The 72,089-nt window shown below is 32.8% G+C and overlaps 9 protein-coding genes across 9 annotated transcripts in view; 2 read left to right on the forward strand and 7 right to left on the reverse strand.

Moving 5' to 3' along the window:
• Positions 1-1,148: 1,148 nt before the first annotated feature.
• On the forward strand, positions 1,149-2,021 carry TRIADDRAFT_15129 (uncharacterized protein; the record flags this gene model as incomplete). Its single annotated transcript, XM_002114554.1, has 1 exon — positions 1,149-2,021. A coding segment is annotated over one exon (873 nt), but the record flags the coding sequence as incomplete, so codon positions are not given.
• Positions 2,022-8,562: 6,541 nt separating this feature from the next.
• Positions 8,563-13,580, reverse strand: TRIADDRAFT_58580 (uncharacterized protein; the record flags this gene model as incomplete). Its single annotated transcript, XM_002114728.1, has 9 exons — positions 8,563-8,662; positions 8,769-8,874; positions 8,981-10,145; positions 10,234-10,335; positions 10,577-10,766; positions 10,858-10,928; positions 11,134-11,295; positions 11,867-11,960; positions 13,552-13,580. The coding sequence occupies 9 exons, from the start codon at positions 13,578-13,580 to the stop codon at positions 8,563-8,565; spliced, it is 2,019 nt and encodes a 672-aa protein (XP_002114764.1).
• Positions 13,581-18,914: 5,334 nt separating this feature from the next.
• On the reverse strand, positions 18,915-21,965 carry TRIADDRAFT_58581 (uncharacterized protein; the record flags this gene model as incomplete). The annotated part of the gene is made up of 5 exons (XM_002114729.1): positions 18,915-18,946; positions 19,728-19,783; positions 20,131-20,233; positions 21,649-21,721; positions 21,891-21,965. 5 exons carry the CDS (start codon positions 21,963-21,965, stop codon positions 18,915-18,917), a joined length of 339 nt encoding a protein of 112 aa, XP_002114765.1.
• Positions 21,966-24,273: 2,308 nt separating this feature from the next.
• TRIADDRAFT_58582 (uncharacterized protein) lies at positions 24,274-34,729 on the reverse strand (the record flags this gene model as incomplete). The annotated part of the gene is made up of 11 exons (XM_002114730.1): positions 24,274-24,296; positions 24,748-24,885; positions 25,092-26,280; positions 27,064-27,159; positions 27,659-27,842; positions 27,935-28,002; positions 28,361-28,525; positions 29,388-29,481; positions 30,172-30,236; positions 33,762-33,854; positions 34,385-34,729. The coding sequence occupies 11 exons, from the start codon at positions 34,727-34,729 to the stop codon at positions 24,274-24,276; spliced, it is 2,460 nt and encodes an 819-aa protein (XP_002114766.1).
• Positions 34,730-39,119: 4,390 nt separating this feature from the next.
• Positions 39,120-49,292, reverse strand: TRIADDRAFT_58583 (uncharacterized protein; the record flags this gene model as incomplete). Its single annotated transcript, XM_002114731.1, has 11 exons — positions 39,120-39,201; positions 39,538-39,643; positions 39,890-41,084; positions 41,325-41,426; positions 42,008-42,179; positions 42,344-42,411; positions 43,444-43,608; positions 44,413-44,506; positions 44,909-44,973; positions 46,342-46,413; positions 48,966-49,292. The coding sequence occupies 11 exons, from the start codon at positions 49,290-49,292 to the stop codon at positions 39,120-39,122; spliced, it is 2,448 nt and encodes an 815-aa protein (XP_002114767.1).
• A 3,139-nt stretch (positions 49,293-52,431) lies between these two features.
• Positions 52,432-54,903, reverse strand: TRIADDRAFT_64119 (uncharacterized protein; the record flags this gene model as incomplete). The annotated part of the gene is made up of 4 exons (XM_002114732.1): positions 52,432-53,005; positions 53,076-53,230; positions 53,524-53,611; positions 53,718-54,903. 4 exons carry the CDS (start codon positions 54,901-54,903, stop codon positions 52,962-52,964), a joined length of 1,473 nt encoding a protein of 490 aa, XP_002114768.1. The 3' UTR covers positions 52,432-52,961.
• A 772-nt stretch (positions 54,904-55,675) lies between these two features.
• On the reverse strand, positions 55,676-58,325 carry TRIADDRAFT_58585 (uncharacterized protein; the record flags this gene model as incomplete). Its single annotated transcript, XM_002114733.1, has 4 exons — positions 55,676-55,849; positions 55,970-56,063; positions 56,656-56,717; positions 58,002-58,325. The coding sequence occupies 4 exons, from the start codon at positions 58,323-58,325 to the stop codon at positions 55,676-55,678; spliced, it is 654 nt and encodes a 217-aa protein (XP_002114769.1).
• An 8,707-nt stretch (positions 58,326-67,032) lies between these two features.
• TRIADDRAFT_58586 (uncharacterized protein) lies at positions 67,033-68,613 on the forward strand (the record flags this gene model as incomplete). The annotated part of the gene is made up of 6 exons (XM_002114555.1): positions 67,033-67,095; positions 67,453-67,551; positions 67,764-67,860; positions 67,962-68,051; positions 68,271-68,412; positions 68,577-68,613. The coding sequence occupies 6 exons, from the start codon at positions 67,033-67,035 to the stop codon at positions 68,611-68,613; spliced, it is 528 nt and encodes a 175-aa protein (XP_002114591.1).
• A 1,832-nt stretch (positions 68,614-70,445) lies between these two features.
• The window catches only part of TRIADDRAFT_63355 (expressed hypothetical protein), a 1,681-nt gene continuing 37 nt past the window's right edge, over positions 70,446-72,089 (reverse strand). Inside the window, exons 1-2 of the mRNA XM_002114734.1 lie at positions 71,654-72,089; positions 70,446-70,580 (exon numbers count right to left, since the gene is read on the reverse strand). The exon at positions 71,654-72,089 is cut by the window's right edge and continues 37 nt beyond it. Of these exons, the coding sequence (XP_002114770.1) occupies positions 70,577-70,580; positions 71,654-72,087 (438 nt within the window). The 5' untranslated portion in view covers positions 72,088-72,089 and the 3' untranslated portion in view covers positions 70,446-70,576. The remainder of the gene's footprint in view (positions 70,581-71,653) is intronic.

Here is a 72,089-nt window from a genome sequence, read left to right on the forward strand (position 1 = left end):
CTGACTTTATGTATTATGAAAATTTCTGAAATACTTCTGAGTTCATTTCCAAGGCAAATTTGAATCTCTGTAGTAGAGTTAATCGAGCTTTATTCTTAGTCTTAATCTTATCTTGGTTATACCTATCTTATAATATATCACTTTTTGGAAACGCTTTTACCTAAGTGTATATGTGGTAAGCTAGCATCTTTTGGACTATTCTGCTTGATTTTCAAATCTTATTACCAGATCTTTCTATACCATGTACTTATTATCAAAATTCATCGACGAGTATGCTTATAATAATGATTTATTTTAGATCTTCAAATATATCCTATTCTAACTACTTGCGTACTAGTTTTATATTTTGAGCAAATTCAACTCCATTTTCTTCTATTTTAACATGTTCTAAGTATCAAGGTGAATGGCAATCTTACTATAGATGGGTAGTGGTAAGGAAAAAAGAGTTTGCTCACCCTTTAAGCGGGAATAATTTTATCCTTGCCTACGTTAGTGTTATAACGTTATAGTTATCCTTTTTCATCTTGCGATAATTTGGTTTTTGCTTTATTGATTCTTTGGCACTACAGACTGGCATATTAATTATGATACAAGATCAATATAAGACTCCACTACGTTAGCATTTAATAATGAATGAACAAATTAATCGCCTTTATGATCATTTAGTCTAATCTATCGTTCAGTTTTATTATCATAGTTTTGTTAGAGGATAGAATTTTAATGTTAGTACCCGCTCACACTTTAGATTAGGAGAAAAAGTTATCATAGTATGTGATTGAAGTTATAATAATTATACATCGATTTCACAAATCTTCTATAACTTCTGGTTTTTACATTCATTAGGTTATCGGTCTGTTTATTCGTATTTCTTTCTTGAACGATTTTCACAAATAGAACTTTAATTATAAAATGTAAGGCTGTTTTTTTTTCGTGTACTCGCATACATCATTTTATACTTTTATCATAAATCATAACTTACCATAGTTTTGATATCCTTAACCGTTTACACAATAGCAGACTTGACTTCAATAATTTTAACATTTTTCAGGTATCCATCGGATGACATGATCGGAAATCATACATCACATGAAACATCAAATATGGATAGTAGCTATATCTCCAGTGGCCAAATATCCCTATCCGTTAGCATCTATCTTATATTAACAGCTAGCACTGTCGTTGGCAATATCGTCGTCTTATACACCTTTTATCTATATCCCTATCTACGTGTTCCCAGCAATTTATTCATTATTAATTTAGCTATAACAGACATTCTTAACGCTATGGGTCGCAATAATTTCGTATTGATCGGCTTAATAATGGGTCCAGAACCGTATACCCATCTCTTTTGCAATATAAGTGGCTTTATTAACAGTTTAGGCCATGTTGTTATGACAGCAACTCTAGCTGCTACTGCAATATGTCGTTACTTAGTCATTGTTCGCTCATATGCAAGAAAAATTACCACTACAGTTGTCCGTCGTATCATTTTAACAACTTGGTGCTATGCTATCCTCAATTGCTCGATGCCATGGCTTGGCTGGAGCCGTTATACCTATCATCCCTTTGAATTTACTTGTTTACCTGATTGGCACGATGAGAATAATTTTAGTTACATTATATTTGTATTCATCATTGATTCTGTTATTCCATGCATTTTATTAATTGCGTGCTACTGGCGTATCTATGCCTTTATATCAGCTAATGCTAATCGAATGCTAATTCATATTAGACAGTCATCACTGAAAGCACGTCGTCATCTACCACTGCGTATCATGATAAAGAATGAAATTAAAATCACTAAAGTTTTATTTATTATATGCGTCCTTTTCATGATTTGTATCTTACCTTATAGTATCGTTATTTTCATATTAATACCGTGTAATGTTGATGTTTCCCCCTACGTCGTCTTTTACTGTGGTGTCTTGATCAATTTAAATGGTTCGCTGAATCCTGTTCTTTATGCTGCTATTTATCCTAAGTTGCGTAAAATTTATCGTCGACTAGGTTGTTATTTATGCCACTATGCAACAAAAATACATCAGGAGAGTAGTCGTCGTCGAATTGTCGCCTATCCTCTAAATGACAGTAATCGAATTAAAATTGAAGAGACAAAAGTAACAACCATTGAATAAATTTATTAAATAATATATGTATAATATCAATTAAATTTTAAGCTTTTAGCAAGAGACTTAAGTTTGACAGAAAATAAATGGCTGATAGTTATTTTGGAAAGCAAGTCAAGATACTCATACAGGCTAATATTCAAAGCACAATAGCTAGTATATCCCATAAAAACTAAATAATTTATTTTCTATAATATAAATTAATACAACTTCAAGATAGTCAATCCCATATTATTAGGCTTTCATGTCGATCATATATAAATCTTATTCCAATATTTAACTAAATCATCTTATGTTTGCATCTTTCAATATATCATTAAGATCTTAGTAATGTTCATTCATGAAGTATTGATTATCATTTTATTTTACTATCTGAGCTTAGAAAAGATATCTGCATAAAAAATTACCTTGAGTATATTAACAGAATTGATAAAGTAGTTTACCATCATAAACTACTCATACATAATTCAATTAGTGACTATCATAAGTAATCTTAAGCTACAAATTTGGGTAAAAGTTTACAGATTTTATATTAGACTAGCTGATAAGATATTTTTATTATTTTATACATTTAATTTGTATGAATCAATCAGTAGGCATATTACTAATAATAGGTGAACTTTGTGGTGATCTGCAAGCTACATGAAAAGTGTATGACAGAGTACTGTGTGCCAGCCAACAGCACTCCGTAGCTTATTGGATACGTTATTGCTATATCATTCTTTTAAAAGAACAAATAGGAAGCCCTATGAGAGATTAAAAATTAAATTCAAGGAAAATAATTACAAGACAGTAAGATAAGGCTTGATCTACCTGTTGTAAGTCATTACATGGTCCAGTTCAGAAGTTATATTTTCAGGGGTATTGATGTACCTAATATAAATTAATTTTCACTCACGTCATCAAGTACGAGTTCCTATATTTCAAAGTTGGAACGATTACTACTTATAAAAGGTAAAATGATAAGTAATTTTATTTCTTCTAGTATAATATTCATGATTACACTATAAGATGGAATCAATGTTGAATAAATATTTATCATAAAGCGCTAATTCTCATGCTTAAATTTTAATATCTACTTCAAACTGGTTCCGAAATACAATAAATAGATATATTAGCAAATATGGTTATATAACTAAATAAGTGTATTTTAAGACATTTCTCTCAGATATTCTGATTATTCTCTTAAACAAGAAGCGCTTAGTTTTTATTCGGTAGTATGCCAGTTCTAAGGTAATGAATCAAGCAAAGAGGTCATATCAAAATTTACAAATAGGTTATCGCTAGTGTTGTTGGTTAATGCATTCTGATTAATAAGATTGCACCTCACTGTTATTCCTATTTATCGACGTAAATCTAAATCATCATCAGAATTTAAATCGCTTTAATAAGCTAGATAAAATTAAAATATAATTTTAGCATTACCATGGTAGTTTTACAATTTCTTTATATTTCCTATTTTATTTTCGACTTTCCATTAGATATGATTTAAAGCTTTTAATAGACAGAATAATGCAGTTATTACTGGTATTCAGTAAAAAATTACATTTTTCGAATACGTACCTATCTATTACTTTTAGGGGAAAATTGATTTATATTTTTAATTCATCATATGAATCTTAATCTTGCAACCCGCAACTTGTATTTGCGCTCATAGAATATACGTTAACTATATCAATAAACTTTTATTCTCTAGTTAAGGATGTTTTTAGCTTCATTTATTCTATATATTTAAATAAAGAATACTCGTGAATAATACACTGCTCTTGCATTAGATAGATATGCAGATAGATTCCGCAGTATACTTTTATTGTTAGTAAATCATTGCAAGGATCATGAGATTCGGTAGTAGTAACTTAATATTTTTGTCGTGATTCTGTTACAGCTCCTGAAATTGTATTTTACCATGGTTTATAAGTTAAACCAGTTTATTACGGCTCAGTAAGTTCTTTAAATTTAGTTATAATATAAATACTTTCTGATATCTTAGTAGTGGAATCGGATTGCAGCAGACTAGGCATAGCCATCTACTTATCTATTTTTATAGGTAGCTTGATTTTAATTTATAACTCTAAGCAATCTGAGTGTTTTAGACTCGTTATATTATCTTATTAAGTATTGAAGTACGGGCTTCACTAATCTTGCTTGAGCAAAATCACATTTGAAATCTGATTTATTTGCAAACAGCCAATAGTTGTCATACAAACAGCAAGTGTATTTCGATAAGTGGTAAAACAAATATTGCTACTTAAATATTCAAGACAGATAAGCTACTTGAAGAGCTCTAATTAAGAATACTATCAAAGATTTGCATAATCCACTCTCGCTTGGCACTAACAACCACTAAAATTCGTAATATAGTAGAATGTAATATTAAATATTTAAATTGATTTATGAATAAGGCGGCTAACGAATTCACTGCCGGTACTGTTACATTTTTATTAATGCAAAGTATGCAATGAAAGCGGTATAGGCTTCATGTATTTGTTTCTTCTGGTCATTTTTCTTGATTAACATAACGATATTACAAGTTTTGCTATTTATTAACTCTTTTAAAGCCTTTTTAAAATTGGGAACTTTATAAGATTTGATTCGAAGTATTAAGCTGCACTTATAAATGTAATTACGTAACTAAATAATACGAAAAAGCTGGTTGTAACAGTGAATAATTAAATCAGTAATAGGAATGCATAGTGGATAAGTTGAACTTTAAACTAGTCTGTATCGTAATAATGTGTGCTTTAACTTCAAAAAGCTGATATTTGTAACGCCCTTGACAGTTGGAATTGAAGAAAATATATTAAATACATAGATAAGAGTGGCAACTGATATAGTTACTTTTAACAAACTAACATTATGCTTTGTTATAAAGTGTAGGTAAATAATGACTAATCAATAGCAGTAGTGAAGCCGTTGAAATAATAAAACTGATCATAACGCTGTAATAATTTCATAATCAACTAATAGTGACTGAATCGTTAATTCTGAAAGATATTCGTAATAATACTATATAATCTGCTATAGATTATAATTATTTCATTGCAATAGTTAATTTTAAGAGAAATTATGTAAATTATATGCATTATAAGGAGTGAAACTGAGACAGGCAGCTTCTTTCGCCTACCATCTAAATTGCAGGCGTGGGCCAATGTCTACTCTATCTAAATTAATAAAGTATAAATCTACTAAGTTTAATGATAATATATAATCAGTCCTGTCGCGGTGAAAAACACTATACTGCAGTAGCAATCTGAGAGATGATCACAAAACGAAGACTGAATAATATTCGGAATTTATTAATGCTGATCTTTGGAACAGAAATTTATTTAGTTTACGATTTCCAAGTCAGTATCTCACAAAAGGGCTCAATAATTATAATAACATCTTGTATGCTATCGTATATGGATAAAATCAAGATCAATAATCATCATATACTTTTACTTAAATTGAGAAAAAAAACTATATTTTACATCTGAATGAAAAACGAACATTTGATATCAATAAGCAAAATCTTGAGCATTCTATAGCAAGCCCATATTTTATTCTACATTCAATTATATGATCTTTTGACTTACTTTTTGCTCGATATAGTCAATTCATTACCTAATCAATAACAGTGATCAATTAATCGTAATACTTATCATTACTATATGACTCATAATAAAAATAGCGGACTATCACCTGCCGATTTAGCGAAAGAGAAATTATTATATCTCTCACAATAATAGCTTTAAAGCTATTTCGCGAGTAACCTTATCGATATTTAAATATGAATTTATCAATAAAATTTTATTTATTTATGAAAATTTCTTTAATGTAGCATATTTTCAAATAATGGTGTAACATGCAACTTTAATAAGAGTTCTAGCTGATCAACTAAAATATCTGCGTGTGAAACTTAAGCAAGTAAAATCAACCAATTTTATGTTTTAATTAAATTTTAGTATAATAAATCCAGCGAGATATTTCTTTTTCAATCCATATCTGCTATCTAAGCATCTATTACTTATCTTAATTAATCTATTGAATTCTTTAGTCTAATATCTGAAAGAATAGTTTTCATTGTATAGAAATTAAGAAAAAATAATAATATCATGTTTTCTACGTATAACCTTTTTAAATATGCTACCTATTATTTAAAGTTATATTAGAAAGCCGTACAAACTATTATATTTTAAAACAAGTTAATAATAACTTAGTTAGTTATAGATATTCTTATAATTAATAAGTCAACAATGAAACAGAAGTTTTAGATTCACTGATTTATAGCTTTATAAGATCGTAACAAATTTTTAAATTGTTGACAAACTTAATATACACCACGATAAAATAAAATTTTCGTCATTCTAACTTACGATGAATCAATAAGTCCAAATACATTTTAAATTATTGTAAGTCCTATTAATAATTGCAATGAAAATAAAATTATTTAGATACGCTGACTAAGGTCATATTAATTTTTCATGCTATTGTCAGTCCTATTACTAATTAAAATGTCTGAAGCGAAATCTGAATTAAGCATATTGACTTATATGCTAAGATGACAACACATTTTTAAATGGCAATAAACGTCATTATCGATTGAAACTTAAAATTTTAATAAATTCTTCTTCGCGTACTGATTAATTAACAATAATCTTCTAAAGAAATATATTCAACATATTTCATCTTCTGTAATTACTCAATAAGTTACTCGAAGCTTGTGTTTTGATACTATGAGATCATTGTGTCAAATCTTAGAAGACAGTAAATGAAGATTTCCGCATTTATTCCTTATAAGAACCAAGTGTGTCTTAGGCTTTTATTGTACCATTACTGTAATAGGGTAATTCCTTTTAGTTAATGAAAATATTCAATTATTTAGGATACTTACTTAGGAGTCGTTGTGAGCAATTAGCGAAGTAACCCTTAAAAATTTTACATAAATGACAACCAGATAAAAAAGAAAATTATATTTCGGAACATATTATTCGATATGTAACGCGCTAATTATTATTGAAACGAAGGGTATTATAAGACTTTTCATTGATAGATTTTTATTTCAAATGTTTATAATGTCATCATCATCCATACTGATAGGTATCCTAGGGTGTAAAAATTTTAGAATTATATCATGAAACATCTCTCTAGTTACATGGCCGAACATTTACCTAGATTAGATCAAACTTAGTAAGAAATCCTAAAATTTCAGTTAGATCTTTAATGATATTGATAATTTATCATCATGATTCTATTTATTAGTGTTTTATTGTTAATATACATGTTTCTAATTATGGAAATCACTACGAGCTAACACAAAATGGGCTTAATTAATGCACGAAATGTATGACTGAGAACTTACTTATCAGCATGGCCTTTCAGCGCATCGAGCAGATAGATTTTTCGATGTTTATGAATATGAATACCTAGGCACAACAATATAGAATAGGTATTTTTCAGCAATTTACTACTACAAATAAAAATTAACCACTAAGCTTTAAAGGCCTTAATAGTTTATACTATTTATACTGCATTAAAATTAATTTACATCTACGAATCCATAAGGTACGTCAAAATCTTATAATAGATATTAATAAGAATACGATTAATAATTCTTATTACTGATAAGATTTAAAATGCGATTGGGTTTAAATCAAGTAAAATATTGGAATAAAACTTAGGTAGCTACATTTACCAAGAAATTCTTTATTTTGTAATAATGATTTTATTACAGTAACAATAACTTTTAGTTAAATTAACATTAAGTAAACGATTCTACAATCTTTGTCCATTTTTTGCCTAAACGAAAATCGAAACTGGAATTGGACTTGACACTGAAAGTATGAGCATTAATACAAGTCATTTACGTAGATTGATGTGAGAAATCGAGAAATTACGTGGATTAACCATCATGTTTAATAAATAAGATCACCATCATAGCTAACGCGAAAATTTTAAGTTTAGCAAGAAACAGTAAATACGGTAAATAATTGCACAACCCCACTTAATGCTAAGGTATTTGTTAAAATATCTTGATTAATTCAACGGACAGCCCTAAATAGGATTAATTTATTCTAAAATGCTGTCAACATCTCTTACACACCAATGAATGTGTTCGGAAATAAGTATTGCTAAGCAATCATTATTTCACTAACTTACTGAGCAATCATTATACCTATTTAGAAGTTATATCCATGCCAAACAACAAAATACTGAAATCATCGTATATGTATCGGAGCTTCAAAGTTTGTGCTTATCAGGGATTTATTATAAATTAATAAATTATGATAACTACTAAAGTGCTTTTTAAAATTTTTATAGCACTACAATTCATGATATATAAGAGAGTTATACAATATTACCGGTGTCGTATCATTCTAATAATAACGTAAGACTTTCAGTATCATAGGCAATAAAAGGACTATATAGATGCTTATTTCAAAGTATGAGGTGTTGTTTATACTACACTAGAAGGCTTGCTACTATATTCTTCGCAGGCATCGTCTTCCACCAGTGCTTCAATGGGATTACTAACTGTTCTGCGTAGCCGAATTGCACTAAATATGACATGGTAATTAATTTTAATATGTCATAAATAAAACAGTTTGCTATACAGAAGAGTCCATATGCTTTAGTATCATAAGAAGACTATAATATACGTACCTGAGAAAGGGTTCGTTAGTTCTTCGATATTTACAGTATACCAGCCCTATGAGTACTATAACTATAACGGCAACGGGTAAAACAATAGCCAATGCCATACTGGATCCTAGAATATCAAATTTATAATCAACAAAGGAAATACTTTTAAATACATGCATAGAAATACCGAATTCGTAGATGTAGGCACTAACTCAAAATTATTTCATGCATACCGTTGGAGTTCGGTGCAGGAGTGAATGCTATGCTACACGGATAACGGATCTTTTCCAATAGCTTGTTTTCTACACCACTTATGCATTGATTACCAGGAATTTTACGATATTTTGAAGTATAATAAAAGTTAGCGCCATCATCACATTCCTTCTGATCAACAGAAACAACTGAGCAATCGTGAGCTGTTGGTATAAATCCATAATTACATTCAAAATCTTCTCGTGAACAGGGGCATCGAGTAGAAGTTGTTGGGCGAACGAAAGTTTGGCCGTTATAGCAGCAAGATTCTGGCTTACGTACATGGTAAGCCATAAATACACCAACAGTACAATTTGCATAAGTATACGGATTTCGTGGAATCCACACTCGATAATCGGAGACCTGACACCTTCGAGCCAATACACTAGTAAAATTTAGTCTAGCTAATACCCATTCGTTGGATACTTTAGTACCATAAACAGTAGCGAATAATGATGTAAATCCTGGTTCCACAACGAGTCCAGTAATTCTAATTCTTTCGTTAGAAAATGTTAACTTTTTCCAACTACTACCACCGTCACAGCTATAGCTAATAAAAGTTCCTGAAGCAATCTCGTCATAACCTGCTGCAACAATGACTGAGCCATGATCTAAAGCAGTAAAATAGGCGTTTCTAAATGGCATTTCTTTCCATGTATATCCACCATCATCTGATATAAACATGGAGGATAGCCTTTGACCGAAATAACTTCCCCAATTTCCAAACCCAATAACCAATCCAGGTGAAGTTGAACTTGAGTAGAAACTGTAACGCGAGTAAAATTGTAGATGCAATGAACATGAAGGGGCAATACAGTTAATAGAATTTCCATTACGATCCTTTTTGGGAGCTACAACATGGTGCCATTTGGCTCCTTTATCGTACGATATTTTAGTTACTGGCCTCGGAGATCTTCCGTTACTCAGTTGCGCAGCTATGTAAGTTCCGGGCATACTAGAAATTTTTCTAAATTGAACTGACGGGCTACCGAATAACCAGGTAAAATCGTGCGATGTTCGTATACGCTCGATGGCCAATCCATAATATACCCCAGTTTCATCGGAAACATATACATTAGTTAAATTTAAAGCATGATTGACAGCAATAACAACCTCGTTATCGTCGGTATAAACAAGTAAAAATCCCTACAAGTACAAATACCAAGAGGGATTGGATTAGTCAATGAGAATATTATAAACATTTATAGCCCAGCTATTAATAGTAAATTCTTACACGGCGAAGGTCGAGAACTGGAAATTTGGCATGTATGAATTTGTTTCGCTTATAGGACACTAACAGCAATTCTTCTGTACTATTAACAAATGATTTCACTTTCTACAAAATTAAACAGTTATACAAGAGATGGATAATATATATACAATATTGAGGATATTTAAGAATTAACGAATAATCGCAGCAACATTTAGTCCATTTAAGATTATTATTGTATAAATAGTACTAATATTTACGCTATAGGTCTGTAAAACCTTGCCAATAGAAAGGTCCTAATCAATATAGCAATACTAATAATTCTAAAATTGGTATTACAAATTCATTAGTACTAATTTAATCTTACCATGCTAAATATGTAATTATTAGAGACAACCAAACTGCCTTTTACAGTATATCCCATCGATGCATCAAATATTCTTTTTATTCCCTTTGAAATACTATGTGCTATAACTCTAGCTACAGTCTTAGATCCAACTTTAAGTAGAACTTCATAATAAATAGTCGTAAGATCAGAATCGAACGTTGGCAAAGCCCTAAAGAATAATTGAAGTCATGAAATATTATGCTGTTAGTAAATTTAAGTACACATAATCATCATGCAATCACGACTTGCAGCTACTATACCAAAAGAAAGAACTAGAAACAGATTTCCTTAACAAGTTCCAAGTAGCACCATTGTCTTTCGATAGATAAAGCTATAAAGAAATAATTTACTGTTAATACAGATGATTTTTAATTGTGAATATACCAACAGCAAGTTGTCTCTGAAAGTCGTAATTATATCATCAATGAACAATTTAAACGTATTCAGGGCTAAATTGAAGGTAATAGTTAAAAAATAAGATATCGCTGAAGAAATTTTACGTCATTACAACTACTAGAGTAAAAATTTGAATTTACCGTTGTAGTAACGGCATCATAGCCAAGTAAATTGGAGGATGAATTATCATTACAGTACACTATCTTAGAAGGCGTAAAAGGAAGCTTGACGGCATTACTGAAAGTGGTTCCAGCATCTGAAGAGTAATAGATTTGCTTGGCACTCTTTGATATCAATATTAGCTAAAATTTAAATAGACGAAGGAAGTTCAAATATTAATATCCCCTAATGAATAAGATTACACCATGATTTAGTAAACCTATGTAATATAATACAATCTTAATAAATTTAAATAGATCAGTAACGGTTACTTTTTTTATCGAACAAATCATATTAAAGTAATGAATAAATATTGATTTTTTTAATGTATTAACTTGTAAACAGTTCGATGGTAAAGAAAGCAAAACTAAATGAGATATGATTGACATGGTAAGTCAATTGAAAGATTATCAGCAAATCAATAACGTCTATAGTGAGTCATTTTAATTTTCTTCGTATACGTGATAGCAATGAACTTCGTCTTTCCTATCGTCTTTAGAGTATAGTATTGTAATTAATCATTTTCCAGCTGTAGCTACATATCTAGATCATAGCTATATCTGGAGGTTGAGCCAAGAATAGAACATTACGAGCAAAGTCCAAAATGTGAATAATTCAATTTTCGACGGTTACGAGAAGATCATAAACTCTAGTGATCAATTCCATTAAAAGCGAACGTCTATTGCACTGTGCTTGAGTGTCCATTTTGTTTACCTGCATAGGTGATAGACTATGAATAGCCATGGATGATATAATCGTATTACGGAATTGATCATAACGCTGGAAGGATGCCCCATTATCAGCAGATCTACAGATATGTAATTCAATTAGTATCTAAGAAGCTTTAAAAAAATCAAGAATACCATCAGTGCTACTTTTAAGATTTACATCTACCACACAGAGGCTTATAATTTCAAGCTACCGTAGTTCGATAGATGTATAGCCTTAAAAGATAGACACGATCGTCCCTTTTCTATAGAGACCTATGACAACATTTTATCAGATTAAAAGATTGCTACCATCTATAAATGTGTTGTTTTACAAGTAATTGAAATCAAGAATTAGAAAGGTTTGAAATAGATTTATAGTTTCATTTCTTTCTAGCTACTTTCATACTGAATATAACTAATGTTACAGTATTTTCAATGTCAGTTTCTACACTTTTTTGAAATTATCGAACCTACTTCAAATGACTTTGTCATTATTTGTAAAGGTTGCGCTAATGTTGACAAGTTATTTGAACATGAATGTCACCATGTTATTTTCGAATGGTAGAAAGCAGACATTTATTACTGTAGTGATCTTTTTTATCTTTCTCTAGGCTATTTAGTTTATCATCTCTATTCGTAACGGAAACATCTATGGGCGTAAGACTGGTTATATCGATAAGTCATTAATCATCTGGCCTTTACTGCTGTAACATAGAAACAATTCAATTCGATCATACGAAGTAAGAAGTACGAATGCTGTAGCAATTAAGCTCAATACTTGAAAATCCAGCAGAATATAAATGAATCTACTGCATCATAAGCACCCATTCTAAACTTTTCATATAGTTAAGTAGCGTACTTCCTTCTTTTTTAATCATTAAAACTGAAGAATTTCAGCATCCTTTCTTGACATATCAATCTGCAGTATCACATATTAAATTATCAGACAGGCAACAATAAGCAGTAAACGCCATATATGCATATGCTACCATCTATATCCTTCATGGCCCGCATTATTATTTTAACTGATTATGGACTTTGGTACCAATTGTATTTGATATAGGCCATAAATGCTTTTATGGTGTAAAATATATATCAAATTCCATTGTTTAGTTTGATAATTGGTAACATGGTGTACCTGTGTCTTTTAAATTACCATCTTTACGTAATGACTTCTAAATTAAGAGTTCTTGATAAAGAATTAGTTGCATCAGAACTAGCTCATAATTAGGTTCAGTCAGGGGTCAATAGCGAATTGGTTGAAATATACTATAGGATTATAAATTAAAAAGTATTAATGCAATAACCTTAAAGTGTATTAAATTCTGTGAATACGATATGGCTATATTCTGTAAATATTTCTATCTTAGTCCCCCCCCCCCTCTCTCTTCAATGGCCGGTGTCTTACATATCGACAGCAAGAGATCTAAGGGCTATCGTATAAAGTACCACATTAACCGTTCACTATTATCAACATTGAACAAGAGAGTAAATTATATCAGCATCGTCAAAACAAGTACATTTACATAATTAAATACATTATACATTAATGCATTATTTATTATCCATTGATGAATTGACTCGTTCATCCTACTCATTGCAAGACTATCGATTGTTAACAGATTTTATCGTATAGACTATGCCGATGTTATTGAGCAATGGCTATCTAATAATAGACTACAGAAATACCTTTGTCTACTAAAACTTGATGTTGCCATGCTTGGAAAATGAGACAAATCTTTGATGCAAGCAAGTAGGCAACAAGGGACTATAGTGTCGCAGTATTATCCTTTTCGACCAGATAATACTATACCGACAAGTGCACTAGTATTTTGGATATTCTAATTTCAATCTATTCCTTGCATAAAGTGATTTAATCGAATCTTTCATCAAAATGATCAGGTGATGTTGCTTTATTGAAAATCAAACACTGCAGGAGTTAAAATACAAAGCAAGATAAAAGCTTACCTATAGACAGTAGTGTCGGTGATTGCATAGCCTTTGCGTTTGATGGTTATTATAATAATAAACTTGAAAAAAGAAGATCAAAGTTATATTAAGTCAATTTATCGCATAAAAGAAAGTAGTCTATATCAGAACTAAGACTACTGTTAAATTAAAAGAAAGCATGAGTTGATTGTTACTCTATCAACGTAAAAGCAATCTAAAGTTGCTAACTACTCAGATATCATAATAACGTAAAATAGCGAGGTGACTATAATTCATAAATAGTCATTCATATCCTGCCTATGCATAGAGAAAGGTCGGAGTTTATTATCCATGTCGATTTTCGGCGACTTTACGAATTACGCATGCAATTCATTGTTTTCATTACATAATACTTTTGTTTAAAGGACTAAAAACTTTCTTTTCAACACAAACGTTAACGCATGGATATATGCAACGTTTATAGATCGGGACAAAGCTGTCGATTTCTAGTCCTAACATGACAAAGATCGTGAAGGCTAAGTAAGAACGCCTTCTGTCTATTTATTGCAGCTGATGATATTATGAGCAAGAAGGAAATACATTTGAGCCGATACAATAAGTGTCGAATGTAGGATACAACTAAATCAGCTATAATGGATTTGAAATTCGCTTGCTTGTTCTGCAAGCGACAGTGTAATGGATTCATAAAGAAAGCAAATCAACATTAATGAAGTTACAATAAAGCAGCCATTTAAAATAGACGTACGGATTCGACGATCAAATATTGAAATTTCATTTACAATACATTATTACTAATTTGATATTGAGGAAATGGTAATATAATAATGTTGCCAGTAAGATAAAGTATCAACAGAATCAAATACTGTAAACGTGTATACGTGTATACTTGAAAGCTAAAGAGGAATCTACGATGATCATTTTTGAAATCTTATTCGGCATTATTAATCGTATTTTCTTCTCCAAAGGAGGCATTTCTGTATATGATCTATTCGGCTCAATTCAGGATCGATCATTCTACAGTAAGGTCAAGCATATAGTCTGTAGTTATATCATCAGTTTGTCAACTTGATTTTCATGAGACTTGATGACATTGACTTGCCATATGGAAAAATTTGATCTACCACTACAAATTACCGTTCAATCTTGCGAATTACTCGATCGCATTGTATCCATATCCTATTCTGATCGCTTACAGTATTCTAGTTAGGATTACTAGCATGATGAAAAAGCTATTTTTGATACCTAATTTCGAATTCAGAGATATTGAGTCTAAAAAATAATCCTATCACGATGTAGCACACCTAGGATAGATTGTCATTTTGAACTATAAAATTTGCCATCTCTTACTGAAAAATTATTCACATACGTAAAAGTTTAGGTAGAGATAGGAGAAAATTGTTGTAGCCATCTAGTATGAGTGGTAAGACACTGTTACGATTGAATGACAACGATCGTGAAATTGGTTCATCGTATGTTGCAATTTAAAAAGTCGATGACAAGAATGGGTAATAGATACTCGTCTAGCGGATGACAAGCGTAAAGAAAACTCGACAGAATTGTACCATTTGACTACTACTTGTCTTGAAGGGATCATTTTTAGTTAACAGAATACCTCACTGAAAAATGATTAATTATAGATGGCAAGGTAACTAGAACCATTTCCAGTTGCTATCCATCTAAAGAAAGTAACCCGTCAAGATATGCAGAAATGATGTTGATGGATTCTACTCATAAGGTACATGAGCTTATCATTTTAGCAATAGTAGCGAATGGATTTAACAGCTAGAAATGAAATCAGATGAATACAATTGTAACACAAATTGGAAATAGCTCACACTACGACTATATAGTAGACTTATTTCTGATTAAAGTCAGGCGAGCATCCGGAAGCCATCGTCAATTTCGAATACCGATTGGACGAACTCAAGCTTGACTAGATGCGAAATATCTTCCAAGTCACGATTTGCATTACTAGCTTGAAAAATGAATAGGATAATAAAGCGGCCATTTGTAGCGGTCAACTCTACCCTTGTGAAATAACTATACTACGATCATTTTTGATTACAATACGGCAAGCTGTTGAAAATGGAATGATGGGAATAAAATACACACGACGAAATGGATCATCATCGGCAGCCTATTCAGTTAAGTCGCTTGATCGCTGCTATCCTATCCATGTTGTCACATCACCATGAGTCCGTGATCGTGGATGAAATAGGTTGGTTTTCTTCCGGATTATACACTGTACTGCAATAAGAGACTCATTTAGGGATCTTTATGCCATTTTCCATGGACTTTCTGAACTAATTCTCTTTGGCTAATGATGATTAGTCTTATCAATTGGGGGCTTCGCTATCAGAAATTGGCACACTCAACGAGTGAGCGTGCCAACACTCGATATTGATCGTTCGTATCGTGTCAGTGATCAGTGAGTAGTGGTTGGAAAAGGGTCGAAAAAAATATCCTTTCAAGCACTTTCAACTTTTGGCTAGCTACCCTGAGTTATTGCAGTATGACAAAAGGAAAGGACATCAAATAAAAAAAGTGAAAGTGAATGAAAGAAGAAGTTATACGTTATTTGATGCTAATTGTATGTCCATGATAGTGTTTACAGATGGAGATGATGATGATGATGATGGCCCTTACCGAATTGTTTTTGCCAAAATATCTCAATATCATTTGTCTGTCGGTGTTATTGACCAATTCGACCCTTGTTAATACATGAGGCGGTTGAGGTTGTGGTAACGATTGATTACTCCTACTACTGCTGCTACTACTGCTACTTTGGCTGATTGGTAATGAACGTTGATGACGGATAGTATGCCGATATAAGCGAGTAATTCCATCTTCCGATTGAGTAAGATGAGCATGTTGGTCTGAAATGGAAATCCACTCTTCATGCTTGGAATGTGCGCCTACAATCTCCTTATTATAATGCAATTTTCCATCGATGATGCAGTAAAATGTTGCAAGAAAGACAGCCAGTGAAAGGGTCGAGGACAACGAATTGATCTTCATTTTGACTGGCAATTGGAACAATAAAATAAGAAAATGTTTAGTCTACAATTTATATTGATCATGTCGATAAATAATTGAATCGAAATCCAATTACAATAAGAATAAATTGCTTTGGCCATGTATCTCACGGTGTGGCTTGTGGCTTGTATGACTAGTTTGATTGGGTAACCATGTCGGTGAAGAATGCAGCGTTTGAGTCATCTCGGTCATTATTATACTGGAACTAGATAACATTGTTTATTGATTGCGATAAAGCTCAAGGCGGTGCTTTGATCATCCAAGCGCTTCTATTGTACTGTATGCTGTCTTTTATTATTGATACAGGTCATCCGTTACGTCACGTCAATCATGACGTCATGCATGATCTCTGTGCTGATTGGGCCAGTACTGTCCTAGTCGAACACTTCAATTCAAAGCCGCCCTTGACGACATAGTACAGTACTGTACAGTGTACAGTGTGCAATTGTACTGTGCTGTACAGTACAAGAGTACTGTGCACTGTACTCCACTGGACGCTTCTCGGACATAGAAAGCAAAAATTCCTCACTGCTCATTTTCAACTTATTCCTACCGATCAATTTCTGCTTGCAATCGATCGTGGCCATGTTCATGTTCATGCAAATATTCCTCTCTGCTCATTTTCAACTTATTCCTATCGATTAGTTTCTGCTTGCAATTGATCACAGCCATCTTCATGTTCATACTTATTCCTATCGATCAGTTTCTGCTTGCAACTGATCATGGCCATGTTCATGTTCATACTTATTCCTATCGATCAATTTCTGCTTGCAATTGATCATGGCCATGTTCATGTTCATGCAAAAAATTCGTCTCTGCTCATTTTCAACTTATTCCTATCGATCAATTTCTGCTTGCAATTGATCGTGGTCATGTTCGTGTTCATGCAAAAATTCCTCTCTGCTCATTTTCAACTTATTCCTATCGATCAATTTCTGCTTGCAATTGATCATGGCCATGTTCATGCTGCACTGTTTCACTTATTCTACACGCCATTACATTTTGGCTAATAGATCAATGTTTCTTTCCCTTCATACAGCATATCAAATCGACAAGCTCGATTCGATAGATGACTGTTATGACGGTTACAGCAGGCTAAAGCAGGTAGCGTTGACTGTACTCCATGAAGCGAAAGTTTATAATAGTAAGGTTCAGTGGATACCACTTTATCAATTCAATTTATACAACGAGCCTGGAAAAGAAAGAATTTATACGCTCGTCCACGGTATTACTTTCCAATATAGCATAGACAGATAGTAATTGCAACTAGTCTGATATCGATTTAGACGCTTACAGATTGAATACCAACACCTTATTGTAACTCTTGATTGACAACGAAAACAAACCGCTGCACTGGTTGCTGAACTGCACAAGGGTACCCCTCTGATACTTTCAATGGAAGAATGATTAGCTTTACATTAGCGGACTTTTCCATGCTTTCTTTTTGAAATAGCAGTCAAAATAATGACGCTAAAGTTCGAGACACTGTCTGTACTAATATTAGTCTGCACTAAGCTCGGATGAAAGCAGATGAAAACATGGAGTAAATATAATCGACAAGCAGAGTATTATCACTCGTACCGACTACTTTTACAGATGTCAATACACTTTAATTCAATTCAAAGATTCCCATCAATTTTTGATTTTATTATATTTATAGTGCATTATTCAACCGATAAATATTTTGACAATATAGAATACAGCTTCACTCATTAAACCTAATACCAATCAGTTCGTCAATTTGCTGCATTGCAATTTTCAATGGAATACTATGTACGTATTTCCTTGTCACGAATTATTTAAAATATACTACTCAACATAAAAACTGGTCAAAAATTGAAAACTAATTACAATTTTAAGCCCAATACCAATCAATTCGTCAATTTGCTGCATTACAATTTTCAATGGAATACTATATACTGTACGTATATCCTTATTACGAATTGTTTAAAATATACTACTCAATGTAAAAACTGGTCAAAAATTGGAAACTAATGACAATGGCAATCCTTACTTGAATTTTTGCCCCTATTTGAAAGCAAGAAACGGATCTTTTTTAAGTTGTTTCATTGAAGTTCAATCTCGCTCTTGCCTTCTTCTAAAATATCAAAAAGAAATCCATTATATCACCATTAGATAATTATTCATAATTCAATTAAATTATTTCTATGAAGCAATCGCCGCATTTATTTATATTTAGCACTCACTCATAAACTTTATATCAGATACAATTCATAAATTAAATATGTTGGTTGAGGAGTTCTCCAACCTAATAACTATCATGTTGACCTATTATCTAATTTAAACGCATCATGATAACAGCTGGCGTTATTTATGTATGCTTTATAACTAAGCTAGCCAAAATTGTAGCATTGGATAGACAGTCAAAGATATCTAATGAAGGTTTCATTTAAAATCGCCAGTAGATGGGATTTACATAGTGTGATAGGTCAACCAAATAACTATAGTATGTAAATGAAATGGGAAGGAATTAAATTATATAAGCTATATGAAAGTAAAATTCATGAAAATGTTTAGAAAAATACAAATAGTTGTTTTATCGCAGGACAATTATGCCGTGATTATAATATGTAAAGCAATAGTTATATACTGGTAATTGGAACTTTTCCCACGATATATTCAATAGAATTAGTGATATCTAATATTATTCCTGCATACCGGTATATTAAGAGTTTGCAGTATTAACTCGTAGAAAAATAATATAAGCTGGAGGACATTTCCTACACTACGGGCAACTCTCACTTTCTTCATCTACGCTCGTTTGCTCCATTTGAGCCTCTATAGTCTAATAAAAATTATAAAAATTATTTAATAACAGACAGTACGGTTAAAAATTTCCAAAGTCAATTTGTAAATACCTAATTTAAAGAATCCAAGTATTCCGGGATCAGAATCGTAGAGAATACGCGATCCACTGCGATAAATTTTGATATAAATCACAATCACCACAATCAGTATGAGAAGAGCCCGTACGCCGATACTCAAGCCATAAATTAGACCAAGAGATACCTATTAATCGATAATTATAATTATGAGTGTATTTGCTAAAAGAAATATAAAACGGGTGTGTAAGCCAAGAGATAAAAATATTGATTTATCTTGCATGCAATCGGAATTATAATTATTCCCATGAAAAGCGTGCCACATTGAACTGCCTTGAACTTGAACAACATAAATAAACAGTCTATGCATGTGTCTGATTTTTCTTGGAACGTCTTGGACTCGACTTTTTCTTGTAACGTATAGCACCAATAAGTTTACCTCGCAATATTTCTGCCTCTTATTCCGCCTTTACATCGATTACTTGGTGTCTTTCGATGCATTGCTTCAGTAAACGTTGTGCCATTCAAGCATGTCTTTCGCTCTACATTAATGGCAGTACAAGTACCATTACTTTGGATTTTCAAACCATCAATACATTAAAAATCTTCTTTAATGCACAGACAAGCTATCATAACGTTAGGTAGAATTTTATTATCTAATTTAAGCTTTAAAATATCAATGAAACATTTAGCCCCATTTCTACATAGAATTTGTAATTTAATTTTCCTAAACCTTTTTTAATAATCTTTTGCAATTGTTGGTGAAAGTAATTACCATAGGTAGTTTGATTTTGAATAAAAAATATACTGCTTCGCTTTTTTAATCGCAGCATCATTATCAGTAATGTTATTGAACTAATTTTAAGAATATTGAAAGATATCGGGTAAAGATGAGTTTACAGGGATGTTAGACTTTTTAGACTATCCGTAACTGTATTGACTTTTTTACGAAAACGTTGCAATAATGGAACTGTAGGTGTATTTTATGCAGCTTGAGTTACTATATTCCGTTAATTTAATTGTTGGAACTGATAATCAACCTTTTACACTAGCGTAGTATAATCTCTTTGTAAAGCATCAATATTTTTGATATTTGTATCCGCAGTATTAATAAACTTGATGAGAAGTTGTTCATTATCCTTTAATAACTGCTGTAGCTGTTCATTATTATCATTCAAGCTGGTATTAACTTTAACATTATATTCATCTATTTTTGTCTTGAGAGCATCCAACTTATCAGTAAATTTGTTTAAAGCTTGACTTCATAATTTAGAATTTTTGTTATCATTTTCAAGAATGCGATCTAAAATAACATGATTCTGATCTATTTGCAATTGTAGATCACTTAGCCGATTGGTTTAGTATAGGAATACCATAGATATCCTATACTAAACCGCATAAACGGTAATTTTTGAGCTACCATCGTTAGAATTTATGTCAACGATGACTGATATAAAGTTTTGAACGATTAGGTATTTTACTGGAGTTTTATGAGGATTTTTATTTTGCGGTTTATAAAGAGTAACGAAAAGCAGCCGTTACAAGAAGTTAACTTTCTTGATATTCAACTTTCAATTATTAATGATAAAATTCATACTACTGTTTTTCGTAAACCACTAGCCAAGAATAATGTTGTACAGTATAACTCAATTCAACATCATAGTACTTTCAAAGGTATCATAATTACCGAATTAACAAGATTCAGTAGGCTTTGCTCCTTTATGGCAGCGTATCAAGAACAATATCATATACTGTTTCAACAACTTACTAGAAAAGTTTCGAGAAAAAGTTCGAAATTAGTTGCATTGATCATGTTGCGATAGAATAACAGAATAGCATAACTTAAGCAACGATAACATCTAGTAAAAATCATGCTCACTACGTGGTACGAGTAGCGTAAGAAATATTGATACGAGATTAAATACCGAAGAGTATGGAAATAATAATTTAAGGCTACCCTCTTTCACACTTATTTGATGTACGATGGTGATCAATGTTTTGATTAAACCAACTCTTTCCAGCTTTAAGGGCTACAAAAGTCAAGATTTTATATCATACATTTCGTAATTATTTTATTCTTGAAGCATTGCTTAGAATAAAGTGAATGCAACAATCGGACTGTTTACTAAATCGTATCAATATAGATAATCGAAAATTACGGTAGAGTATTAAATAATTAATTAATTTAAGAATGCTTACGCTTTGATCGTGACGAAGAAAATACAGGGCAGCTTCCGTTGCAGAGTCACTGAATGTATGAACTTTCAATGGCATATTAGCAAAGCGATGGCTAGATTCCTTTTTAAAGTAATTATAGAATCAGAAATCGTTTCCATAGCAAGACTGTCAGAGTCTGGTTGTTTACGATTTAGTTTCATAGAATATAATGCAACATTAATAAAATCTTATCCATTGACCTGTAGCAGAATTGGTATAGACAAATTCAAACTTGTAACTACAAATGCCAATAGAATAGAAATTATAGGATAGCAAATGATTAAATTGAATGCGTTCAAACAGCTCTTTGATGCTAAGAAAGGAAAATGGCGGTGGAAAGTTTTTCAAATTTAAGGCAGAAATATAAAAGAATGTTAGTTTGATTAAGATCATTCATTTACTTGAATTAACTATTTGAACTGAAATAGTAAATTAATGTACCGTAGCTGCGGTATTGGATAGTGGGTACCGCCTTTCGGGTAAGTTCTCTTATCGTAAATTATTAATTATCAGTAAAATAGCCAATGAGCATTGACGAATTTAAGTAACTGCTGTGATTTCAGAATTGTTTTCTTTGCATTTTATAGCATTCTTTCAACATTTGAAAGAGTAATATGCCGTGAAACCTGCATTTAATCCCCCGTACGAACGATTAAATTATTCGTTGATAACAAGTACTAGCCCTCCATTACAGTGTATTACTAAGATAAGTATTTTGTACAGTACTTTAATCGTCATTATTTGTGGCAATTTTATTTTATGAATCCAAATTAACTTACTGATCTAATATTGTTACATATTGATCTTGTTACTATAACGCATACTACCATCTCAACTTGGCAGTATATCACTCTAGGAAACAGGGCAATTATTTTTAGAACTTTAAACATTAAACATTAAATGAGTAGAAAAAGAGTTTTACAGTAATTTCAGTAAAAGGTTTAAAAATCGTTTCTATTAATTAACTAGCCATATAACCATTCAGTCGTGAAATGCAATAGACGATTTAAGAGTATTCATTTTCCTTAGATTGATTTAATTTCCATGTAATTAATTTACAGCAAATTCACATAAAATAAATATTTATTTAGCCCCTGGGAATTTATAAGTTCTTTTTACTCACTAAAAATTCTCAGGATTACCTTACATGTAAGGTATATTTTATTTGATCGCTCCTACTTTGCCCACCTGCCACGAATCCCGTAAAGTTTCTTAGGCGTCAATTTTCAATCTATTGGAATCATAATCAATAATATTATAAACATAATTTCGGAAACCGCCTATCTCGTATCTCTCAGTGATTTACATCAATTTCGTTTTATATCTTGATAATGCAAATAGAACTAAAAGAAACATCTTATTCTCCTGACTCTGGATAATTTTATCCGCCTGATATTAACGGCTCATTATACAACGCTATTAGCTAGAGAAATTATCCTTCGTTCCCTTTGACCAAGCTTAGCTTGGAACTATTGATTTGTACTGAGTATGAAACTAGTCGCAGCACAGCAAGATTGAGTTTCAATAGCAAGATGGTAATTCGCCCCTTATTTCATTCTTATAAGCCATTCATATACAAATAGATCTAGTAATAGTATACTGCTCTTAAATCGTGTGAGATGCGAGTATAACTGGCAGTAGCTATACTGCCTGTTCGAAATACCGATTCGACACTTAACGAATCTATAGGGTACTAAAAGATGTAATCAAAATTCTGTTTACAATTATTTTGCGAAGTATTCTAAGAAAATATGAAGAGCACGACATATCCTGTCAATAATGTTTTTCATATAAAATTTGGTACAACTTTAACGATTGCAGCCATAACAAAAAAGTAAAAATATAAGTCATCGATCAATACTATATTCATTCAAAAATGATAAGATTAACATTTAGCCCTTAATTTCTCTTATTTTATTGCTAATTTAAGTCATAGTCCGATTGACAGCTCATATTAACATTTCGAGGATGAAACAAATATAAAATAAATCATCAATATCTTTTTAAGTAAGTCCATTTCGATGAATTGAAAATAGCAGAAAAATGAAATATTTTGTGCGCTAATGCAGGATAATTTTTAGATACCAATTTTAATACCATACAAATTAATTCAATTTACTAGATTACATTTACCAATGAAATTTTTATCATTTTAATTAGCAAATAGCATCTATAGCGCTAAAGCGTTATCGTTAATATGTAATAGTATCAGAAATAATATACCAAGAAACTATTTACTAAAGATGCTGACTAAACTTAGAAACTCTTAAACTATTTATTATCGGAGATTTTATTTCAAGTAAACTTCACTTCAGTTATTGCCCTACTTTTAATAACAATAAACGGGTTTTCTTAGTCGCTTCGTTTACTTTTCACGAGTACTTTCTTCTAAATATATCAAATATAAACAAATCATATTCATATCAAATATTAGTCGTATTAAAAATCAAATTATGTCATGAAACAATTGCTACATTTATCAATAATCTAGTGTAAACATATACACTATATGCCAGATATAATTCGTATATTGAATGAATGTATCAACTGAAGGATTCTCTCAGCGAGTAAATATCTTGTTTAGTTATAATCAGTCCAATACATGATAATAGCGTGCTACATTTTTCATATATAACTATCAAAATCAAATGACGAAGAAATAGAGTAAATGAGCGACTCATCTTGTCTGAGTAATGTAAGTAACTTATGAGAAACTAACTCTTCTCCATTTTGCTCATTTACTAAATTAAGCCGTTCTTATTTCTTAAACGTATATTACTAAAACTATTTAGCCGTTAGCATCAACATTATAAAATTTTTTAAGTTAATTTTTAAATACCTAATTTAGAGGGTGCTATCAGTCCTGAATCATTATCGTAGTAAATGCGGGTACGATTGCGACGAATTTGGATATAAATTAAAATCGCCACAATCAGTATAAGAGCCGGTACACCGATAGCCAAGCTATAAGTTAAGCCTATAGACGTAATCAATCGATTATAAAATTAAAATATCAATTTACCAACTGAAATAAAAAGCGAATATAGAATACGACAAAAGCAAACGCCGTAACAAAGTCATCTTCTTCTACAAAAAGTAATTATATTAAGTCTCTTCTACATCTCATGGTTAACAGTTGCAATAAAACTTAATAGTATAATCAACAAAAGCAGTAGTCTATACCTGCGTCTGATTTTACTTGCAATGTTTTGCACCAATAAGTTTTGCCTCGTAACATTTCTGTTTCAATTCCACCTTTACATTTATTTCCTGGTGTCTTACGATACGCTACTTCAGTAAATGTTGAATCATTTAAGCAAGTTTTTCGCTCTGCGGCAATGACAGTACATGTACCATCGCTTTGGATTTCAAAACCATAATTACATTGAAAATCTTCTTTAGTGCACAGACAAGGTGTAATAGTGTTATTTCCTGAATAACTATATTTATTGTAACAGCATGAATCAAACTTGCGTATACGATAACTGTATCTGGCTCCTAATAAACACTTTTCCTTATCATATAGATCATAAGGATACCATTCAATATAATCGTTGTTGTTGCACTCACGAGATAAGACTGAGCGAAAGTTTAAGGTAGCAAAGACCCATCCGGAAACCATATCATGACTTAAGACCACAGCTAACAGTGAATTAGTATCTGGTTGAGCAGGACCGAGATGCAACGTATTTAACGTTAAATTTGCTACTTGAATATCAGTAAATGTTTGGCCACTATTGCAACTGTAACTAACATTAACAGTATTTCTTTGAAGCCCTCGTCCGGAGGCTAAGATAATCGATCCATGATTAAGAGCAGTATAAATACGATAGTAATGCGCTGATTGCACCCATGTAGCACCGCCATCATAAGATATATATATGGCTCTATCAACAGAAGTTAACTCCTTGCCATAGTTTCCTATGCCCATAATAAGACCTGGTGCAGTTGAAGATGAGTAGAGAGCAGCTTCTGGCAAAAAATCGCCGGTTAAAACGTCTAAATGCAATGAGCAGGGAGCTCTACAATTAATAGGATTTCCGAAACGATCTTTCTTTGGTGGAATGATAGGATGCCAAGTGCCGCCTTTATTAAAGGAAATTAGCGAGACTAGGCTTGGTCGGCTTAAAAGTCCTTGTGCAGGTCTTTTAACTTGTGATACTATGTAAGTACCAGGCATACTAGCAATACTTGCAAAGCCTAGAAAGGAATATCCCAGCCTATATAATAAATCGGAAGCAGCGTAAATATTCTTAATAGCTAAAGTGAAATAAGTTCCACTTTCGTCCGAGATGTAAAGATTGGTCAGATTCGATTGATGATTAATTGCAATAATAATTTCGTCAGAACCAGAAATGATCACATGGAATCTCTAAAACAATTGAAATTATAATCAAAAATCAGCCTTTTACATTATCGGTACGTTAGTACATTATAAACGAAACACATTAACAGTGCACATAATCTCTAAATATTTTATACGTCTTACAATTTTGATATCCTAATTAGCTCTAATCAAAATGTGATAACATTAATGTAAAAATTTTTATAGAGCTTGCGTTACTAAAAGAAGCGATTAGTAAAGCAGTCTTGTCAGATCAAATTGAATACAAAAATGCGAATTACAGATAGAGTCAAGATCAAAATCGGCTTACTAAAGTACAACGATACCAATGTTATTAGTTGGATATAGTAATGGTATTAGTAAATAAGAATTGCAATCGTGCAAGCATTAAAACCTGTAACAGGGTTTTTATATTGAGCTTGCTATAGGACTATTATAGCCAAAAGTAAAGCGAATTATATTCCATTTGCACTATGCTTTATATACGTTGTAACAATTAATTCTAATCACAATTGTTAAGCACTAATCCTATAAGAATCTTTATTGAGTTTACGAAGGACTATTATAGACAAAAGTAAAGAATTATATTGTATTTACACTTTTGATTAATATATGTTGCAATTAATTTATTATTAGACAACACGGTATCAACAGTGCCATAAAGTTTATTTTAAATCTATCATGAAATAACATTATCGGGTTAAATATCTGATGGGCTCTTCTTAAGTTTAGCCGCTGGCTACAAACTATCAAACCATTACTTCGATACCGTTTGTTCATGTAAAAATAATTATTCCAAATTTTACCTACCCTTTTAGCCAGGGAAGACGGAAAATGAGCTATCCTGAATGGATTGTCATTTTGAGAAACGTATAAAAGAGGCCGAGATGTATTTACATCGTTAACCTGATGGAGAAAATATCAAATTTATAACAATTTGCATCTATTCTTTAACATCAATATAAGTATTTATGCCACTAGATGGTCAATCTGCTATTTTATAATTAGCTATATCCATGTATTTACGTATATTAGAGCATTATTTATTGTATCAGAATAACTCTAAGAGAATCGCGTACCGTACTAACCCGTACATGTTCTACATTATTAATCTACGAACTTTAAAAGCAAGTAATAATAATTAAAACGCTATTCCAGATTACTGATCGGCTATAGCATTGATTTCTTCCAAAGTTAATACAAATTTACTAATTGCGATATACAACTTAATCCACGCATTTACGATTATAAAAGCATTATTTATTCTACCAAAATAACTGTATGAAATCGTGTATTGTAATTGTCCGTATATTTTCTAAATTTAATCTGTAAGCTTGAGCGGCAACTAATAATAATTAAAAACGCTATGAAAGATTACTGATTGACTATAGTACTCATTTCTTACCAAAGTCATCACAAATTTACCAACAACAAGTAAATTTCCAGGAGCTGCATCTGTCATTTGTGGATCTAAATCTCCTTTTTCCATGGTCAGAGTGTTACAATAGCGAATTCTAGTTGAAAAGCCGTCGGCGTTTAGATACTCGTAATAGACTTTATAAATATTACTACCAGATTTTGCCGTTGACCTAGTAGTAGTAATTGTAGAGAAATTAATTACCTACAATTCAACTCAAATTCAATTGATTCAATTGACCTCATATGCGTGTTATCGTATTACCAATGAAAGTTTCTGACACGATCATCAATAAGATTCCACTTTACGCTAATATCCCTGGACACATATAACTACATCGGAGAAGATTGGTGTAAGAAATGCGATATTTTTAGTATCGACGATCAATTCATACATCTCAGATATGAAATCAGGTTGATAAGAACTAATCGTCGTCGTTCCATATATTCATAGTTAAGCTGTCATTCGAAGTTTTTTACAACTACAAATTATAAATTTATAGTCGTATTGCCAATAATATCAATTTTAAAGGAATGGTATGCTACATTTTATATGCTATTTGTATGATATTATTGAGAATAATTCCAGGACATTATATATTATCTATAAATATTTAAATTTTTTAATAACTTTGATGGGCAAAGTTTGTAATTATTCTTTCTCATAAGGAATAAACTCTAGACCACTTACTTTCTTAGTGTAACTGTCATAGGCTGTAACATAATTACCAATATTAGCATCGGTACGAAAGCGTAATACAGCTGGACTGAAATCTAATGTCCTCGTTGTAAAGGTCTTGCCAATATCCCGGGATACATAAATGCGACGACTGTTACGAGCATCTATCATAACGAGCTATTAAATATAGGCAAAAAATATATATGCAGTCAATTATTAATAGTATAAAAATCTTACAGTCCTTTTAAGAAGCGAAAAAAACATTTTCTGCTGGTTTCAAATTTACAATTGACTTTGATTTAATTATTTAATAGAGGAAAGTTGAATTGCGTAATTGTATAAAATAAGAAATTTCTATTTTTGAATCCTAATCGAAAATATTTCCGACTTCAATTTGTCCTTCATGAATGATAGACAGCATCATCAAGTACGGATTATATAATATTAATTCAACAAATAGCCATTATCTTTTGCAATATTCCTGGGTAGCATAAACTTTTCGCTATCTAAATACTAATTTGAGCAAAGAGAATTTTAGCCTTACTTTCTAATGATTGATTAACGATTCAATATCAGTTCATCTAATTTAATTGCATTAGTTCATGTTTAAATTGCAATATTAGGTATAGCGGGAAATATGAATTACTGTAAACGTAGGCCCAAATCTGTCTTTAAAGTATTCTTATGCTATGGTAGTGTGACATAGAAGCATATAGATCGTTGCAGTGTGTATGGTCAGATATAAGAATAATAAAGATATTATCATAAATCTAAATATAGCTCTATCAATAAAACATTCTTATATAAAGGCAACGAAAAAAAAACGTGCAATTTCAATGACATCGTAATACTTCGTTTTATTTAGTCAAAAAATGAAAACAGAGAATTGGTTTAACAATTGCTTCGATTTTATAGCCTGCTAAATTATCGTATAAATCAATAAAACTGACGATTTACGACATATTCTGATTTATACACTTGTAGAAGAATGATTTTTTAAGCTGTTCATTATAACAAATGAACATGAATGATAACAAACCTGATTAGGAGATTCGTAATTATAATCCCAACGCTGAATTAAAATCTTCTCAAAAAACCATGATCGTGCAAAGGTAGCTCCATTATCTTCTGACCTAATAGCCACCCAAATAATACAAATCAATCGTTTAGAACCTTGACAGTGAAACCTATCATTGCCCTAGTTAGAGTTTTATCAATATTATACCAGAAGAAATAGCTATTAGTGATTTTTCTTACTCATTTATTTTATGATTCTGCAATAGATTTGCAGATAATCCATTAAATTTTGCTACCTCCGTAGATAATATCATACGGTAATACAATTAAGTTTATGTTTATGTTCATATTAGTGAATGAATTTACGAGTATATTGATGAAGGAAATACAGTTAGTTTCGCATGAACATTGGTATTTAAAGTCCTTTTGATCTGCTTTATTTTTCGTTTATGAGATTTTTAGCGATTAGAGTAAGAAATATAGGATATAGACGCAATAAATATGGTACATAAAGTAATATAATATTTCTGTAGGTGTCATCTGCCATTATCTACTACGATGTCAATTATTATTCAAGCTACATATTATGAATGAGTATAGGCAATTAACAGTGACTGAATACGCGTAAAATCTCTTATGTGCCACTTTCTAAGAATATTGTACCAAGCTTTCGAATCCATTTAAATTATCCCAAATCTGCCCCTTAACATTTGCTTTAGAATCAATTAATCTGCATTTATCCATATAAAATCGCTTGCTGTATGTCAGCCTTAATATAGTTCTATATCAAACTACGTCATGTTCACCTGTAAAAATTGGTAGTAGAAATTCGGCCCTGTCTATCGCGTCTTGATGTCAGGATCAGAATTATCTAGAAATAGAAAATTAAATAGCAATCATTGTATGCGAACACAAACTAACAGAAATAGAAAATTTCTAATTTGATGTCTTGGGGAGTCATTAAAAATTGTACTACTCCAACAAAAATTAAAATTAGGTCTATCCAGATATCAAGTAATATTACTCTCCATTGCTAAAGATTCCGTAAAAATACTAAATTTTCATTAAAATGCTTGGAAGTTAAAATTATAAATTGTATCCTAGAGAAGGCTACCTACGCTTGAAATACTTTTTTCCATGCGACGAAAATTCTACTACTGTCATTTGATATTAAGGTTGGAAAGAATGTTTAGTCATTTATATATATATAGTAACCTATGTATACACGGGTATATGGCAATGTGAAACTAGTTCTCTCCCTCTCTTAAGAATATCTTTGACGAAAAGTCAACAGTAATTGCTCGTCAACCTAGGTCTGGGTAGTAAACTAGCAGCTTTAGCAAGTGATTGAATAACTAGTACTATTATGCTTTAAATACTAAAGCAATAAGGCTATAATCAATGCTGTAGATGATTATAGCCTCATCCATAATAACTTAAAAGATATCAATTTCGCATGTTTTTAAACTTATCGTTCATCAAGATTATTTCCTATGTATGTTTATCGATAGATGTTGCTTACCAGGGCTAAGGTAATTATTCAATTTGTGTACGTTAGTTAAAGAAAGTATTCAATCTTATGCACGAGATCTTATATTTTATATATATAACGAAGCATTTTATTACGAATGAACAATTTTTTTACGTTTTTATGATACCATTCAATATGGCAGATATAGAAGGTACCAAAATAACTCTATCCTCGACATCTTAGCCAAATATGGCGTATTGGATACGTCCTTGCTATTCATTCATGATATGATTCCATATGATAGAATAGATTCGGTTTTATTATCGTAGTAATACAGTAGGTACCAAAATCACTCTATTAGCAACATTCCAGGTAAATATAGCATATTTGATGTCCTTAGTATTCATTCATCATAGGATGCAATACGGTAGACTAGATTCGATTTTATCATTACAGTAAGTACCAAAATGACTCTATTATCGATATCTCAGTTAAATATAGCGTATTTGATACAGCCTTAATATTGATTTACGTATATTTTCATTACCTCATTCGGGACTTCTTAATTTTTTACCTTAAGTCACTTATCACTTAGTAAATTAACTCAATTTAACCGATGTAAGAAAGCTATGGAATCCCTCGCCATAGACTATATCTTGGAAGCGTATCAATCTACGTAGATTCCTTTAATCACCATCTAACTATCCACTGCTAGTATATTATCTATCATACAATATCATATCGCACCCGTGAATAAACTAAAAGAAAAGATACTATGAGATAATAATCTATGGCATATGTGCCTTCTTTTTTCAGAGAACCAATGCAAAATTTTTTTAATTAGATTCCGTAGATTAGATTTTTTAATTATCGCTAGCAAAATTTATAGTCGTCAAAGCACTAATGTATTGAGAATATTCACTGCATGCATTGCTATGGATATCACATCATGAATCAAATTGGTAAAATCTGCAGATATCAGATAAATAGTTCGATATCAAATAGAAAGATTGCATGCTTAGATTTTTTGATTGAACATTGCTTATTAAACTCCTTGTCGAGATAATTTATAATATTGCTCGATACAACAATTTTGCCTGTAATACAGATTAAATAATCATCCGCTGTCTATGGTTGTTTACATTGATGCCCAATCAGTAATAGTTCAAGGGTACCAATAGAGCGGAATCATACCAGTGACTATTACGATGCCACTACCAGGCACGTAAAAGAAATAAACAGTCTAAAAATCTATTTAATGGTTGGGGATTACCATATAGATGATTCATGATTGGTTATTACTGACAGGAAATATCAGCATGATTACATTATCTGTAATAAAAAATTTTAAATCTTGTTTATACTATGTAATAATTGCCAGAGCAAACTATACTAATACAGTATATAAGTCTATTATAGTGGTCATCGATCAAATCTGCAACAAAATGGCATTTGCAATTGTAAAAGATCTACTATACAGTAGTACGCGTATATCATTTACAGTGTAGGGAGTGCTACAGAAATAAAGATTATTTAGATCGTGGCAACTCTTAGGTGTGCTCTCAAGAATGGCCATGAACTTCATGGTTGGCTGTACGTATAAAATAGACAAGATGCAATGTCGATAGAGGTGGCTAAGGAGCAATGAATTGCAAAAGTGGCACCGAAGGGTGCAGAATGATAAAAAGAAAATGTTAAAGTGTGTTATATCATCTTCGTATAACATCTGCAAATCCCCGTCAGTACGGCAAATCATTTTAACATATTTTTATATTGAAGATAATACAGTTAGTGTATGAATGGGCATATGAGGGAAAATAAGGAATCTAGATATACGTATTACATCAACCTAAGCAAAATGTATGACATTAAAATGAACTTTTAGCCCAATTGATACATTCTATGGAGGTTAAAGAAGACTAGCAAGAATTTTACCTCTTAAAATTTTCTTTCTTTAGAACGAAGGGTTAGAAACGTTATACTATAACTTAATTTGTTCAGAGTGTGTATGCTACCATGATTTTACATTTAGTGTAGTTGGTGCACTACTGTACTATAGTCTTCAATTGAATCAACTTTAACTTTTTTTACGAGTTAAAGAATAAAGTAATAGACGACATTAGTATAACAGCATGGAAACGATGAAGGTTTATTAACTGTGATGATAGTATATCTATTTTTTATTATACTGATATTGCGGAAACCTTGATTGTACTCGTACTCGCAGCAATTAGCGATCGTTAAGTAACATATCCTAATTACTAGGTGCTGAAAGAACTTCTCTGCATATTCGTTTTGCGATTTAATGTTATAGAATTGTAATAACTAGGTTAACTAGCTGAGATAGGAATCATCTTGTTTACGCTTAAAGCTATTTTTACTACTGCACTACGCCAACCAGTACTGCTTCAGACATTTGATATTAGCGAATAATACCGTTCACTCCAATATTCTAATAACCCTCAAAATGAACATGGCGTGATGCAACTGTCAACAAGACTACCAGCTCTGACTCATAGATTACATTGTAATTCTACTCGCTTGATTTACAATTTTCTTGACTAAATATGATTCAACTCTAACTTTCGAATTACGGACTTTGGCTGTAGCAGTTCTAAATCTGTAAAATTCAATCATCAGTCCTGCCTATAGCAAGTACTGCATCTTGTACATGGCTATAACAATATTAAAGATGAGAAATAACTATCACAGAACGTCTCAAATCGTATCTATAAGAAATAGATTGCAACTACCTGTGGCTATTCCCTCTATTAAATGCGAAACCAATTTTGCGAGTCATAATCACAATATACGGTAGCAGATGAAAATATCGTGATGAGGTACTTTATCGCTGTGGTAATTTATAAGTTGCACAAACTTTGATAGCTTCCAAAAGCCTTCTGGTATGGATATTATTATTATTACCTTAAGAGCCGTGGTTCTAAAACCACATCGAAAATTAGTTTGCTTATATATAGTAGGAACACTAACGGCCAGGAAGTATTTCAAATTGATTTCCTAATCGAAATTATGGGTGGCCTTCGACTGTACAAATTAAGTGCGATGTAATCACTTTTACGCAGGACTTATCCAAAACGATTTTAGCTTTCAATCACCTTTAAACTCAAATTTTTACTAGATATTAACGTAAACGAGTAAACTGCGACCGTACCTTAGGTCGCTCTAAAAACAGATGTGTGTTGTTTAGTTATTTAACATTGCAAGCCTATAGGAAGCGAAGATCGCATCCATTTCGAAAAAAAATCACTTTATCAACCACTTTGTTCGCTTTAAGAAATATGTAAGCGAAGCTGCCTACTCGTTCAGATATCAATATGATAGAATTGAAATAAAGCATTGTATGCTAAGGAGATATGTAGCATTAAAACAAATTGCTTTCCTAGGATATCTTATACTGAAGTTAGGTTAGTAGGTCTAGTGTGAAATTTAAAATGTAACGAGGTAGTGGCTTAAAAGCAATAAGTTATAACCTGATCCTTTTCTGATCATAGGACTGAAGGAAGTAAGGTTTAATATATCAATATTACCTTAGTGTTTCTTCCCACAAATCTAGTTTGTGCTGAGGTTGTAAAGTCGGGAATTGTAAATACATTGATAATTTTCTTTTTTGCCGTTCTATCGAAACCAGCAATATTTCGAAGACGCCGATTGAATCCACGACGATGAGAAGCCTTCGATTGTGATGAAAATTGCTCAGCAATTGCTCGACCGATTAAATGTTGGTTATCGTATTTTGGATCAATATCAATTTCATAAGATGTTTCTTGACTGGACGAAGTATCGGAATAGTGAAGTAATCTAGCCGATTCACCATCGACAGATGCAATTATTACTACGGCTATCGCCAAATAACAAATCGTGCCCAACTTCATGGTCAATTGCAACACATTCAATGTATCTGAAATGTCCCTTAGATACTATCGGATGATTATAAACTGAAACAAAATTGAAGCAGTTGTCATTGCTTGTAATTTTGACTTACTCAGTAGCTTTTATGATATCTCCAACTATGCATACCATTACGTAGCTGGGTTAAGAGGCGTTAGGATAGTTCGTACGATAATTTATTTATTTATCCAATGATGGAATGCTTACCCAACAGTATTGCACCAGGAGGACGATTCCTAAGCCATCACACCTGTATTTAACTGTCATCATCATCAATAATGCTCTTAACTTTTGCACTGTCGGCGCAATTGGTCGGGAAGTTGACGGACAATTTTCGATATTTATAATTTAACCTTGATTGACAAGCTTTACTGCTAATAAGAAAACATAACCGTAAGTATCACCATGAATCACTATTTATTTATACCAAGGTTGTTATGATCCTCGATCCGTGCAAGAATTGGCAATACTGTACATACTCATCTTGATTCTAACTGATTAGTAATTCGTTTAATATCAGTAACTAAAGGTTTATATATATATATACAAAAGTTATCTGTAATTATTTTCAATTTACTTCCTATAAAGGAGTCATTTTAAATAATAATCAATCTTGATTCCTTCCATATATATAATAAATAATTGATGATTGGGCAATTGTATTATTCTAAATTGGATATAAATATGTATACAGGCGGAAAGTACGACAAGAATAGAATAAATCAATCTTCAACTTGAAAATAGGAAAGACAACATCTGTTAATAGTTATTATTTTAAAAACTTGCATACTTGCACCAATTAATTCTAATTAGTGGACAATAAAAAATTTACATTATTTATTGTTTTATTTAATGTTCGTAGAAGTATTAAATAAAATACAAGACTACAACAAGATGCTTACAAACATTTATCTTCTACGCCTATATTCCTTATATGAATCATGGATTCGTGCAATATTTTGATGACAGCTAAATCGTTTATTCAAACACTAAAAAATAGTTCGTCTAGACCTACTTGCGGAGACTGGCAGTTTCATTAAGTTACAAATGTTACTTTCACAAATATTTATATGTAGTTAAAATAGATTCACATATTCGGCACTTTTTCTACTTTATAGAAAGCCTAAATTTTACACTTAGTATCTTATATACGTAACAAAGATCTATATTGAGAGTGTAAGCAAATTTTGATATCTAATAATAGTATCAGCGTACTTCATTTGCTATTCCTACCCTCTAAATTATGACAATATATAAGTGCATATCTGTATTAACCAAAACATTGAAAATTCAATTTTTACTTTAATAAATTCGATCAGAATAGGAAACTTTCACGTATTTCGCTTCATCTCAGCCGATAATTTATATGAAATAGCAGGGCAACTATATATATCTAATCAATTAATCCATAATACTCATGATAATTGTCATGTAATATAAAATGAAATTCAACCGATACTGGTTCATTTCAACAAGTTATTGGTAAAAACAATTTCAGTAAGCACATAATCTAGATATACGGGCATCTAGGGTGAGAAAGGAAAATGTTTTACAGCGATAATTATAATTTAATGTACGACTGATAAAGCTATACTACGGTATTTACGTCATCAACCTGGAAAGTATAAGCTTATAGCTATTAATTCACTGAAATATTAGTCGAATGTTGGCCGAGATGGTTTATTCAGGACTTTCTGACAACTTCCATAAATTTATCAGCTGTATTTCTGAGTAATTATATTTATCTGCTTGTAATCGAGTATTCGTAACTGAATGAAAAAATGGGCACTTTTATTTGCAATAATATAGACAAATTTTATTCTAATTTCGATAAATTTAGTATATGGCTGTTGCAACAACAGTATTGAAGACAAAAGAAATCTCTCTCTAAAATAATTTAATGCTGGTTGAAAGAGTTTTGGCAATGATCTAACCGACAGAAATATAATCTATGCATTTATCTTCATTACGTCAGTGCTATATACTAATTATATATATTATGGATGATTATCGAATTTTCTTGATAATAAAGTAACCGCTAGGTGAATTAAACTTTAACTTAAAGGAGATATACAGCTTTTACACATTTTACAATAATTATGATTCAAATTTACCCGCACTATAACAAGTCCAAATAGGCTTATATTATGTTGCTATTGTTACCTTTACTAGAAAAAAAAATTACGATTTTGGTTTTTGCAAAACTGAAGCAATGGCAATTAAAGCCTAGAGATTTAGCATAGCAGAATACTGCATTAATATTTAGTCAATTCTAAACTGGCTAACTAATATTTTTAATACCTAAAAGATTTTACATAACTACTGTAACTATTAGAAATTTTACTAAATTTCTGTACGATACCAAGGTTAATTACATTAACTTTTCCCATTGATAATTTAATCATTTATGACATGTTTATTGCGTAAGAGTTCTACAAATTTAACGATAGTAGATTATATAAATTTGAGCCTTAAATAAAAATAATCGTTTTCACTGTCTTTCATTGGATGGATATGTATTTTATCTAGCAGGTTAACTACCGTACATTTAAGCTTTACTCAACCAGCTAGTAAAAGTTTCATAGATCTCAGTATAGGCCGCTTCTCTCAGATAATAAATAAGATTTAATCCAATTTATTGACTATATGTTTGCTGAGTAAGAGTACATAAATTCAATTTAGTAAATGCAGGATGTTAATCTTGGCTATGAGTATTCTGATCATCTGATTTATACCCATTGGACCAGTGCACTATCCTCCTAGGCAAATAAATTACTTTATATTTGGTCTTAAGTATGCAAACTTTTTTTAGTTAATACGTGACAATCCATGCCATCTAGCCCAAGATACAGATCAACTTTGATGTAGATTAATTGATCGGATTTGATCCAGTTAATACAGTGAACAAAATTCAAATACGACAAAAAAATTAATCGTAGCGAGGATGAAGCCGACCGTCTGTGGTATTTTCAAAGCATGAATATCTAATTAGTACAGCATGCTTATAAGCCAAATGGTTATAACTTTAATCGAGTAATAAAGTTATGAACGAAATACGATCCGCGTTCGTTTAACCAATTGTACGTACTCAGGATATTAATTTTATGAATAATCAGTAGTACAATCGCTGCTCCATGATCAAAAGCGAGTAAAAGGTTGGTTGCATTTTCTGTTTGACTAAAGTTGGTGAGCTGATGTTTTGTTACTACTGCACACCGAATTAATCATGGCTTTCGTTGTAGATCTATGGGTCCGTTGATATATTTATTGACCATGACTGAACAAAAAAATACTCAGAAATGACAAAATTAACGTTTAGTACTATCAATGCTTTTATTGATTTACAGTCGTTCTGTTGGAAAAGAAATTATTCTTTTATATGATTAAACTCTTAATTTACAAATACCTGATGTACTGTAATTAAAAAATTTTAGTACTTACAATAATAATCGTAGGGTACCGGCTAGAACTATTAATATTATATTCGGTGTAAACCACTACCTATAATAAATGTATAATTTGTTACTTATAACGCCATTTTTAACAAGCATCCGATTTATTTATAATAAGACTGCCAAAAAGTCATTCTAACTTATATATTACTTACGAATAAACTATTTTAGATAAATATTATCCTGTATTTCATTATCTCGTTAAATTCTAACTGACAGTAAAAGTGTAGCAGACAGCCACTACCAACTATTGTTGGTAAGCGGTGAGGTTCATAAAATTTTTTTTTGCAGTGAAAGCAGAACTAACCTGCTCTATTGATCCTACTTTATTCGTTATAATCATATAAATATATCACCGTCACAGCTTATATAATGTTCAGCTGAAAAGCTAAACTATGAATAAAGTAGGTGAACGCACAGTGAAATTTTTCTGGAATATCATTACATGGGCAACATCTCGTTGAGATAATCTAGAAGCTTACATGTAGCTCCTACTCACTTTCTATTACTGTTACTACCTAAGATGCATTACAATACAAAACGACACGGTAGTAATATCTACTGAATTGCTGCAACATGTTACAGAAATAACTGTTTAATAATCTATCAGTTACAAATTACCTACATTCTACACCTACATAACAGGTAATATCTTTTACCCCTACAGCATTTATGTTCATTTTTATTAACGATATAATGCAAAATGACTCCTTCTCTGAGCATAACTTGACATTAACTGATTTAAGTACCGCATGAATATGAGAGAAGAAAAGTAATGGTAAATATTTTGAGTAAAGATTACATGAAATTTTATTATTTGAAACTCTATAGAATAACTTATACTAAAATAAATTTAAAAAAATCGTCTCATTTAAAGAAGATATCATATAGAGCCTCCCTTTCTATTTCAGACTTTAATACTTTATGCCTTTTCAGTCCGAGAAAAATCAACAGAATGATCCAAATCCTCTTGTAGATATTCATCCTTTCTTCTTCTAAAGTTCCTAAAGATTCGAGGATGTTAAATTAAAAAATTTTAACGGCCTTGTATGACAACAATTGCTACAATGATAACTTTAACCATATTTAAATAATTCTCAAGTTATGACTACTACTGAAATTAAATAATATTAGATAAGCTAAAAGCTAGACATTGAGCTTAATCAATAAACCATAATAGTTGATAGTTGCAATAACAACATTACATCTTTGCTAACCAATTTATCGAATAGCAACAGTTCAACATGAAATACAGATGATTTGATATTGCACTGTGCAAATTACATCATGTTCACTTAAATAGTAGTTGTAAGCATATGACAGGCAATAGAAGTACTTACGAAAACTTTTCATCAATATTTTTCCTGAACATGTATATCCCCACTACAACAAGTAGAACAACAACAACTCCAATAATGATACCGACATATGTCCCTGCGCCGAGACCTAAACATACCATTGCAAAATAAAGGAGAATATGTTATGATACTAAACAGACGCATTATTTTAATATTTATTACAATGTACTAACTTTAGCAAGTAACAACCGATATTACAGCAACAGTATTTAACACTATATACATTTAAAAAAGTTTCATGATTACAAACATTGTGACATCAAATAGAAGACAATTACTTATATGGTACTGCTACAGTTCTCTAGCTTAGATAAACTTTAATCTAATAGCATACCATTTCCAGATAATTTAGCAAGAGTAACACAAGAATAAGTATCCTTTGCTAGATATTGATTTTGATTGCCACCAATGCATGAACTTCCTGGTACTTTCCGATAAACAGACGTAGTGAAAACGCTAGTATTGCTGACACATTGACTACGATAAGTCTCCACAATTTGGCAGGTGCCATTAGCCAGAGCATTAAAGCCGTAATTACATTCAAAGTCTTCTACACCACAAGTACAATTTTGGTTGCTAACGGGACGTGAATAATCAGCTCCATTAAAGCAACAAGACGAAGGTTTTTTTACTTGGTAAACTTTACGACTACCTAACAGACAGTTTTTGGTACCATATTGATCTGCAGGGGTCCAATTAATATAATCATTTTCGCTACATTTGCGGATTAACAAAGGTTGGAAATATAAATTGGCGATTATCCATTCGTAGTTATTTATATGAAAATAACCATAAACACTAGCTCTCAATGATTTCGAGCCAGGCTCTGTAATAATTGTGAGGAGGGTCATAGTTTGATCAGCAATCTTGACATTGGTAAAGGTTTTACCACCGTTACAACTGTAGCTAATAAATGTTTGATTTCGTTGGGTGCCTCTTTGAGCCGTCAAGATAACTGAACCATGATCTAGTGCAGTAAAGATGTTACTGGTCGGAGAAGATTGCGCCCATGAAAATCCGCCATCGTTAGAAATGTATAGTGTAGCATTAGCTCTAGAGAATACTTTACCGTAACTACCAAATCCTAGAACTAGTCCAGGTGCGGCGTTACTGGTGTAGACGCCGCGGTTTAAAATAGCTACACCAGTAAAGAAATTGATATGCAAGGAACATGCAGGCAATTGGCAATTAGTTGCCTTACCAAATCGATCAGTAGATGGTGCTTTTATTGTATGCCAGCTTCCACCTTTATTATATGAGATTTTGGTGACAGATGGTGGAAAAAAGCCAATGGGTGCCTTTCCAACAACTTGACTGACCATGTAGGAACCAGGTAAGCTCGCGATTCTATAAAAGCCGACATAAGCTAGGCCCCTTCGCCATGAAGAATCAGGAGCAGTAAGTATATTTGTAATAGTTCGACTAAAGAAAGCCCCACTTTGATCCGAGATGTAAAGGTTGGTCAGGTTACTTTTATGATTAACTGCCATAACAACCTCATTATCGACAGTTTCCAATATTAGAAATCCCTAAGGACGGTATCAACCATACTATGATATTAGTTTTATAAAGGATTGTATATGACACATTATTATGAAATTATTTACAGTCATTCTCTCTTAGATCGAATTATCTATGCGTGAATAACGACTATATTTGCTGCAATTGCTAAATTTAGTACAGATATTAATTCTGTGCATTTTATAAAAATACATAAAGGGCGGCAATATCTATACAAGTTTGATAATAAAAATTTACTACAAATTTACCCGGTTTAAAATAGTCACTGGAAAATTGGCTACCCGGAATGGGCTACGCTTGTATGATACGTATAGAAGATCCGCAGTACTATTTCTTGCTGAACCTGATTTCTGAAAAATTGCATATACAAATTAACCTCATCGTAACTAACGTTATTTTAAGAGTACCTATTGAGCACTGTAGTTGGAAATAATACTGTACTACCATAAATTACTCTACTAATGAGGAAATATTGTAATGGAAGCGATTTTAGTTCTTAATGATTTTTGTACATAATTTCAGATAGAATAAAATTTTACGAAAAGAAAGCTATTAACAGTATTATTTTACCCGCTATATAACGACAATTGCATTAAGGAAAACGAGGTCATAGTAATAATATTAGTCGTATAAATCGTGCTTTAATGATAACTATTATAAAGAGTACTTAACATCGGATAGTATACATAGTATATTTCATATGGAAATAACAGGATAGAAGCTATCTACTAAGCGTAATTAAATATTCATACATCCAAGGACTTGTACGATATTACTATAACTAATCTATTTTGTGATTGCTAGCCTTCAAAACACATCAAAGGGTTGATCAGGGTTAGATTATAATATAGTAGACAAAGAATAGAATAGAATCCTTTAGCATTAATATAGTGATGACAAGCAACAAGTTGCGTATGCCATTATAACTTACCAAAGTAAAAATATAGTTGTTTGACACTATCAAATTGAAGGGAACAACAGGACCCATCTTTGTGTCAAAGATACCAGCTGCCATAGTGTTAGTTTTTATATAGCGGATAGTAGTCCTATTATAGTCCGTGTACTCATAATAAATTCTGTATGGATCGTCACCACCAAATGCCCTTGTTGACGAAAAAAGAATTTAGATATCAGTCAATGAAATATATCTACTCACATCCTCTCTGATAATTATAATTAATGGCCACAATGATATCACACAGTTCTATTCTTACAACTCTATCTAATAAGACATTTTAATAAAATTTTATTATCAGCGTATTAATACCATGAATATCTTGTTACATTAGTAGCTACTGATTTCCAAGTGGCCCCCATGTTGCTGGAGACGTACAACTAAAACAGATAAATGAATAATTAGGAAAATCTGCAAAAGATATACGCGTATAAGTTTATCAATTATCAGCTAAAAAATGTCCTACAACTCATAAAAAAATATTTAATGATTAACTCAGTATCAATAATTGGAATAATTGCTTTGACTCTGGAAATCAAGACTTTCTAATCTCCTTTTAGTAATGTCACACTTTAACAGACTAGCGCTATATGCTTTAAGTATGCATGAATTATACAACCCTAGCTCTATAGTAGATAACTGATACAGGTATAGAAATTTAGGGCAATTAGAATCTACTATGACGTCAACCTAATAGTACATTAGTAATGATACAGTAGGATTTCGCGTTTAAGTTCAATTACGTACAGTAATTTATCAAAGTCATCCACATATAAATGCAACGCATATTAGACACCAGAAACAATACTAGCGAAGACTACCGAAGAATCAGCTCGTGCAGGATATTAACAATTGTCAGTAAGAAGTAACATAAAGTCTATCTAAACTAAAACTCATCATCTTACGGTGTCAGACAGTTACTATGTTCACGACTCGTGAAATACTAATAGCTGGAGCACCTATAAATCACATTATCTAAGACCACAAGCATAAAAATACATTATTCGAAGCTGCAATTAAAAGGCACAAAAATATCAATTCTAACATCACAGTTCACAGGATTGATAACAGACAATCACATGTGAAGAGTAGTTGTAAGCTAATGTGCCTTAAATGCGAAAAATGCAAGCGTTAAAAATTCACTCAAATACGAATGGCAAGTGAAATTGCGAAATTTAACGTTTGCTAGCATAAGTTGATGAAATACCGTTGTGAAATTCACATGTGAATCACTATTAAATACTCTTAAAAATTAAATTCCCTGCAGGAATACTAGTTCAAAGTAAGTATTTAACCGTAATCAACTCCAGACTTATGCAAAACATAAATGAGCCATATTTGCCGTTCATTATTCAAAATTCGAGAAAAATTTATTTTAAAACCAAAATTAATCAGTACGGTGCATAACTTACGGCTTTCTTCGTAAAATCGTATCCAGCAACATAGCCACTAATCGATGCTACACGACTGTAACTTAATGTGGACGCCGTAAAAGGTAAGTTGACAGTACTAATGGTTTTACCAGCATCTGAAGTTGTATATATTGTTCTTGGATTGCGTGCATCTCTAAAAATGACCTGTGTGGGAAGAAAAAATTAGTCGAACCTTTGCTATTAGTTGGTTGGCTCATTACATTCCTATTTTAAAGGAACAGGCTGAAGGTTACTGAAAATTTAGTTTCTTGTATAAAAGTAAAGTGCACATTGAGATATCAATGTTATTCATGTTGTTACTTGGTAAAATGATTACATGACAAAACCGCTTTTGTATACAAATAACTGAATTTTGTATACTGATCATCGTAGGCATGTTAAAAAATGATGCTAAAAGTCAACAGAGTCAATAGTATAAATCCGACAACAACATCAAGAAGAAAAAATGTAGTATCAGGATTAACTACAAAATTATCAAGTAACTCCAAATACAAATACTGAAATGATTTCACAAGACAATCGAAGAGTCATTATGATTGCCTAAATATGTAATACAATTTTTAAACAATAGATGATATGAATTACTGGACGCTAATGATTTAGTATCATCACATATTTATAATTCATAGTTAAGATCACGCCATGTACTCGTATACTAATTAACATAGTAAGCCCTACTGAAGTAAGCCCAACTTTAAAAATTAAGATTTAAAACATTTCATCAGGATATCTCATATTCTATCGCAGTCTAGTGTACATTGTACTAGTATAGTACTGTGTACAGCTTATAGTAGAATACTCTAGGGATTTAAACTCTTTGCGTACATTGCTATAAACACCACTACAGTATATTGGTAATAAATCTCTAGTATTGTTTATCATTTATGCCGCATGATCACGTTACTGGTCGAGGTAAAATGCATTTATTATGATCATATATTAACAAACCTTCAGGCGATCGAGTCCGTTGAGGGTCCAAGACCTAACCACCTTGCCATTAAAAAAATTCGATTTCACAAACTGAGCTCCATTATTTGTCGACCTAAAGTCAATATCAACATAAACGATAGGTATAGTTGAGTAATAAAAAGGAATATCAAATTATTAATACAAATAGTCAAAAGATTATAATACAGGTGTATTAATATCAATATTTAATTAAGTTATAACATCATAGTTACTACTACAAACTTCCGTATTGCTCGCTTAAACATAGAATAGCGTTACAATATCATTTTAAGGCACTACACCCTTACCTAATACCTATTCCAATTAAAGCACACTACATGCAAAGTATTACTTTCGTATATTATACTGTAGTAACGACCACTTCAGTAAATTTTTAATTTACAGATATTAGAAAAGGATGACTATATCGCAAGATGACCATACCAATGACATCATTACCTGCGCTATATTACTAAAATTTTTTAGGTGATCTTACCTATAAAAATGACTGTTGGTAACGAGGCCACTACCACTTCTCGATAAGGTTAAAATTAGAATTATCTATAGAAGCGCAACAGAAGAACAAAATTATATTGATTGTTATAAACGCCATTTGATAGTATTCAACATTGGCATGTCACAATACGCTGCGATAGTCATTGACGGTAAATAACGCAGAAGTATTCTAACATGGCAAACAGTAATGGAGTTGATGAGTCATTATGTTTATTGGATCGGGTACTATACTAATTCTAGCATGGGCACGATTTCCTATGCCGGAAGTGATAGGCGTATGTCAAATAACGTTACAGTTTTAGCGCTACACTTATTCGTATGCAATTAATTTTCCATAGCAAATGATTACTTACAGTATGTCAAACTTTCAAATTATCCAAGCCAATCATGGCAACTTTAATACTAAGCCCACTCATTCAAATTTATTTTATAGACTTACAGACTTTCTGAGGCGATCATTGAAATATAAAACTAAGAGTCTACACCCGAGTTATTGTACTGTACTGTTGGATCACTTCAACTTTAATACTAACATTGTACACCCACATCGCTGCACCGTGTTTCATCAAAGAGATCATGTGCATTGTACTATCGATGCATTCCTTTCAATTCCTTGTTTATCAACGAGTTTGAAGCCTGTCATATTAGCCATAGTCAATGAAAAACAATTTGGCCAAATGTTATTATTTCATTCGATTTATTTTGAAGTTGTTGTCTCATCATGTTGATCATTTGCTTATCAAGGACTTTTTACAAATCTTCGTTTGTTGGATCATGACGATCCAGTAGAATAAATCTATCCCTCCTGAAAGCAAGATTAAATAAATACACCATTGATAGCCTGTGAAAATCGCAGATCGATGTTGATCATATCTACTTTGATGCTCATTCTTGCTACTGAATAGTTTGTTTACTGGTGATCCATCCAGGCTGATCGAGCTAGTATCGTCATTTCAACCATTACCGCGACTAATGATGATGGCAAACTGAAGTGCTAATCAATAATTTGACCGTACTTGTTGTATCTACTACGTTCTTAAGTACAGTAGCGAATTATTTATTGATGATTTTAATTACAAGTATAAAATAACGTTGTTAAAATAATTTGTTTCAATCAATTTCGATTATGATGCATTTCTGCTTGGTTACTATGGTAGTACAGAATATAGTCAGTCAGTCAGTTACTCAATAGTCGATAGACGACGACTGGATATGCTATACGGACAGCCACTGGACTACAGTACATTGTTGTACTGTACACATGGATTTACAGTACATTGTATAGTAGTGGAATACTGTAGTCGATTGGTCGTAAATTTAGATCTGAGACCGGTTCGGTGCGGTTCGGTTCAAACCTTTATGATCTATATTCGTCATACCAATACGCTGAATACAGTACTGGTCCACCTGTACCTGCTGTCGGAAGCCGACACTGGGATAAAACAGTTCTGAATCAATCGTTGGCTCGAGTATAAACTCTGTATTCTAGAGATAGTGAGCAGTCCGTGTCAGCTAGTGTCAGACACGGACCCAATTCATTCATTGGGTGGTCGATCTACAGTATTTGATTTTGATTACCGTACAGTATTATTATTCACAGTCAGAGTCCGTCATGATCGTGTTAACGATCATGATACTGTAGGTCATGAAACTACCAGGCACCATGCTATTTCCACTTGATTTCTTACTTAGTCCATGTGGGATGCAACCATAACTCCACGGCTGTAGTATAATTGTTCATCAATTATTTATCCACTTTTCAAAGTTGGTGTTTTAAATTGTTTTTGACGATTGACCCGGTTGCTGTGCCTTTTCCATTGAGTTCAGTACCATACAATCTTACTACTATTGAGAAACGTGGGTTTCTCTGACTTATCCAGATACACACTACTATTCTACTGTGCTGTAGTCTTGTGCCGTTTTTGTACATTTATACAATTCATATTGTTTTATCACTCTTTTAGATTGTCTAACAAGATCACTAAGTTAGTATAACTTCATTACGGCGGTGGAATCCAAAGTCTATCGGCTAATCACTCTAGCCAGTAACTACGGGCAAGATGCCAACCGATAGCCCTATCGATTCAGCTTTTACATCATGATTTGAGTTGATTGCTAAATTGATAACTATTTATTATCATTATTTATTTATACGAGTGGGATTAATGATTATAATTAGCCATTACTGTTGAAGTTGCCGGTTTCTGATTGCCAGATTAATAAAGCTCGTTACTATATCAATGTGATCAGTGCCTCGATACATCGTACTAATAATTCTCAAATAGGTTGTATGATTGTTGGATTCAAATGTGCTTCCTCTACATCAACGTCGGTGTTGTAAGTAGATATTTTAGCTGCAGTTTTGATCTACTGTATTATTCCAGCAGCAATAGTAACAGTACAAGTCAACAACGCTAGTCTTTTACGCAGCGAGAGCTAAGCTGACGATCAACTAATACTGGCCATAAATGCCATAAACCTACAAGCAAACTAAGCCAGTGCCCATGTTTACCTAAAAAGGTTTACTAACGAACATCACCGACTATTCGAGTCAGGATAACCGAATAACGCATAAAAATATCTTATCCTATCCCTAAAATAAGCCATCATGAATCCGATTTGATCCAAATACTCTTCTCAGTTATTTCCAGTCCTATCAGCTAGTTAGAATTAGCAGACTACCGATCCAAAAAACAAAATTACCCAGCTTGCAGGTCACAAATAAACAATTAAACAATAAACAATTTTTGCATCTGTCAATCAATTAAAGTGCCACGTAATGAATGTAAATTAGGTGCATTGTACCCAAGCTACACATTGTACCGTACTGTACAGTATGTGTACAGTACAGTCCATCGGGGGGGGGATCACAGGTAACGCTAAATGATTAAATCCACAATTTTTTCACTCAACTCTAAACAGAATACGAAAGTATTTACACAGATCCACTACCGATTTGTGTTATAATAAGTCCAATGTAGCGACGTCCGTCATGGTCTCAAGAAGATTTCGCTGGGAAATGGATTGAGTAGTCAGGCATCTCAGTGCAAAAATGGAAATCAAAAAGTGTTGTACTTTATCATTCTCCTAGCATCTTTTCCAACAAGGATTTGTTCGGGTACATTGGTTGCATAGTTTACATCAAGGTTTTGGACAGTAATGAGTACATTAAGTCAACTTAGTGCTGTACAAAGTATAAACAGTGCAGTACAGTATTGTTCATAGTCAAACGCATTACGAAAGCTTAGCGCCTACGTATGCAACATACTGTAGAGTACAACTACTGTACATCGCATTAACATCTGAATTGGTTTTCTCGCACACCAGGCTAGTAGGCGCTACTGTAGTCTAGACAGTTTCTTTTTTCTCTGCTATTTATTTCATCATCCTACCAGTTAAAACAGTGTAGTACACCAACGGAGTTCAACCGTAAATGCTTACCAACGGTACGTCCATCCATTTTCGTTGCTACAGTACTGGAATCCTGTCTAATCATTAGAACTATAATACAGTAATAACTTTTATTTTATGCTTGGCTCTGCCTACAGCAAGGATTACCAAAATAATACAGTACAGTACAGTAACTCTAACGGATATAAATAACTTGATGTAGAGAAATTCATGAATAATATTAGTCTTCAAGATTATTTTTTTTCAATTTTTTTTTTTAATGTTGGACTAGCAGTATCCCGCGTGTGATGCTTTCTGGAAAATGAATATCGATGTTGGACAACCAAAGACAACGCACGCATTCGCAGACAAATGTGCTGGTTCTATGCACACGTGTCGCCATTAGTACTCATTGAGTAATTGTATATCCAAAATGTGTAAAACTTGTGCTAGATAAAGTGTAATCTGTACCTTGATCGAACGATGGCGATATCTAGCCCCCTTAAGTTCGTTGACTTTTTGTGTGATTACCAGTCAATCAATATTCATTTGTGAGAGACTTTATTAAAGTCAAAGCGTATAACTTCAACCCCCAAGATAATGATTTTCAAGCCTGTAAATAACAGTACTTTAGAAAGTCAACTTACGTTCGTTTTCATACCAACGTAGAAAATGAAAGCGACATTATTGGAATCATTTTTTAAGGCAACAGTGTTTTGAACGTTGATATTATCCCTACGTTGACGAAATACATTTTCTACAGGAAGAGAATGTCCAGATTTTCGTTCGGCTAACACTTTGCCAATTGACTCTTCATTGTTGAAATCGGGATTCAATGTGACTTCGTAAACTTCAGGTTCTTCATTTAACTCTTTAGCCAGATAAGTTAAAGTAGAAGATTCTTGATGAGCGCTAGCAACTGTTATGCCAAGCGTACATAGCAGTATAAACCACTGTAAGCCAAATTTCGCCATCTCTAGCCAAACCCCAGTAAGATATTGTTACGTTTTACCAATGCGTTTAGCAAAGCAAGTGTTAATTGAACACTACCACTTCTTTCCTGGTTGGGGCAATCAGAAATACGTATATGGTACCGTAGATGAATGCGTTTATAACCGTTTTGTTGCCTTCAACTTTGAATAATTTATATGGGATAATTTATACTCATCTCGCAGCGGACAATTATTATTCTAATTCAAAACAATACAATTGAATTTCTTTTACAAATTCATTTCCATCCCATAGTACAGTACAGTACTGTACTTTGCTTTTTACATTGTTGATATTTACATTGCACATGTTGAAATAATGCCAGTGTGGCACCGGTCTTCTATTAACCTTTTAGCGTACCCTATAGTACTGTACTGTACAGTGTACAGTACTTAAGATGTAATGTTTGTACTACTGTATACTGTACAGTACAGTACATTGCTTACTGTATTCAGCGAAACATTGTCTTCAAACTCATACCAGAAATGCCAAGTACGTTTCATCATTAATTAAAATATTAAATTAAATTTTAATCGAATTTCAAATAGTAACAGTAGTACGGAATGTCATTCCATCGTAATCGTATGCGAACTGACATTATTATGATGACTCTCCCATCATTCATTGCTTTACAAGGCTACCTTATGCCTTTTACTACAGACGACAGTTCGATTGACTAGCCGTCTGATAGACCGGTACTTGCCAGTACAGTACAGTACTGCAGGGGGCTGGCTGATATAAAATGGAAAGAATTTCCGTCTTGACGGAGAAGATAACCTTCTAATATTCTAGCTTTTGAAGTCAGCACCTACTGAAGAGTGAAGACTGTCCTAAACGGGCGATGTGCTACTTTTGGCCCTGAAAAGGAGAAAGGATGGCACCCCTACTAAAAAGTCACGCTCCAGCAAATAATCGTATCGTGTAGTAGCGCTGTGTCGATCATGATCATGATCAATCTTGCTATGCACTTCAAATTACGAGTACAATTAAAGTCATGCTGTAGACAAAACTAGACGCGTACATTAATTAATTAAAAAAAGACGTCCACATTGATTTGAAATACTCTACAATTTTTTTTCCATTTTGATACAACAGTTTAAGGTTAGAGGAATGATCAATTCTGGCGGGATTGAGCGAGTTGTAGTAGTATTTAATGCAGCGGCATAAGCGAAATACTGTATGCTTTGAGTCTTCATAAAATGATTGTAATTAGACAACCATTGTTGGTAAAAACAATAACTTTGCATGAATAGTTTTGAACTTTAAAGTATCCCATTGTAACGGGGTTACTGTATCTATTGTGATTTCATATTATATCTTGCCGCGTAGCCTAAGGCAAAATGATAAAGCACAACTTGTAGTCTTATTGATATGCCACAAGCACTTACGTTACTATATTAAACCTAGTTATCGGCCAGAGTCAACTAATATAATAAAACATTTCAGAATTAATATCGCGTAAACATGGAAAAGAGAATGTGTACTTATACGCGTCCAATAGACTGCTTAAAATCAAGCTAATTAGCTTCAGACGGCATCAAAATTCATCATGCTTAGTCAAATGTGAATTTCATACTCCACTAAAAGTAGCCAAACTAATCACAACAGTTTTTAACTTTTACTAGTTGTACAGTACAATCGTACGCGTACTAATGTAATTCTTAAAAGACGCATACTAATTAATTAATTAGTTTGGATATCAGTGATTTTGTTCCGGCTTTTAACACTGATAGTACCGTAGTAATCATCTACGCGTAATAACACTGCAGAAAGAACGCCGCCAGCTAACTTATAACATTCCATCAAACTGTACATAAGAGAGAGAGTAAGCGTTAATTTAAATTGAAAGTATTAAATTAATGTAAAACACAATTACGTGGCATTTAAGAATACTAACACAGTAAAAACAAATCATTACGTACACGCCACGCCGTACAGTAATGTTGAATTCCTAACGCATTTCCACTATTGTATCTAATTGTATCCACTAGTTCGAAAATTGCTCAACTTAATTTATGTACAGTATATTGAATTAATTACGTAATTGTATAAAGTTGATTACTCTTAACCTTAAAAATGTTCATAAATCACAATATGACATGGTTTCGTATTTCTGTATTATCTTAAAATTATAAGCTTACGTGCCTTGGCGCATGGACCACAAGAGGAAACTCTAGCAATCCATGCCTTCTCAGCACGATCTAACCAAAGATTTATACATAAATAAGGTCTACAAGTGATTAACATGATAATATGAATGGACGTTGCATAAGATCACTTACTGTATATCATACTAGTTATTCAGTACTATACTGTACAGTACTATACCATAGACTACTAGAAGTCTTCTTCTAGTGGTCCATGACTTTACGCAGACATGCATTGCAAATTCTGCCACGCCTATTTTGCCAGAAATCTCTTGTTAAACTTTAGGCTATTTTCGATGGACGTGTATTGTAAAAAAGATGTAGGTCAGAACTGTACACTACCAGATATAAATTTAATTGTCCACGGCAAGAATAAATGGGGCTAAAACATAAGGACTTGCTAGCCTATCCCTTTATACACTTAGTGCTATCAGCTAACACACTGATATCGGCTTCTGGGCAATTCTAGGTGTACTTTACACAACGTATTGAACGATATGCGATTTAAAAGGACAAAAAAGTGAAAATAACATGGTACTACCATATCTGAAGGAAGTCCAATTTGCACTCTAGATTAAATGACAATATAGCCAATTACTTTGTTGTAACTCTCTGTGAATATTTTATAAGGTTGAAAATAATAGCAAATCAAGAACGATACCTAATTTAACGCTAGGATTAATAAGAGAAACTTTAGCTTATCTAATTATTCGTAATCGTGAATCTTCATTTTTATTTTCAGAAAACAATTTTATGAAGCTAAATAATATGGTAAAGACCGACATCACACTGTAATCTATATTACGGTACTATATATGTAAGTTCTCTGATGCATTAGTCATTCATTTAATCAACTTTAATTAAGAATTGCTCACTACTTTAGCCAAGTAATAATTAATCAATCGCCATAACTTATGTAATAGCTTGGCTCTACTCTCATTACAATAGTAAAATAGAAAGCATAGGGAAGATCTTATAAACATTTATAGAAATCTAATCGAAAATTAGCCAGGTCTCTAAAGTATTAATTATATCTACTAATAACTGAAAACAATCAGTTAAGAGCTGCTACAGACAAATGATACGGTTACACAAAATTGTACCACTATATTCTTAGCGTATCATACTGGTAGTTAGACAGCCTTTAAAACGTTTACATCAGATCGAATCATCGTAGACGAACAGAGTAATAATTGTAACAGATGCAGCTTGGCTGTTAATACAGAAATGGTAAAGATATGAATGATGATTATTATTTAGATAATACTACTGTAAATGAAGGTTGGAAACATTACGTTGCATAGTGGTTATCATATGCACCAATTTATCTGTTATATTAATATTGTACTATTTGTATACCTTACGTCATATTATTAACACTGCATACCGAAGTAGTAATGCATAAAATGAAATAAAAAAAGGGCAATGTATTCGAGCTAGTAACTAAAGACGGACTAATGACTACGTCATGACAAAATGTACACGAAAATTAATCAATACAAAAAATCAGGCATTTGCTGGAGTCGTAGGGCCTATATTCGATTTCGAACCTAACAAAATGAAAATTAACAAGTTCAGCGCAGTAACTAATTGAGTATGCTAAATTTGCATACAACTTACCTAATAACTCATCATCATCGAAATCATCTGCTTTGAATGCGGATCTGGTAGATGCAATCACACGTTCAGCACCATCATCATCACTAGGACCTTCACCATCATCGTCACCAGCTAGCCTTGCCAAACGAGTATACGGTGAAGAACGATTCGGATTACTAAATAATCAACGAAATAGAAATTCGAAAATTTAGCGGTAAAATGGTGTAATTATAACCTACATTAATATTACAAATGTTTTATAATGTCTTTATAAACACATTATAACAATACTCAGAAAACATGTCGTAAATTTTCAATTAATATCTACCCCAGCCTCTTATGTTACGGTAGTATAACTACTCTATGAGTACTATACTCATATAAACTATTTTAATTATTATCTCAATCTGTTTACAGCTGCAAAAATGCAGAAAGATAAGTAGAGTAACAGCCCTTATTTTAAACTTACCCGTATCTATAAAAGACCCAAAGAACTATTCCGAATGCTAGAATACCAACAGGTAAACCTACATACAATCCCAAATTGGTTGGCTTTCCTATTTGTAAAAGGTAAAAAACAAATAATAGATCAAATACAATACAAACACAGAACATTTCATACCGCAAAAGTAACAGCCTACTTCATCATCTAGTAATACTTACGACGAGGAGGAATAGGCGTTAATGCATCACCCTTACAGGGAAAGGTATATAATTTCAGCATCCCCTTTTCAACTCCACCTTTACATTTGTCACTTGGTACTTTACGATACTTTGCAGTCGTAAAATTACTAGAACCATCATCGCATGCTGACTGATCAACAGCAATGATAGTACAATTACCAGTGCTGACTGGCTGAAAGCCATAATTACATTGGAAATCCTCCCTCGTACAAACACAGCTTGTTCTCTGGGTAAATGGCTGAAAGTACTTGCCATTATAACAACAAGAGTCCTGCTTCCGAATTCTAAACGTTTGCTTTTGTCCTAATAAACACTTGTTTTTTCCACTAAATGGATCGCTAGCGGACCAATTAAAATAATCACTTGCTTTGCACATCCGTGGCAGCAATGCGGTAAAATTTAATCGTACGATTATCCATTGCCGTGTTCTATTGACTAGTACAGTCCCTGCAACTGTAGTGACCAACGTTTTCTGACCAGGTTCAGTGAGTAGATTAACTATGTACAGACTATGATTAGCAATAAGTAGTTTCTTCCAATTTAATCCTGAATCGCAGCTGTATTGTATGTAGGTTTTATTTATTTGAAGACTATTACCAGAGGAGACAATCAATGAACCGTAGTCTTGAATAATGTAGTCTCTATATGGATCTTGAGCTTCTTTCCAAGTAATGCCTCCATCTACTGAGACGAAGGTGTTTCTTCTGAAGAAACTTATGCTTTTACCATAATTTCCAGTCGCTACGATAAGACCAGGAGCTGATTTCGAAGAAACTAATGAGTCATACCCCAACAGCCTACCAAAACTCATTGATAAGTGAAGTGAGCATGTTGGCAATGAACATCTAGTAGAATTCCCATTTCTGTCGACACTAGGAGCTTTCAAACGTCGCCAACTGCCACCAGCATCATAGGTTATAAGAGTATAAGATGGCAAAATTCTACTTCGAGGAGACGCTTTATTAGCAATGTAAGTACCAAGCATGCTGTTGACTTTATAGAAATCAACATACGGTCGCCCAAGACGCCAAAATACTTCTGGGGCATCATAAACATTATCAAGAGTAAGAGTAAATTTTGTTCCAGTAACATCGCTAACGTAAACATTTGTCAAATTTGACCTATGATTTACAGCCAAATATACTTGTCCTTCGCTGGTATCCATTATCATATGGTGCTATTTTTTAAGTAATTTTCAAAGTCAAAATCAACAGAGATGTTTCTGAATGGTCAAAATTTATTCACCGTGAGTATGTAACCAAAAGAGATTTACCTGATGAAAATCTATTATCGGAAAATGTGCCTTTTTAAAGCTCTGCCTCTTGTATGATACGTATATGGTTTCGTTTGATAAACTATTTTGCGGATCATATTCTGATTTCTATAAAGATAAATTTTGACCAATATCAATAAGTATAACAATTAGATGATGACAATTAATATCTAGAAAAGGTTTATACATATTCCGTATAAGCAAAGGAATAATTTAACTTGTAACATGTGTTATTCAAATTGTGCTAAAAGTTGTTATTACGTACGTATGCAAATAAATATTGATCCGATACCACCAAACTGTAGGGGAGAATTTGGCCAATTTGCGAATCGAAAATATTCATCACATTTCTTTGCACACTTTGAGTATATATATAATACTGGTTATTGCTGCCCATAGCTTCCAGAAATACTACAGATTGATCTGTATCTACTTTTGGAATTGCCCTATGTGATAAAAGTAGCTTAATTTTAAAATTTTAAGTAACAAAACCCAGCATAATCCCAAGTCCACTGACCAAAAATATCTTGTAACGAGATTTTTCACTAAATTCCATGACTGTCCATAATTAGTTGAAGAGTATAGCTGAAAAAAAGGATATTTGTGGCAATCAGTAATGATAAGTCACAGCCTTTTAATAATAGGTATTGTTATTATCGTCATTTTATAATTCTCTTACGCTGTTTGTGGCGCTAGCGTATGCAATTACATAGCTAGGCATAGAGGGATTCCATAGGATAGTTGTGGGGGTAAATGAAATTGACACTGTAGTAAAGCTATGGCCACCATCAGATGAATAATATAACCTTTTTCGAGTGCTGCCATCAGCAATTAAGACCTTAGAAAATATTAATATAAATCTATGACCAGGATAATAATAGCTTCAAATAAAACTATAACAAGTAATTCAACATCAACAATGTCTCTAATTTGCGAATCAATCTCTCTAATCATTTACCCTATTTCTGTCAATGGTAGATACAGATATGAAGCTTGGTTTAGCTCCAGTAGCCAGTGAAACTTTCTGAAAGGTTCTGCCATCATCAACGGATCTGAAATAAAGTTTTAAGAACATGTAAAGGATAATGATATCTCTCTTAGCTAATAAAGTGTCGGCATTACAAAAAGACTGCAGCATGCATGGCCATAACGTAATGGCAACACCAAAAGTAATGAAGTAATTCATTATTGTAAGAGTACGTGTTAATTTCACTTTTAACTTTACATTTTACGAATATACTTGTATATTAAGGAATCTGCTTTACTATTGATATTAAGTGTATAGCTTCAAGTAGTGCTATAGTACTGTCTATTAATCTAAAGTCTTACGTTATGCAACATACTATACGTAAATGCGTATTTAGTAACACAATAGCATCGATGAGAATAAACTTTTACCATTAGATTTATCAAAGCTAAAGAGTTTTGAATACATTGTGATTTCTCACGTTGAGTTTCATTAGCATCAGCATAATGCTAAGTGTTGACGTTCAAAGTATAACAACGGAATGCATTGATGCCTCCATTAACGAAATTGAATAATCAATTCATCAATAGATGCAATTCAAAGTTTTGTTTTCTATAATTTAATTACGATGATATACATATAAATAAATAACAAAAATGACGTTAGCCTAATCTTACCGATAAAGTATACTACTCGTTATCACGGTGCGGTTCAATCTCCGAGTTAATAGCATTACGACCTATAAAGTATTACAACCACATTATAACAGAAGAATGAATTGTGAACACCAATAACAACTCTATAAGCAATTAACGATGTCCTGAATTCGCAGACTATAACAATATTTAATTATTGAAACAAATTTATGTATTACTCTAGCAAAATATTTATATCATCGAGCGATTTACCGTAAATCCATGATCATCATACAGTATAATAATCCTACGTATTTATTATTAAGTTAGTTATTACCAACGTGTTGGATCGACCAGTTCTATAAACTATTAAATCAGTGATATCCTTGTGTCATACGGTAGAGTGGCATTCCGTATGATGTGAATAAGATCAGCATGAGTATAGAATGCTCACTCTCTATGTATGATATAAAACTCTTGAATGCAATTTTTAATCATGATTCATTTAATTTACAGCTAAACGAAATAATGGTTAATTTGGGGATTTCGAAAACACGGTATTCTGGTTAAATGCCATTTATCTCACCAAGTGCATTGTACATATAGTACAACCGGGCTGTCTGAATCAAGTGATACTGTAGCATAGTAGCGTATAGAGTACACAGAACAGTATAGTATAAAAAATAGTATTCCAGGTGCCTGCCTGGTCATGCGTACTGTTGGCGCAAAATTTTTTTAGACTCGCTAATTGACACTGCTGTAGTGTGCAGTGTGCAGTACACTATAAACCAACAACCATGATAGAGACGGATTACTGTCCTTGTTGATAATGCTGTCACGAAACAATCGACTATCGACTTGGATAGTCAGTAAAAATCAATTTATTTGTACCGGAGAGTTGCAGTAAAAGTTCATTTACTACTAGTAATGGAATTGATCCTAGAAATACACTATATTCTTCCGTAAATCATGATCATAGTGGGCTGTAATCAGAGAGAAACAGTAAGTTCAAGGCCAAAACAAGTATAACTGTATCATACTGTACTTGAAGGAAATAAGAAGTGAAACCTCCCCAACACTTACTGTAGCTTTAGAAATGGCGACTGACAGCATCATGTGCACTAAAAATCCAGCAAGCATCGGATGCATAATGTCTTGTATAACCTCATAAAGAGATTTTCAATCACACTCTCCACTAAATCAATCATTCCAGACTTGGGATAATAGTAATGTATAGAGGAACAGTACGGCCGAAGCCAGTTAAACAGGCCTGGCCGGTAGTGTGGTGAAGTATCCGTGCATTAACGAAACGATAATTGTAACAGAACAAACTCATGACTATATGCTTTATAGCATCATTTACAAAGACAGGTATTCCTAGGTCCTACCTTGCTATTACGTCCAAGATAGGCAATAGTCCCACGAAAGCCCGGATCATTGGTGAGTACAGACTCTGATATAACATCATTGTTTCGGCCAGGATTTGCAACGCTGGGAGGCTGTAATGGTGTGGCGTTTGTCGAGGGGAATGCATCTCGCTTCATTCTTGATCCCTTCAAAACTTCATTGACGACGTCTGTCAAATCGTCTTCTTCGTTAAAAGAAAAATCCAAAGAACCATGACGGTCTTGACTCTCTTGTAAAAAGATGGAAGATGAGACAGTGTAAAGGAAAGCTATTAGCAATAGAATAATCTTTCGATATTCAGCCATGTTTTCACTGCTTCATTAAATCGTCGTAAGTAATCAAAAAGAAGAAGTACAGTGTAATATAGCGTGCTGTATTGTCCAGTACGCTACAATATTGGACAGTACAGTACTGTACAAATTATGAGTTTTACCATGAGTCTTTTTGACCTCAAACACGGGTTACAGTACATACAGTACTGTACAGTGGACGGCGTACTGTACACTGTACAGTATACTGTACTGTACAGTGTGTATCATCACATTTTATCACTTTTGGGCAATATTTTTCTTTCAAAATACGTACTGTACAGTACAGTAAAGCTATCATACTGTAGAATGATATATTAGGTTGATAGAGAGATTGTCAAAGATCTGAATCTGGTAAAGTTAGAAAGTTTAACGTGCTCTTAAGTCCATAGATAGTTATAATGAAAGTATCACTGACCGTTATACTGTACCGTACTGTATCCCCATTTGTGAATGTTATACTGTACCGTACTGTACACTCAGTGTACAGTATACTGTAGTACAGTACAGTACGGTACAGTACAGTACTGTCCTTTGCAGTACATTGTATTGTAAACTCACAGTGTACAAGAAAAACCCTTTCTACGAAATGACGTCATAGTGCTACCCGATACGATCTCTGCTTGGTACGCTATTTTGAGTCGTCTCATGTGGTTCAACCTACAGTACAGTAGTTCAAACTATAGTCGATATGAAAGGTGAATACGCTATTCTGAGTCGTCTCATGTGGTTCAACCTAGTTCAACCAATAGTCGATATGAAAGGTGAATACAGTACGCTATTCTGAGTTGTCTCATGTGGTTCAACCTACAGTAGTTCAAACAATATGAAAGGTGAATACGCTATTCTGAGTCGTCTCATGCGGTTCAACCTAGTTCAACCAATAGTCGATATGAAAGGTGAATACGCTATTCTGAGTCGTCTCATGTGGTTCAACCTAGTTCAACCATTAGTCGATATGAAAGGTGAATACACTATTCTGAATCGTCTCATGTGGTTCAACCTACAGTGGTTCAACCTACAGTATAGTCGATATGAAAGGTGAATAAAGATGCCATTGTTGCACCTTCGGCAGTTGGCAATGTCATAATGTAGGTGAAGCTAGCACTATACTATAGCACCATGAAGATGAACCCTGTCAATACGACACCAAACACAGTACAGTATACTGTACTAAAAGGAAGGGCGTGGTATTATTATTAATTAATTTTATTTTAATTATTTACTGCATATATTTTTTACAACTAAAACCGGGGACTGCTCAACAATTTTTCCCTCTAAGAAGAAGAGAGGAAAAATCGTTGAGTAGAGAAGGAAAAATCGATGAGTAGAGAAGGAAAAATTGTTGAGTAGTCCCAGGTTAAACATACTGTAGTAAAACCCAAATCGTACTTTACATCAGTCATTTTTTAACGTAAATGAAATACAGAATCCTACTAGTAGAACTTCATCAAGAATATTCTGATACAATTTTTGGGGTGTCAATGATACGATTGAAGACATTTTTTTAAATCAAGTGTGTAAATAATTGTCACTGCTAACTTCAATGGACTACTAGATCTCATGATCTATGTAGTATGTATGCCACGCTATTAAAGACTCATATACAATATTGTAACTGAAATAGAAAGAAGTCGAGAAAATACATCTACGAATTACACATACGTACAGTACGTATACAGTCTGTGGACGTACAGTAGAATTGCATTTGACTGTGAGACGCAGTGTTGTGCATTTGAGGAAAAAGAATACCCATTAATCTTCACAGAATGTAAAATCTTTGTGATAACACTGGTGAGTAGTGTGATGTATTGGGCAATGGACTAGCTAAAAATCCAAAAGGTTGAAGTGCACGATGAAGAACTAAGTATTCGAGAAAATAGTCTTACTTTATTTTAAGAAGTACTAGCAAGCATAAGAACCGTACACGCTAGTTCATTACTGGATAAATAACCTTAGCTTCACCAGGTACCTTAATGATGCAGTGTATTAACATATGCAATGATACTGAACTCAATGGAAACAAAATCAAATTATAGCAGCCCGCGTGTAGTAAAGTTTAGTTTGTGAAATGCATAACTGGCTGGTTACGTTGTTGTATTTACTGAAGTTACTGTTTGCCTCGGTGTATTTAGAGGTGAATATCGTATTATTGCAAAAGGTACTACAGATAGATAGTAATAAATAAATTTTAAATTAGATTCCCAAGTAGTAAAATAGTGTTCGGCATACATTCTCTACTCACTTTACATTTATAATATTATAATGTAGCATTAACGCGATGCATTACGACTTACGAGCGTAGCAGTATGGTTGTTGCTGCCATATACTACTCCAATACAAGTCGCAATTTTTGTCGGCCAATATTTACATATCTATCAAGATTAGAGCTAAATTTCGTATTCATTTAAATTACACAGTTAATATCAGCTGATACTATTGGGGAATTGGATCAACCAATAAACCTAGTCAGGCTATTACGATCTTTTTTCATAAGACAATAATAGTTTACCGCATAACGAATTAAGTACGACATAAAGTAGGGTATACGGTATAAGTGTATTAATCGAAGTATGAGCTCCCCTTAATCGTTGCTCAGCGTATACAAGCTAACAAAGCCTATATCATTCGTAGTCCCACATTTCTTACTAATTTACAGATTTACTTTCCTGTAAAGTTAGAAAGTCATACACTACACATTCATATAGATTTAGCTTCACTATTAAGTAACATTATCAACCAACTTCTTCCGCTTGACTACTAATGCATAGAATAATCCGTGTAGAAATCTCGTCATTTTGAAACTATAGAATAAATCTTAATGTTGTTATCATTTTGCTATTGATATTTTACTTAAAAAAATGTTCCGATTATAAGAATACGGTTGAATAATGCCGAGTTAATCATAATAATTTTAATCTAGTCCTATACAAAATAGATCTATCTTATACCGAGCTAATTATAATACATATATAAAAAATCAAAACTAAACAACAATAGTAAAACCTAATTAAAATACCATCCAATGATAAGTTAGCTAGCTTTCTTTAGAAACACCAAACAGAAAGTCGTTAAACCTATAATTGCGAACGAATTTCTGTATTGGATAAATTTCATAAAAATATAGGACAGAATCTTATCTAGAATAGAAATTAATCTAAACATTCTCTGTCTTTCAGATACGTCGACTAGTCTCGATTTTCGACATGATAACATGTCAGACCAATCTAACTTTGCCGTCTTACTATATAATAGGTTATAACTATAAATTATTATATTCATTTAAAGCTATTCCATTGCTGACACATTTGGATGGAAAATAACCGTATGGCTTTGTCATTAATGACTGGCCATAAGTAAGGGTTCGATCAGACGTGCTGTAATTGTAAAAATATACGAGCTCATCTTGATTAATCGATAATTCATTCTTATTACTACTCTTGCTATTCATAATTCCTTTCTTCATTGAAGGCTTACTGTGATGCAATGGATTAAAATTGACAAAATATCTCAAACCCTTGCACCAATCAGTAAACTGAACCATCGATGTTATAAAGGAAGTTTCTCGAAATTCATAGATTAATCTACCTAAATCGCCTGTCATGCTAATAATTCGAAAATCACACATTGGCATAAAGTGAAGATTCTGTATAAATTGTAACAGGGATAATTTCCATGAACTTTAAGGCAGCTGATGACCCCAACGGTGGTAGAAAATCAGCTGTTAAAATTTGATAATCGGTAAAACGCTTTCGAATTTGACGTATTGCCAACCTGTTCGTTGTTGTAAGATGAACCAGCTTTATTTTTAAGCAGAATGCCTTTTTGTCATAACTTCTGATAAAATGTTTCGGCTGTATATATGTCATACTGTTAACGAGGTGATATCATTCACTTTCAGTTGAATTAGTCCATCTATTGGATAAGATGCTAACAGTAGGTGTCTAAAAATCGAGTATTGCATCTCTAGCTCTTAAAAATAATTGCAATTGCTTACTTGGTCTAATTAAAAAACGTTCAATATGACCAATCCACCATGGCATTAAATTTTCTCTCCATTCGATGACTTCATAGGCAATGTTACTTGGCATGGAAAAATCAAAATAGAGCGGTAATTTCTCGTGATGATCAACATAAAATTGTAAATCAGGCAAATATACAACTTCTGCGTGATATGCTAAATCTTGGTGCCATACTTTGTGCCCAAGAGTAGTCTTCCAATTTAAGGTACATTTACTGATGGGCGTGAAAATTTATCCGAACGATTTGAAAATTTTCTGCAATTGAAATAGTATGACTGACCGAAGCCTACCCACTTACTTATATCCAATAACATTGTGCAATTGGTAGCAGATGAAATATCGCGCAATTGATCCACTGGTGGATACTCCTTTTTAATACTTCCTAGCCAGCCCTCGCATATTAGCTTTCTTACAGTATTACAATCCTTCGGATTTTATAGATTATGTGACTGATCAAGGATAATCTTGCTTGAGTTCTTACAGTGATTAAATTGTTCATAAACGATACCTCTGTACTTTTCATTATTAAATATTGTGAAGGTATATATATGCTATTTCTTAGAATATAGTCATTAATATAACTATCAATAGAGGTTATTATTATTATGTTATCGTTTGTATTAATTAATTTATAATATTTATAACTTATAAGTACTGATGAAATACCACAAAGAGATAAAATTATAATAGCAATTAATACATTGATCCGTGACTGATACAATAGTAGTGTGGTATATTTTGTAAAAGGAAATATTCTTCTCAACTGATCTCTCTTTAAATTATAAATAAGAATTAAAATTGCTAATGTAAAGAGTACAATATAACTAGAAAATAGAGGATTATTTACCAAGTCAACGAGTAATTCAATCATTTCTGATATTGCTTTAACAGAATATCCGGCATATTACGGCATAAATATCAACTAGAAATTAATAAAATAAATGATATTAAAATAAGCTTTATTCTTACGTAAAAGTAATGAAATGCATGGATACTCTGAAAATCTTGATGTTATGATTATTTGTATTATCTGTTAAAATTGTGATTCTTCGATTTTTGCTTGCTTGAGTAGACGACAGATAGAGCTAGCTGCATCTCATGAAACTAAAAAATTTTTACTAAATATGATCTAGACGACGCTATGGCAAAAAATACCAAAATACCTCTCTGGATCATAATACACGATATGAGCCCTGGTATCTGACACTAGATCTTTAAACAGCGAATTTGCAATTCTAATTAGAAGTACCAGTATTGAATGAAAAAATGGCTAGAGTGAAATAGCATATGCTGCTTTTGTAGTATACTGTAGTAAATATAGTACTTGTTTGGTATACTCGTCATACTCTGTACTGTAGATGAGCTATTTAAGCTGCATCTCTTGCTCTTGATAGGTTGTCTTTTTGTCTTAATCGTTTGCTAACAGAGATAATAAATGACTTAACTCTACTTTTGCTGCTTACTGCGGAATACATAACAGCTTTACTTTTTTAAAAGTAACCATTAAGCCAATTTTACCGCTATAATGAGCTTGTATGCAGTAATGAAACTAATTATAGACCTCAAAATGCATGCAAACTGTACACTACTGCACTACAGTATTCATATCCGTAGCACAGATGGTCCTCGATATCAGTATATCTTCGTTAAGAGTCTTAATACACTTTTACAGTAGCTCGTAAAAACATCCCCTATGTGAATTAACTGTATAGAGTTCCGTATAGCATTTTCCAGTAATGCATATATTGTAACTGTAAACAATTTATAGTGTACCATATTCATAGTTTTGAAGTCAGTCTTACTGCAGGCAGTATTTATCATGCATTCGATAAATAAATCGATATTTTACGGTACACGATGTGATTCGTATATCTCTGATTCAAAATGTTTTTATAATTCGAATCTGCGGATTATAATTCATTGATTCATCGATCGCACTTTACAATTACGCTGAACATGCTAGCCAGGCAGATAAATGTAAATATTATGTAACAATCTAACTAATAATATTTGTTTTTGTTTTAAATTTATGCAATCCTGTCAGCGATACCTGCTGTGCAAATGTACAAAGTCGAATTGTAAGTCAGTTTATTAGTGCATAGTAAGCAGAGGCTATACAAGCGATTTACTCGTAAATAATATCGTCTGATGGTACGTTGCAACTATAAAAACTGGTCTAGAAGAATAAAAATTGAAGTATGATATTGCAAATTACTGTACTGTACTATACAAAATACGACCATCAGGAAAAAACTAATATTATTACTTGTTAAACTTACAGTTACTTTCTAAACAAATGAATAATAATATAACTGAGATACTGTACCATCATATCATATCGAGATCGTGATAGAATCGATCAGTATTGAAAACTGCTGCATTGCGAGCATTGTTAACACTTTTGCTATTCATGTGCCGGATAGATTTGAAAATTTGCTCGCATTTTCAAGTTTATTACTGCTGTATAAGATTGTATAAGGTGATAATGGCAGAATACGTACGATAATATGCAACTTTCAAAGAGTTACATTGCACTGAACCTGATAGCATATAAAACAAGATTTACTTTACGCCTATACGTGACCAGCTTTCTCACGAGTTCAAATTGTATCATTATTGACTTTTAAAAATTGATCATTAGAAAGTACATGTACAATGTACATATATGGTATGAATTTGTGAATGGGCACCAAAGTAAGCCTGTCGAAACTCTTTAAATATGCGGTATAAAAACTAAAAGCTCTATTGCTCTGGTGTTGTACAGACTTAGTACATTACAGAAGCTGATAATGTGCTTCAAAGCGCCATCTTTGCAGTTTGTCCAACGATATCTCCCTCTGTCATAGAAAGTGTAAAACCGCATTTTCCCATTGTCTGTCAACTGAAAACAACTAATATACTGTGGCCTAAGAACCTACTATTTTTTAAATTGATGTGCCCATCTGTCTAGTATGCTCCCATACTTAAGTGCAGCATAGCAATAATGCTAAATTCAGAATGGTATGTTCTCTCTTGGCGTTCTCGATCATTTTTTCTTTTCTTTACTAGTAACTATAAACGAATTCATAAATCCAATTTCTCGTTGATTACGCTGATACACCAGAGTGTACCGGGGCATGCAGACGAACATTACCGGATTGTACAGTAGGTCACTGTACTAATCCTCGCATCTGTTTCCCTCAAGTACCAATCACTTCAGTAACATGACGGACTACTATAGGAAAGAAGTCCCTGGTAATATTGTCTAGTACTATACTATTGCTAGTCTTCGACCTTTCCTCTGCTCTTTTCGAATCCATGCGTGTAAATCATCGCTTAGAAAAACATTGGGTCAAAATTGCTAAAAGTCTTCAATTGGTATCAATTCCATTTTGTAATCCAAGCCAAAAATAAAACTCTTGAGCCTAGGCTAGCCTATGGCATCCTATTTCTAACTTATTCTATTGAATTGATACAGCAACGGAGCGCTTAAATATAGTCCAAAATTTATCATCGATCAAGGTAACATAATCTTGCAAAAGGAAGATTGATGGTAAATGTTCTCCTGAGGCTTAACTCTATCGTTCTGTAGGAGCGTGGACGTACGTATACGCGTATATGCATGCATTCGGATTGTAGTTTAATTAGTGAATACATCAATGAAATTATTAATGTCGATCGAAAGCGAAGAAAGTTACATTAGTCAAGACTGGCCCAAGGTATTGGATATTGTTGAACGACTACTATCTCAGGATCCAAATTGCTTGGTGAAAATTTGTTTCCAGGAACCTTTTAGGTAGCGATGTGTAGTCTGTATAGTGCAGTAGCTTTGCTGAACTTAGTTAATCATGTGATGTAAAATGGATTAAATTCTACGATGTCAGTCAATCGATTTTCATTAAACTTGGCGTGAGTATTGAATCTCATAGCAAGTGTTTATTATAGTGGATCGCGCCTTAAGAGGAACAGCTGTAAACTAAGCTCCAACCCTTTGAACTTTAGGCCTTTGCCTTATAATGTAGACGTCCATTGATACCATGTCCAGACTAATTTGAAAAGCCTTAACCATATGCATGCAAATGAAGTAGCACAGTAGCCTGTACAGCAATTCATGATTACTGTACACGATTGGATGATTCAATAAATCCCCCTTTAACGTATCATAGGCTAATACACCGTGGCTGTACAAAATGAAAACTTGCCCAAATAGCAAATACGTAGTTTCTTTCGATCGTTGAAATAAATGCGATATTGGTTAAACTAGTACAGTACTTGACCACAGTATTGTATGGTACCGTATTTTGACTTGGTTGGAATTAGCATCGTTGTCTGTAAAGTAGAAATTAACTTTAAAAATTGGAGAGCACCTTTGATAATGCTGTACTGTACTTTAATTAAGATGGGAACACATAGCAAACATACAAATTTGCGATACCGTGTCGTGCACAATGCAACATAAGTAGATCACCAAAAGTACGGGTACAATTTTTCCGCTATCATGGCATACATATACGCATGTTATTTGCAATCTAGCATCTCTTGAATTCCTGCATTATGTCGATGTGATGTAGTGGTTCATTGATAAATTAATACATTATTTGAATATCGTTGGAAGACCTACGTGCTGCAATATAAGTGATATCGGTATAATTTTTTTTACCAGCATTATATACCATGGAATTTGCCGGAGATTCTCAGAAAAAATGTATAACGATTTAACTGCTGTCATTACCAAGCATCTCCTTTCTGTTTCGGACAAATTGAAGGTAATTGTAAATCTGTAAAATGGTAGCTCAAGCTACCTGCAGCTGAGAATTCACATGATTTTGCCTTGGATAGTGTTGCTAATTTACATTATAATTCATTTTAAGGATTAGCCAGTACTGTATTTACTCGTAGTATTAAATTGTAATAAAATAAATAAAATAGAAAAGGGAAAATACCAGTTGGTTGTTAGCACCATATTTTTAATTTACGCATTTTTATGTATCTTCCAAGGTAAAACCCCAATCATCTAATCATATGCACTTGCGTCTCGAATTCGTACGCAACACAGCATATAATCTATAGCTATTTATGAGCATTTTCGTGTTTGGATCATCATATTATTTGTAACGTTGTAGGAAGTCAACGATCCATTGCTACATGTTCAGCAATTCAGCTATCACTTAAATCAGTACAAACAAGCCCTAAAAGCCATAGTATCTCTATTTCATCACCTGGTAAGTTATCTGCACAGTTTGCTTCATGTCTGCTAACATTTCTTTAATGTAGATGAATATTTACAGTAAATGTAGTCACATAATGTTTGTCTTTGTAATATTTAACTACCAACGTTAATAGTGGTACAAAAGTTAGTAGAACTGTATCTGCTTGTAATGACTTAATTCACGTAACGATAAAACTAACTAGTGAAACATAATTGATCGTATAGAATCGCTACTATGTCACGACAGTATTACACAAAGATTTATCCCGAGAATTAACGAAATTATTCAATCAACATATATCAGATAATTCACAATTATTTGGTAAGTTATTTCAATGCCATTTCTTGCTGTCTTTCGCGTACAACTTAATCGAAATTATACTATAACTAATAGCACATATTAATCATAATTTTAACTGATAGCTGCATTGAATGCACTTGGAAAAAGATCGTTTGCTATAGGCCCTGAAAATTTAAGTGATATTATCCAACAACTATATGCATTAAATCCAGGTACAACTGATAGCACTTGTCACTTGTGGTTTGCTGCAGAATAATCACTAATTGTACAGTATATATACATGTTCAAATTTTATCTCAACACTGTAATCCAGTCACGTAAAAGAAACTTCATTTTTATGCCTATTGCAACATTGCCGTATGTTTTGGTTATAAATAAAGTCCAGTTTTGATTCTCGTATCTTATGATAAAGTTTTGTTACCCTATAATAGATTATGCAAAGCGCGCACCAGAAGTATTCGCACGTTTCATACCTAATGTATTTGGCTCTACGGATGAATCCGATATCCCGGCTTTAATTCAATGGACTAAAGAATTACAAGAACAGTTTCCGCTAAGAGGCGTGTACCCTAGGTAAGAGATAAACCGCATTAGGCTCGATTTTAACCAAAACTAGTAATGCTGCTGTTAAGCGTTGTTCACTTTGAAGATAAATATTACGACATTCATGCTATACATAGCTATAAATGCTATATCTGTGGATTTATTCTAATTAATTCTTTTCTACCGGTTTATAGTGCTAATTCGCATAAAAGAAAGATGGACAGCGATTAGGAATAGACTGGGCAGTTTGATGATGCACTATTACAAAGCAGAAACTTTTTTGATCTTAATTTTATAGCTTTTATGATATGAAAATGTCTTGCTTTTATCCATAAAATGCGATAAAAGTGTTGCTAATAAACAAAACAATTATCTTGCGCTATTCTCACTGGTGAATTAACTTTGAGACATCTTACTTACCTTTTCCAACGTGAATTTTATTTGTGATATCGGATAAAATGTACTAGTTGAGCCCATTATTGTAATTATGTTGTTGTAGTTGTTATTTTAAAATTCATCTCGAATACTGTAGCATCGTCAGCCTGCCTGATTTCAGTTGTGACTGATAATAGTGCATACTAAGTTGTACTGCATTCAATTTAGGTTATAGCATATCCCTTAACCTACGAGTGCATAGTAGATAGAAGCATAACTAGTGAAAAATTTTCCACTATGAGTTATGTCTTGTATGCATGACCTACTAAAATGCAGCAGACCAATCTTCGATTTAAACTATAGCCCACAACCTGAAGTTTGCCTAGATGCGATACAGAAAAATACTTCCCCAAATACGTAAAATCGCCAATAAAGTCTATCCAGCGTAAATACAAAAGGATTCTTTAACTGAAGTATACAGCGTAAAAATGATGAACATGGTTGTTGGTTTTAGTTTATGTTATTGATTTTATGCCATCACGCAGTAGAATTGGTTTCATCAATTTGGCATGTAAATCAATGCAATGAACTATAGTAAAAAGAGTGTGTAATTGCCAAGTTTGCTATTCTTCACGGTTTACCTTCTCCGGAACATTTAGCGTATATGTACCACACCATGAACTACTAAGTCAATCTTACCGTAATATTGAGTAGTCTATGACCACATCTTACCATTCGCCGCTAGCCCTCCGAACTCGATCCCTTCCCCTAAAGCTTTACAAGTCAACCTCGAAATTTTGGGCAATCCTAGGATTGTTTAGCCTCTGGGATTCATAGAACTCGATAATGTTATATTATTCACTCTATCAATGACATATTAAGCGGATATTTTCGGTGAAATTGCGGTAATACGCGTATTTCCCAGCTTGATAGTCATCAATTTCTGTTCTCAGAATAGAATACACGAATCCATAAACAAGAAACATGATGTAAACGTTGAATGCGTCTCGTTTATGGTACGCCAATATTGCATGTATGAATCATTCAATTTTTAATTTCACTTAGGAGTGATTTATTGATACGTCTCGATTATACTCAGTGTAATTACTGTTGTAATTTTAACACTGCTAGAGACAACCATCCTTCAAAGTCTTATCACTTTTCGTCCAGTTTACCGCTCATTTAATCATTGCTTATTCATTCTTGAACACCAATACCAAATACTTTTTATCTCCAAATCCTACCATGCTTTCCGCTGGAAGCATGCTAACAATCAAGACCATACTATGTATTTGTCAAGACAGTTTACCACTCTATTCCGAAATTTTTCTACTGCTAATTGACCTTGTAATGAAAAATTTTAACTTAATCGTAATGCCTATGTGACAACGATACGTGCAAATTATCAGTGACTATGAATTCATTTCTACTGTGCGCTGTAGACTATGGATTGAACCTAATATTGTAGAATACTCTTCATATGTCAATTACACAACTCAGTTTACTGTACAGTAAGACCATTGCAGACTCTCTATCATTCAAGAATAACTAGGCTATATCGTATCAGTTTTGTCTCGAGATTTTCCTTGGTGTACGAACAAGCTGTTAGCCAAAAAGGCAGAAGGGACTGTTCATGAAACGATTCAAGAATATTAATAGAGAAAAGAAGAACCGGGTCGTGATTTCAATACATTGTGTTTATTAAACGGAAACTAGATTAACACATTGTAAGAAGCTGTACATAAAAAGACTTCGTCGATTGCATCGTCAGCCAACGACAAATTATCTGTTTTCTCACGATTAGTGGCTCTTTCATGGCCTAGCTGTAACAACAAGAAATCATGTCAGTAAAACAGAACGTCCTTACTTAAACAGTTTTATCTTAGTAAATTTATATACTATGTCCGTCGTCTATCGACAGTGATGTAGTTAAAACACTTAGAAGGCATGTAAAAGATAGCCCAACGGCCTGTGAGCGGCAGTATTACTAGTTTAGTTAATGCACTTTGCTTGGCTTGGCCTTTGGAGATTACATTTTACCGAATCATCTAGGTTATCTCAGGTAAGCGTGTAGAGGTGTATCAATGTTTCAACAAATTTTCAAGAGAATGACAAGATTAACAATATGACTAGTCCAATCGGTAGGTATGTGCGTTTGGAAAGAATTTTAAAATACAGTTGAAATCGACACTAATCTGACAATTGCATCAGCCTAGGAAAATTCTTCACTCGTTGTCACCGAATGAATTTACTTGCAGTCTAAGTTACGTTGCCTTTCAAGCAACTACTGTCCATGACGGTATTGTTATCCGTTATGACAGTATAGACAAGAAATTGGTTGCAACGAATAGATATTGCAGTATTAAATCAGATTTCTTTACAATCCAACAAGAGTCTAGCAGGGTATGATGAAAGAGATAATGGATTGTAATTACCCCTGACTAGCAAGTAACACTATACCATACTCTAGAGTCTAGACCGTACTTGAACAACTGATGACGAGTAATTTAGGATATTGACTGATGAAAAAGCACGTCCTGGTATAATGATAGAAGTTGACTGTGCTTGAAGACACTGATCAAGTATTTAGCCAAGGAAAATCCTTAACAACAGTACAAACTACGACGTCAATCGATCAATGGAAAGGGGTAGATTTGCCATGCCTAATGACTGTATTGTTGAGTCGTATCTGATGAAGTTGACCAAGTCGCCGCGTGCATTTAGTTTTAGGAGAAAAGCTTACTGACAAGGCTTGCTAACGCATTGTATAAGAATGAAGGTAAGAGTAGAAAATAAGACTAAGACGACTGTTGCTGGACAATTATTTTACAGCATGAGCATGGACTGATCGTTGAATAGACTAATTTTAGTTGATAACGCTATGACAAGCTCTTACTCGGTCTGCATAGCAACTTCTTCTTCAGTATGTTTGCCTTTGCCTTTCTCGGTCAATCTAGCCCTATTTTTCCTCTCTAAAATACCCTTCCTGTCCTTATCGATCTTCAATTTGACAATTTCCACGTTACTAGGATGAATTCCGACATTGGTTGTCATACCATTGGCTTTTTCACGTTGTATACGTTCGATATGAACAATCCACTTCTTACGATAGACGGTCAGGACACGGCCAACTTGTTGGCCCTTGTAATGGCCACGAACAATTTGCACTTCGTCGTCTTTGCGGATAGGCATGGAGCGTACGTTGTATTTCTGCCTTAATTCCTTGGATAAAGGAGCGCTTAAAATCTTACGTCGAACACTGGAAGGAGCCGTAAAATGCGCTTTACGACTTTTACGCCGAGAAGAACTGACATTTCTATTTTGTTTCATCT

The sequence above is a fragment of the Trichoplax adhaerens genome, genomic scaffold (genome assembly GCF_000150275.1).
Source record: "Trichoplax adhaerens TRIADscaffold_8 genomic scaffold, whole genome shotgun sequence".
Classification (NCBI taxonomy): Eukaryota; Metazoa; Placozoa; class Uniplacotomia; order Trichoplacea; family Trichoplacidae; genus Trichoplax; species Trichoplax adhaerens.